This window comes from Plecotus auritus (assembly GCF_963455305.1).
Source record: "Plecotus auritus genome assembly, chromosome: X".
Classification (NCBI taxonomy): Eukaryota; Metazoa; Chordata; class Mammalia; order Chiroptera; family Vespertilionidae; genus Plecotus; species Plecotus auritus.
This window is the reverse complement of record NC_137784.1, coordinates 54652900-54724988: the sequence shown is the minus strand read 5'-3', so window position 1 is coordinate 54724988 and position 72089 is coordinate 54652900. Positions and strand designations below refer to the sequence as shown.

The window sequence follows — 72089 nt, the reverse complement described above, 5'->3', positions numbered from 1 at the left end:
GGGGGCAGGGCGGTCAGGGTTCAGGTGGAAGTTGAGAAAGAGCTGAGGTGCCCTTGGGCAGAGACCAGCACTCACCCACGGTGGTGATAGGCAGCGGGTATGGCAGGAGCCCAGCAGAGCCTCTGCTGAAGCCTCGTCCGTAGAAGACACAAAAATAGAAACCAAAGAGACGGCGAAAACAACTCTGAAACTTATACATCCAGCTGTCCTTCTGGTACAGCACCTGCTCATACACCTCAGTTTCTCCAAAAGTAAAGGTAGGGACCAGATGAGCCCTGTAGGAAAACCCCAATTTATTTCTCAGACACAGTCTACAGTGGAAACCACCCAGGAAAAACACTTGTTCATGGCCAGGCCCCCATCCATTATGAAATCCCTGTGGCATAAAGTATTTCCTCTTGCACTAAACAGGGCTCCACACTTAGTGTCTCTTGTCCTGGAATTTTCAAGGCCAGTGAAAGTGCTATATCTGGGCCAGGATTACAAGGGCAAAATATGGGGGTGCAGGAAAGAAAGAATAGTTTGGGCAGAGATCCCCAGAGACCCACATAGTGCAAAGAAAAGCTTCCAGGAGGGGTCAGGGAGGGGAATAGCTGACTCTGTTTCTACTAGTAGGACGCACAGAGATGACAATAATTTTGCACAGACGTGTCTATACAATATGCCTCTCACCCACAGGGACTATGCATAACGTATTCTGTCCTTGGGTCTTTGGATTAGTGCAGAGAAAAGTTGTTCCCTTCTCATAGGCCATGGAAATCCACCCTGACAGTGCCCCAGGTAGGGAATCAGGCTCCTTAAGTCTTCCTGTGAGAGAAGCGTAAAGAGAACACAATCTCTCTTATACAAATCTTTGTGAGTTACTAATAGTAATCTCTCAGCACTCTGACCTATGTTACCTTACTGGTTCTTCATAGCAGAGACAGTGAAGGACACAGTGGGGGGTTATTTTCGTTACCTTCTAGATCCAGAAGCCCAGGTTCAGAAGTGGGAAGGTCATTCAGGTAGTCAGTGAGTGGCAGGACCTGGACTAGGACCCCAGGACTCCTTCCTTCCTCTGAGCTCAGAACACTATCCCCCTACATTTGCTCCAAACTAATCAACAGACCACTCAGGCAAGGTCATTAGAAGAAATGCTTCCCTATTTTCTGAGTCTGTAGTAGGACAGTTGTCCCTGTGTTCAGTGCGTCTGCCTGCTGATCTGGTGGGACACCCCACAGCTCCAGCCTTGGGCTCCAACTCCTTATCTCCTCTCTTTTCTCCTATGTTAGTGTGACTAATGTGTATCCATCGCTTACTGTGTGCTAGGCACATGGTCAGTGTTTTATGAACATGAATTCATTCAAACCCCACAATAATCCAATGAAGTAGATACAATTATTAGTAGCCACATTATAAAGATGAAAACATGAAGGCTCAGAATAGTTAAGTAAGCTGTTCCAGAGTGGAGGGTAAGTCATGGAGCCAGGATTTTAAATCAGGCCCCTGACTCCAGATCCTGGTGCATACTGACCATACTGTACTACCTCTTGCACTTAACATTAAGGGAAAATGTAGATATTGATGTTGATAGAGATAATGTAGGAGTCCTCTATATACCAGGGCAGCTCTAGCCAATTCCCCTCATAATGAATCTGGGTTTGTGCTTTGGCTTACTGGGACAAGGTCCAGTTAGCTCAGAAGGAGTATCTGACCTGAATCTTTTTGAAATTCTATAACCATCTCCCCTACTCACTAGTAAGTTCAATGAGAGCAAGAGTCATGTCTCATTTATCTTGGCATTGCTTACCAGGGCATACTGCTCAGAGAAGGCCACCCACCCTTGCCCTGGGAGGAACACCTACCCATGCTGGAGGGCAGTGCGCACAAACCCTTTACGCTTCTGGAGGATGAGGGTGGTGGTGTTGGGCAAACTTTGCAAGGCTTCACCCACCCCTCCCACTACAATGCCCACAAGGTTGCCAGTGCCGTGGCTCAGCAGGTAGTCGATGGCTGGTTGACTCACAGAGCACACACCTGAAAGAATCAAGGAGCACAGACAAGAGCAAAATGATCAGGAGAGGAGAAAAGGCTGAGAAGGAACACCCTCTGCTCTACTTCTCACTGGCTTGTTTGTGTGCCCTTTGTTCCCGTGTGTCCCAGGAGGAGAGGTAATGAGATGGGACAAAGGGTGTGGAGAAGAGAAGGCTGTGGGCAAACACAACACATTTCACTTTGAGGCAATATCTTCACTTTTGTAGGAGTCACTGGGTCAAATCTATAGCAGGAAGGTTTTCAGTGGGACAACCAGGACTTTCTGAATTCCATTATAATTCTACTCTTTTCCTTTATCACCATTAATTTCAACAGCGATTATTTATTGAGCACATATTCTTTGGCAGACACTATATTGCACACTTGACTTGTATTGTCTCATTTAGTCATCACACCACATCTGAGGTCAGGCAATCAGCAGCAGCACCACTTTTTACATATGAGGAAACTGAGACCAATAGAGATTTGGTAGATTGCCCTCCAAGCATGTCAACCCTGCAGCCTCAAGGCATGTGGCCTGCTGGCCGCGAGTTTGACATGCTTGCGAGACCGCAGTTAAGCTCCAGAACATATGCTTTTAACTACTATGCTATAATGACAGGGGAGAGGGTGAGAGGGGGTTGAGAGGCAAGATATGGGAGGCTTAAAAAGGTGCATCTCCAAGCAGAGAAATGGGTGAGAAGATCTAGTATGGTCAGAAGCACCTTTAGCCATGAGGTAGTCCCTAATCAAGGGGATCTTGAAGAACCAAGACAGCGTGGCCAAGTGGGGAGTAATGCCTGGGAAGATCTTCGAGAAGCCCGTGGCCTCAGTGCAGAAGTTGCAGAAGGCACCAAAGGTCAAGAGGCCATGGGGATGAACCCCCATGAGGTAGTTGTGCTTAGGTGACAGGTCTTTAGTCTTCAGGATCTGCAGTCATGGAGAGAAATTACAGAGATGGTGGAATGAGATCACATGGGGAAGCAAAGGTGGAGACACTTCAGGGATCAGGGCACTCTCTAAACCAGAGCTTTCGAACACATAGGCCATGAGTGGGTTTCAGGGGCTGAGGTATTGGTCTCCTCATCCCCTGAGAAACCAGGTAGAATCTGGGGCAGCTGAACTGCTGGGTCTCTTGCCTATGGCTGCAAGGAGTCTCGACCATTTATGTCAGTGCACTTTGTGAATAGTATCATTTTCTGAGTGCTCTTAAGTGGAAAAGATCAGCAAGCTCTGCTTTAAAAATCAGGGAAGTGTTTGTTGTCTGTTCCAAAGTGTGCTCAGAGGATCAGTGTAGCAGTATATTTCTAGAACCTCTTCCTGGTATTTTCTCCCCAACACCATTTCAGTGCCCACCTAAGTAACTTTCATTGAGTGCCTTTCCTTATCCATCATTTGAACTACTTGTATACCTTGTGCTAAACCATAAATATACAATCTGTCCTCCCCATTAGATGTGAGCACCTTGATGGCAGAGGATGGTATTCTACTCACTTCTCTGTACCCCAAACATGTGGCACAAAGTAGGCTTTCAATCAATGTTTGTTAAACTGAACTGAACTGCATTTCCATTTCTGCTTATGTCATTTAGTAGGCCATGCCAAGGGCATCCAAAGTGTCCTAGCAGAGTAATGAGCACTTGGCAGCAATGTTGGATCATAAAGTATGTCTAGCCTGCACTGAGATTTGTGTGGGATGCTCATTTCCCCTATGGACAACCATAGTCATTTGACATAAATGCCTAGTATTTGGGTAACTGTGAAGGGTGCTAAGGAAGAGACACTTACCGTGATGGGGAAATAGTCCCTGATCTGGGTCCAGACATACCAGTTCCTGACCCAGGCGGATCGCCTGCCACCTGAGACAGAAATATCAGTAGGGATAGTGTCTGTGTATGTCAATCCAACCATTCCCAGGGCTTTCCTAGCAGCATAAAGGGACCATGGCTTTGCTAGAGAGCTAGAAAAGAAAGAGACCCCAGGATGGTCCTGTCTGGCCCAGTTCCTGTGGCTCTGAGAACTGTGATGAAAGGCCTGTGGTATGGTGCGTGGGACTCCCTAGTTACAGGTTAAGATGGAACATTCTTAGGTCCTGTTCTTTCTAGGCCCATGAGTCTTACCTTGTTCTGGGGTCTTCCAGTCCAGGAAAAGCCAGGCAAAGTAAAGGGCTGGTAGCGGCCACAAGGATGTAAACAACAGGTAAATGAACAATGGCTGCATGATCCAAACTGATGAGAGAGCAAGTAAGACCAAATTTGTGCTGCCAGCAGAACTTGACCACATTCAGCCCCATTAAGAAACTACACAAGCCTCTGGTCCTGCCCTTCTGCACAATTCAGCTCATTCCCATCCACTGTCCATGTCTACTTGTCCTTCGAATATTTCCTCTATCATCTAGCACACATCAGCCCTATTTCTCTGCTTACCTGTCACCGCAGTCTACCTGCCTTCCTGCAGATCCACCATCCCACTACTCCTGCTTCCTGCCTGCCACCAGCTTTTACCCGGCTCCCATTTGCCCACCATCTTGCTTCTCTTGTCTCCCTCCCTATCCATTATTCCTGAACCCTGTTAAACCACTAGCCCACCCTCCCTTGCCCATATACTGTCCATATCTCCCCACACCCCACCCAAACAGCATCTGTATCCCATCCACCATTCTTGTCCTCTCGTCTTTCACCATTACTTCCATTATCTCTATTCTTTATCTCCCCGCCCCCATATTCGTTCAATCACAGGCTATATACTTCTCTAAGTCTGTAATGCTAATGCTTCCTCTCTCCCACTCCCCATGCTTCCTTATGATCATGAACTTACCATGCTTATTCCCTGAACCTCCTTTCCCTTCTCCAGATAGTAAGGGTTAGGAAGTGGCTGAAAGGAGCTAGAGCTACTCATATCCATCATGATCCTTGTTCTACCCCCTGCCTGTCTTTACAGCCCCTGGGGTTCTATCTTTTCCTTCTCCAGGGCACTCATGAAACTCCAGACTCCTTGCCTTTACTCTGCAGTACCATCTGAGATGATGAAAGGCCAGAGATGAAACTTTTTATGAACTTAAAAATCACCCCAGATCTGGCCCTGGCCCCTGACTCTGGCTTCTTGCCATGCATTCTTAGATTAGTACTCACATAAGGCAAGGTAGCTCAAGGGCCAATGCAGAAGTATGAGACTCTGGAAATGTTTAGGCTGCTTAAAACAAGGCATGATGCCCAGGAGCCTGACAGAGGTGAAGATCCCAGAACAGTGTTCCAAACAAAGGTGCCACCAGCCTCTGGAAGCTCACTCAGTAGTGACTATGAGGCTTTTTACCTGCTGTCTTCCCTTCTTGTGCTGTCCCACACCTACCACCCGCTTCAGGGGCAGGCTCTGGAGTACTAAGGAGTGCCCTATCAGATCTGAGCCCTGGCCTCTGCGCATTTGCCCTTTGGCTCTTCCTTCTGCCATTATTGGGAAATCAGGATGGAGAAAGCTGAGGACTGCAATCTAGTCCTACTGACCCAGAAATCCAGAGAAGAAAAACACCTCTCACAGGCCACTTCAAGAGTACAGGGTTTGTGACCTCAGGAAGATGGTGGGTGGGAGGGGAGCTCTGGAGGTTTGTGGGGGTGGGGAGCACCTGGGATTAGGTCTCTGTTGTAACTGACTGTTGACCTGAGGCAACCTATTTTGGGGCTGTCCCCTCTTTTAACTTTCTATTATAAAAATTTCCAAACACACACAAAACTAGAGAAAGCAACAAATTTTCATCTTTGTGTTCATCTTCATACTCTTAATATTTTGCCATACTTGTTTCATTTATCTCCTCACTTTCTTTTTTTCTTGGAGTGTTTTTAAGAAATTCTAAGGCATGTCATTTCATTCCTAAATACTTCACTATGCATTAACAAAAATATGGATTTTTCTTCCATAATAACAATGCCACTATCAGCCTTAACAAATTTACTAATTCTGTAATAACATCTAATAGCCAGTCCATATTCAAATATATTTTTACTAGAGGCCTGGTGCACGAAATTCATGCAAGGGGGGGTCCCTCAGCCCAGCCTTCACCCTCTATAATCTGGGACCCCTCAGGGGATGTCTGACTGCCAGTTTAGGCCCGATCCCTGCTCACAATCCAGGACCGCTGGCTCCTAGCTGCTCACCTGCCTGCCTGCCTGATCACCCCTAACTGCCCCTCCTGCCAGCCTGATCACCCCTAACTGTCTCTGCCTGCTGGCCTGGTCGCCCCCAACTGCCCTCCCCTGCTGGCCATCTTGTGGTGGCCATCTTGTGGTGGCCATCTTGTGACGATGTGGGGGCAGCCATCTTGTGACGACATGGGGGTGGCCATGTTGTGGTGGCATGGGGGCGGCCATCTAGTGATGATGTGAGGGTGTGGCACGAGGGTGTGAGGGCCACCTAGGCTTTTATTAGTACAGATAGTTGGTTCATTTGAATCAGGATCCAAATAAGATCCACTGATTATATTTGGATGCTGTGTCTCTTAAAATTTTCTCGCTCTCTATTTTTTTTTATTGTGAAATAAAACTAAAATAACAAAAAACTACCTAAAACAAATGTATAGCTTAATGAATTATAAGATAAACACCTTGCAGCCATCACTAGGTCAAGAAAGTAAACGTTTCCACCCACTCCAGAAGCCTCCCCCTGTGCCCCATTTCAATCACAACCCTCTTTCTTTTCCCAAACTAACCATTATCTTGACATTTAGAGTAATTTTTCCTTGCCTTTCTATGGTTTTATTACCCAAATGTACTTCCCTAAGGACTATGGTTTAGGCTTGCCCATAAAAATAGACATGTCCCTTAAATGTTCTATTTTAAATTTTGTAATAATTTTAGATTTATGGGAGAGTTCAAAGATAACACAGAGAGTTCCCTATACCCTTCACCTAGCTTCCCCTTGTTAACATCTTAAATAACCATCATATAGCTATCACAGATTATTTATCTCTATACAGATTATTTATCTGTTGAAGAACCCATGGTATTTGACCTAGAGAATTGCCCACAGCCTGGATTTTGTTTACTGCATGCTTATGGTGCATTTCAGTAGATTCCTAGGGATTTCCAGTAGATTGGCAGTTGGATTCAAAGACTAGATTGGACTCAGCTTTCAGCCCTTTGGTAAGATCTTTATTTGCTTTATTTTCTTTCTTTCTTTCTTTCTTTCTTTCTTTCTTTCTTTCTTTCTTTCTTTCTTTCTTTCTTTCTTTCTTTCTTTCGTGTGTGTGTGTGTGTGTGTGTTAACTCTCACATGAAGACTTTTTTCCCATTGATTTTTAGAGAGTAGAGGGAGGGGAGAGAGAGAGAGAGAAACATCAATGTGAGAGAGACACATTGGTTGCCTCCCGTACTTGCCCCGATTGGGGTCGGGGATCTAACCTGCAACCCAGGTACATGCCCTTGACCTGGAATTGAACCCACAACCCTTCGGTGCATGGGCCGATGCTCTAACCACTGAGTAACAAGGGCCAGGGCTTTATTTGCTTTTAATACAGAACAATACCCCTTCCTACCAGCTATTTTTTTCATCATGCCATTGACCTATTGAAAACTGTTCTCACTTGCAGTAAGCCAGTCTTCCAGACATTAGCACCAGCTCTCATGAGCAGGGGTGGGAGTGTGGAACCTGGTTCCTGGGTGAGTAGTTCCAAATACAGGCCAAAGTGGGAGGGGGAAAAGGAAGCCCCATATCTTTCTCTGACTCCTGTCTCTTACCTTGTAACTTTATGCTCACTGAAGCAAGTAGGGTTGTGGGGTTGTTTTCTGTTTATGTTGTTTTAAAACATATTTTTATTAATTTCAGAGAGGAAGGGAGAGGGAGAGAGAGATAGAAACAAACATCAATGATGAGAGAGAATCATTGATTGGCTGCCTCCTGCATGCCCCACACTGGGGATCGAGCCCGCAACCTGGACATGTGCCCTTGACCGGAATTGAACCCAGAACACCTCAGTCCTCAGGCCGATATTCTATCCACTGAGCCAAACCAGCTAGGGCTTCTGTTTATGTTTTTGGTGGGGTTTTTTGTTTGTTTGCTTTTGCTTTTCACACCTGAAGACTATGCTTCTAAAGGTGTAGGGGCCACATTTTATTATCAGTGTATCTGCCCCCAATGCCTGGAAAGTCTAGGTCCTCAGTAAGTATCTTAGTTTGAGGTCAGTGATCAGGATGGTTTCTTATGGGTAATGTGATCACAGGAATTCTTTGGAGAAGTGTGTCCTAGAGACTTTGAGTAGGGGAGAAGAGGCTTCCCAGAAATAGAAGGCAAGGGACACATTACAAAAGGAAGGAAGAATGAGAGAAAGGAAGGCAGGTGCTAACCTCTGAGTCAGTTTGGCAAAAGACAAAATTCTGCTTACTTTGCCTCCTCTACACCTGGGGGCCTGCCCCACTCCAGGTGATTTTGCTGATTGGATACTAGCCTGTCCCTTCAGCAAATGTCAGCTCTTAGGTATTGCAGCATCTCCACTCTACTTAACTGCTGACAATCCCTGTGGTTGAGGTTGGAGACTAGCCCCTGGCTATACAGGGGAGATTAGAATTCTGTCTTTTCATGATAGAATTTTCTGGGCCTACATCAACTCCCTCTCCATTCTCTCTCATCCTTATAAATTGTCTTCTCCAGGACTTCTCCTGGATTAACTTTCAATAATGTGTGCTTTTTCAGTTTTCCCCTCTATTTCTTCCTGCCCCCACCCCATAAAAAGGAAGTAAGCTTTTGATAAGACACTCAAACTACAGAAAGTTGATCTATACATACATTTTTCCTCTTAGCAGCAGGTCCCTTGCTTTTGTATTTTAATGCTTAAAATGTTTCAGACTTCCACATGATAATAGTTGTATTTTTAATATCTATTGATTGATAAATTTATAATGAACTCAAGGACTATGGGTGCACATCATGGCAGTATATATCATGACATTTGAAAAAAAACCTATGTAGAAGCACATTATGTATTCCTTCTAGATAGTGCTTGGGCCATGTAGGAATTTCCAGAACCCTTGTAATAAAGCTACTCCCCCCAATTGCCAGCAGTTTGATGCCTACAGATTGGAAACAATGGCTTGTTTGATTTTTTCAAAATGGAAATTGATTTATTGTTTTTCCTGATTATAAAAATAATCCATGTAAATCATGAAAATGTCAGACTACTCAGGAAAGCATAAAGGGAGCAAAAGTCACTCATAATCTCACCACCCAGAAATTACCAGTTAACTGTCAACATCATGGTATTTATCTTTATTCACTTTTTTTCTGTACAAATATAGATATAGTTCATTGTGAAGAGTTTGGGCTCTTGACTTCAACACATCAGCCACTTTAGTGAATGATGGCAAATTAATTCTTAGTGCCTCAGTTTCCTCATCTGTAGAAGAATGAGTATAATACCTATGTACATCATAAGGTTGTCATGAGGATAAAGTAATTAACGTAAAACATTACTTAATGCCTTGCTCATATATATGCTCATATTTGTTAGTTATTATGTATAATTTATTAACCAAACTAGAATCACATTATACTGTTTTGTGTCCTGTTTTTTCACCTAATGGTACATCGTGGATATTTTTGATGTTAATATTCTTCTATAACATTATACAGAGCATTTCATTGTATGGATATGCCATGGTTCATTTAACCAATCTCCTATTATGGAAGAAGCACTAATTTTTAGGCATGCCTGTTCCACCAACTGGTCAGATTTCTAGGTCTTTTAATGGAAGGTGAAAAGTCACTGATCAGAAACCCTCTTACCCACAGCCCTTTCTGTGGCACTGCTCAGTTTCCTCTCTCCCAGAACGTTTTAGGATTTACTGGTGCAGAAGGTGGACACTTCTTCAAGCCTCCATTAACCTGGGTAGGGTCCAGGAACCAGATAGCCTGGTCAGCAAAATTGGCCTCTCCCCCTGAGGAGATGACTGGGTCTAAAGAAAGAAATTGAGCCTCTTATTCAAACAGGTCTGGAAACAAATTTCTTCATGAAGAACCCCCAAATCCTACTAGACCTGGCAAGGCTGCTGCATAGATTCACCTCAGCTCAAGTTGAGGGAATGTTCAAATGCAAGTTAAGTCCAGGACTGAGCTGAAGTGTGGAAAATGAGACTTGTTGGCTTTAGGTAAAAAATCTGTTCTATCACTATGTTGGTTTTTATACTTTCATACTAGTGACTCGGTGCATGAAATTTGTGCACATTAAAAGGGGATTAATTAGAGGAAATAATTTAATATTGCTATTTGCCCTTTCTGTATAATAGAAGTGTCAGAGATGAAAGAAAATTAGTAAAATGTGTATGAAAACCTTCCTCCTGTCAGAGTCTGGGGCTCACCACAGGACCCAGAGTCAAGTCCCCGCCCACCCACATGCACCTCAAAATTGCGTGAGACCCAGACCCAGCTGGCCCTCCCCCCACCATTGGGCTAGATCCAGACCCATCCAGTCCCACCCTTGTCAAGCCCTGCTAGGCAGGTGGAGTAGCCTCAGGTCCCCTGGCCTGGCACCAGGATGGGGGGCATGGCCTGAGGTCCCCCAGCCCAGACCGGGGCAGGGGGCATGCCTTGAGGTCCTCTGTCAATCCCCGCCAGGTGGGGGACACAGCCTGAGATCCCCTGTCAAGCCCTGCTGGGTGGAGGGCATGGCCTGAGGTCCCCTGTCAAGCCCCGCCAGGCGGGGAGGGGGCACAGCCTCAGGTCCCCCGGCCCAGCAACGGGAGGGGGGCGCAGCCTCAGGTCCCCCGTCAAGCCCCACCAGCAGAGGGGCGCAGCCTCAGGTCCCCCATCAAGCCCCACTGAGCAGGGGCACAGCCTGAGTTCCCCTGACCCAGCACTGGGGGTGCACCTTGAGGTCCCCCGTCAAGCCCCACTGGGTGGGGGGCATGGCCTGGGGTTCCCTGTCAAACCCAGCCAGGCAGGGGGCCACAGCCTCAGGTCCCCTGGCCTGTTGCTGGGTTGGGGGGCATGGCCTGAGGTCCCCTGTGAAGCCCCACCGGGTGGGGGGTGCAGTCTGAGGTCCCCCGGCCTGATGCCAGGGTGGGGGGCATTGCCTGAAGTCCCCTGTCAAGCCCCACCTGGTGGGGGGGGCACAGCCTGAGGTCCTCCAGCCTGGCTCTGGGGCAGGGGGAGAAGACTGAGGTCCCCTAGCCCAGCACCAGGCTGGGAAGCGCACCTTGAGGTCCCCCATCAAGCCCTGCCAGGTGGGGGGTGCAGCCTGAAGTCCCCTGTCAATCCCTACCTGGTGGGGGACACAGCCTGAGGTCCCCTGTCAAGCCCCATGGGGGCGGGAGCCTCAGGTCCCTGCTGATTGCTTGTTAAGGCTCCTTATGGGAACTTGGACTCAGCTGTGGGTGCAGCCATCTTTGTGACAGAGTGATGGTCAATTTGCATATTCCCTCTTTATTATATAAGATTGTTTTCTTTTTTGAGAAAAAAAATCAGATCTCACCTGAACTAAAGGTGAGAGTGATTGGAATTTCCTAGGCTAGAGACTTTCTTGGTATGTGGGTGGTCCTGGCCACCCTACACTGTCAAAGAAAATGGAATGATAGCCAAAGAAATGAGGAAACCTGGGAATGTGAGAACCTGTTGTTAGTAAGTACACTGATCCTTACTTTTTTTAACATAATCTCACAGAATTGTATTAATCATACTCCTTGGTTGATGACACACTCTCATCATTGTTTTATGGATATCCTCTTCTCTATCTATCTTTATTGATCCACATTTTTCCAGTAGGGACTTTCCTCTTTAGCACTATACATGAGAAGTATTGTCCTTGCCCTGGGTCACAATTTAGCAACTAATTGTCTGATCTTGGACTTCACTTCCTTCTCAGAGGCCTGCAGGTATCTTCTTGATACTACAGCTTTGGTTATAGAGTCCTTCTTTCCCTTATATTCAGTCCCTGGCCTGGTAAGGATTTATCAGAGCAGCATCAAATCCTCAAGTGAGTTCTGTCACAATAGGATGTGGGCAGCAAATAACTAAAGCAGGTCACAGAGAAATATTGACAGGCATCAATATTCTGCCTAAGCCAATGCCTGGTCATATGGAGATCTAGGTATCACAATCAAGTTGAAGTTCTAAGATCTGGGAAGTCAGCAAGGTGTGGAGATCAAATCAAGAATAAACCAAAAAAGAATAAATCAAAAGGCAAGACCATTCTCAAAGGTTACACAGCCAGTGAAAACCATCCAGGTCTAGTCCTAGGTCAAAGGTGAGTAGAGATGGAAGGTAAGTGATCTTGATCTCTCAGTTCAGGTGATTAGAACAATCAGACAGGGGTCTTGCCATTTCCCCACCTGCTTCGGCCTGCTGGTCCAGCCTGTTATGCAGTGTCACTGACCAACCTCAGTTTATCCCTCAATGGACACTGCCTGCCTCTGGCTATCTGCCTGTCCATTCTAAGCCTGTTTTGCCTGCTAAACAATTAGATGAATTCATGCTGTATGGTGTGTACAGAAATAACCAAGCTGGGGGTGGCAGGGATCAAGGATTTGTTTAGTGCAATGTGATAACTGTGGAAGTGAAAACCGGAGTTTGCAAAGAAAGCACATGTCATATCACTGAACATGGCTAGAAAAATGCTAACTGGGAAGCTGCTTCAGGTTCCCTAATGTCATTGGACTCTGAGAAACTAAGAAATGATCAGTCTGTAGAAGAATGGTTTATTGCCTACAAATGCTGTGCCTGTGCATCCTCAATGAATTCTTTTCACTCCCAAGTCCAAGCAGAGGTAACAGTGATTTATCTCATCCACTAGAGGCCCAGGTGCACGAAATTTGTGCACTCGGTGGTGGGGCGGAGGTGGGGGGGTCCCTCAGCCCAGCCTGTGCCCTGTTGCAGTCCAGGAGCCCTCGGGAGATGTCCAACTGCCTAAGCCAGCAGTGCAACATCCTTAGCACTGCCGCAGAGGCAGGAGAGGCTCCCGCCACTGCTGCTGCACTCGCCAGCCGTGAGCCTGGCTTCTGGCTGAGCAGCACTCCCCCTGTGGGAGTGCACTGACCACCGGGGGCAGCTCCTGCATTGAGCTTCTGCCCCCTGGTGGTCAGTGCACATCATAGCAACCAGTCATTCTGCCGTTCGGTCGATTGCATATTAGTTTTTTTATTATATAGGACTAGAGGCCTGGTGCACAAAAATTCATGCACTGGGGGGGGGGGTCCCTCAGCCCAACCTGCGCCCTCTCACAGTCCAGGACCCCTCTGGGGATGTCCATCTGCCGGCTTAGGCCTGTTCCCCAGGGGATCAGGACTAAGCTGGCAGTCAGACATCCCTCTGGCAGCCTGGGAGCCCTCAGGGGATGTCCACATGCCAGCTTAGGCCTGCTCCCTGGGGGATTGGGCCTAAGGTGCAGTCGGACATCTTAGTGCTTCCACAGAGGCAGGAGAGGCTCCTGCCACCGCCGCTGCACTTGTAGTCATCAGCCTGGCTTATGGCTGAGCAGAACTCCCCCTGTGGAAGTGCACTGACCACCAGGGGACAGATCCTGCATTGAGCATCTGCCCCCTGTTGGTCAGTGTGCATCATAGTGACCGGTTGTTCTGCTGTTGGGGTCAATTTGCATATTACCCTTTTATTATATAGGATTGTATTCCTGATCAAGTAGTTTGCCCCACTGGTCCCTTGATGTTCCTGGAAGATCTTACTTTCCCACCCTTTTTATCTTTGGTGCCAGATACACTGCAGAGTCATAAAAATCATAAAATTCTTCATCTTATCTTCTGGTATAAAGGCCCCACCTTTATCTTATCAGGTATAGTACTCTTGCCAAAGTTGCTGTAGTTGCTGGGAGGTAGGTGAAGAGGACTTTACTCTCCACTGCATGGTTGTGGGGAATTATATCAGCTCGTGTTGTACTTAACCTGTACTAAAAAGCAAAATTTCATGTATGGTTTATTTGGCCTATGGGAATGAGAGAAATGCCTGTCATGTCTCTACACCATGATCTGTTTACATGCAGGGGATAGGGAGACCTAGGAGGGACCAAAACCAACAAGCAGGGCCCCAGGTTGCAAATTCAAATGTCTCGAGGGACCAGAGGTACTAGAAATGATGTAACAGGCTGAGAGTTATTAATAAGGAATAGTGGGGGTGGCAGTGAACTAGAGAGAGCATGCTCTTTCTAAAGGCCTTTAAAGGTAGTTTTTCCAACTTTTTCTTGTAAAAAATTGAAACATTCAGGAAAGTTAATAGCATAATACATACCTGTATATTATCTACCTCTTCCATTTAACAATTATCAATACTTTACATATTTATTTTATCTCTCTATATATGAATGTATGTATATATGTACCAAGACTTGATTATTTTCACTCAAGACTAAGATTTAGAGATTCATCTTTGCTGACATATGTACCTCTGGTTTCTGTATTCCATTGTATAAATATGGATGGATGTACATTTATGTGAATGTGTGTTTTCCTTTCCTGAACCATTTCTCATTTTAAAAACAATAATAACTGTAGTGTCTAAACAAAATGCAACTGCAAACAGATTTTGCCCAAGGGCTGCTAATTTGTGACTGCAAAGAAGGACTAGTACAAAGAGCACCAACCAAATATGGGGTCTCAGGAGGAAGTCCTAGGAGTCCAGTCAGCATCTGGAAATCTGACATAGAGCAAAGGGTGGACCAATAGAAATACGCATGATTTTGCAGCTCCACCCCAGCCTTCTTGTTGCTGAAAAGAGTATATATTCCTTTCTATATCGGCTAGGGTTTTCTTTTTGTTTTCTTTGTGTTATTGTGAAATATATCTCCTATCTAATAAAAGGGTAATATGCAAATTGACTGTCACTCCAACACATAAGATGGCCGCCCCATGTGGTCAAAGATGGCCGCCCCCATGTGGACACAAGATGACTGCCACAAGATGGCCAGGCCTGCAGGGGAGGGCAGTTGGGGGGAAACAAACCTGCAGGGGAGGGCAGTTGGTGGGGGATCAGGCCAGCAGGGGAGGGCAGTTGGGGGTGAACAGGCCTGCAGGGGAGGGCAGTTAGGGGTGACCAGGCCTGCAGGGGAGGGCAGTTGGGGGGGACCAGGCCTGCAGGGGAGGGCAGTTGGGGGGGGACCAGGCCTGCAGGGGAGGGCAGTTGGGGGGAACCAAACCTGCAGGGGAGGGCAGTTGGGGGGGACCAGGCCTGCAGGGGAGGGCGGTTGGGGGGGTACCAGGCCTGCAGGGGAGGGCAGTTGGTGAGGGATCAGGCCAGCAGGGGAGGGCAGTTGGGGGTGAACAGGCCTGCAGGGGAGGGCAGTTGGGGGGCAATTGGGCCTGCAGGGGAGCAGTTAGGTGTCAATCAGGCTTGCAGGGGAGTGGTTATGGGGTGATCAGGCTTGCAGGCAGAAGCGGTTAGGGGCAATCAGGCAGGCAGGCAGGTGAGTGATTGGGAGCCAGCAGTCCTGAATTGTAAGAGGGATGTCCGACTGCCCGTTTAGGCCTGATACTGGGATCGGTCCTAAACGGGCAGTCGGACATCCCTCAAGGGGTCCCAGATTGGAGAGGGTGCATGCTGGGCTGAGGGACACATACCCCACCCCCGTGCACGAATTTCATGCACCAGGCCTCTAGTCATACATATAAAAGAGTTAAGAGAATAATAAAGAGAACATGTGTATTTACTACCCAACTAAAGAAATAGTATGCTACCAGTAGTTTCAAAGACCCCTGCATGCCTCCCCCTCATCTCTTCCTCCACCATCAATAACCACCATACTGGGATCTCAATACCAGATATCAAGCTGTATTACAAAGCCACTGTTCTCAAAACAGCCTGGTACTGGCACAAGAATAGACATATAGATCAATGGAATAGAACAGAGAACCCAGAAATCGACCCAAGCCATTCTGCTCAATTAATATTTGACAAAGGAGGCATGAACATACAATGGAGTCAAGACAGTCTCTTCAATAAATGGTGTTGGGAACATTGAACAGATACATGCAAAAAAATGAAAGTGGGCCACCAACTTACACCATTCACAAAAATAAACTCAAAATGGATAAAGGACTTAAAAATAAGACGGGAAACCATAAAAATACTAGAGCAGTGGTCGGCAAACTCATTAGTCAATGGAGCCGCAGTTTGCAGACCACTGTACTAGAGGAATCCACAGGCAGAGAAATCTCAGACGTATGCCGAAGCAATTTCTTCACTGATACCGCTCCTAGGGCAATGGAAACTAAAGAGAAAATAAACAAATGGGACTACATCAAAATAAAAAGCTTTTGCACAGCAAAAGAAACCATCAACAAAACAACAAGAAAGCCCATTGTATGGGAGAACATATTTGCCAATGTTATCACCGATAAGGGTTTAATCTCCAACATTTACAGGGAACGCATACAACTTAACAAAAGGAAGATAAACAACCCAATCAAAAAATGGGCAACGGACCTAAATAGATACTTTTTGAAAGAAGACAGAAGGAAGGCCAAGAGGCATATGAAAACATGCTCAAAGTCACTAATCATCAGAGAGATGCAAATCAAATGACAATGAGGTATCATCTCACACCTGTCAGAATGGCTATCATCAACAAATCAACAAACGACAAGTGCTGGTGAGGATGCAGAGAAAAAGGAACCCTTTTGCACTGCTGGTGGGAATGCAGACTGGTGCAGCCACTGTGGAGAACAGTATGGAGTTTCCTCAGACAGCTAAAAATGGAACTCCCATTTGACCCAGTGATCCCACTTCTAGGAATATATCCCAAGAAACTAGAAACACCAATCAGAAAGGATATATGCACCCCTATGTTCATAGCAGCACAATTCACCATAGCTAAGATTTGGAAACAGCCTAAGTGCCCATCAGCAGATGAGTGGATTAAAAAACTGTGGTACATCTGCACAATGGAATACTACGCTGTGGTAAAAATGAAAGAGTTCTTACCATTTCCAACAGCATGGATGGAACTGGAGTGCATTATGCTAAGTGAAATAAGCCAGTCAGAGAAAGATAAATACCACATGATCTCACTCATTTATGGAATATAATGAACAACATAAACTGATGAACAAAACCAGATCCAGAGACAGAGAAACATCGATCAGACCATCAAACCTCAGAGGGAAGGTAGGGGAGGGTGGGGGTAAGGGGGAGAGATCAACCAAAGGACTTGTATGCATGCATATAAGCCTAACCAATGGACATGAACACCAGTGGGGTGAGGGCAAGAGTCAGGGGATGGGGGCGTAATGGGGGAATAAGGAAACATATGCAACACCTTAATCAATAAAGAAATTAAAAAAATAACTACCATACTGATGTTTCTAAGACATTATTATACCTGTCTATCATTCCCATTGTTTTTATTTGTAGTTGAATCATGTATGTATGAATGTCTCACTAAACAGTCTTGTCTACTTTTGTATGTGTGTATACATACATAAACACATCTATACATACATAAACATTATATATATATATATATATATATATATATATATATATACTAACAAAAGAGTAATATGCTAATTAGACTGGGAGACCTTCCGGACATCCTTCCAGACAAAGCCATGGTGGTGGGGCCGAGGCAAAGGCAGTTAGGGGCGATCAGGCCAGGAGGGGAGGGCAGTTGAGGGTGATCAGGCTGGCAGGGGGGCAGTTAGGGGGCGATCAGGCTGGTGGGGGGGGCCATTGGGGGTGAGCAGGCTGGCAGGCAGAGGGGTTAGGGTAGATCAGGCAGTCAGGCAGGCAAGCAGTTAGGAGCCAGCGGTCCCAGATTGCGAGACGGATATCCAACTGCCAGTTTAGGCCCAATGTGGGACATCCTAAACTGGCAGTCGAACATCCACCAAGAGGTCCCAGATTGGAGAGAGAGCAGGCTGGGCTGAGGGACACTCCCCCCCAACCCCATGCACAAATTTCTTGCACTGGGCCACTAATATATATATATATATATATATATATATATATCCTATATAATAAAAACCTAATATGCTAAGTGTCCAGTTGTCAGGTCGTCCATTTAATCGAAGTATAATATGCTAATGATATGCTAAGGCTGCTCAACTGCTCGCTATGAAGTGCTTCGACTGGTAGGTTAGCTTGCTGCTGGGGTCCAGCCAATCAGGACTGAGAGAGATGGGCTGGACCTGCTCTGGAGCCCTCCCGCGGTCCCTCCCGGCTGGTCAACCTCCCATGTCCCTCCCCAGCCCGAATCGTGCACCAGTGGGGTCCCTCAGCCTGGCCTGCGCCCTCTCACAATCTAGGACCCCTCAGGGGATTTCAGAGAGTTGGTGCACGATACATATAAAGCTCTTGCTGACGCCAGTAGCATGTGTGTGTTTCAATCTGTCATTGTCAATCATGAATTTGGTTGACACTTCTATTACAGAGAAAGGGCGAGCAGTGATATTAAAATATTTCTTCTAATTTCTTTTCAATGTGCATGAATTTGTGCACTGGGCCACTAGTATACATATAATATTCTTCCTCTGTGACTTGATTATTTTCATTCAAAGTAAGATTTTGAGATTCATCTTTGTTGACATATGTATCTCTGATTTTTGTATTCCATTGTAAAAAAAAAATGGGTGGATATACCATGATTTATTCATCCATGCTCTTATTTTTTTAAAAATTTTAAAATTGCTTTTTAGAGAGACAGGAAGGGAGAGGGAGAGAGAAATATCGATGTGAGAGAGACTGCTGCCTCCTGCAACTCCCCTACCTGGGATCATCTGAAACCCAGGCATGTGCCCTGTTGGAGAATTGAACCAGCAACCTTTCGTTGAATGGCACAACACCTAACCAACTGAGTCTCACTGGCCAGGGCTCATCGATGCTCTTATTGATAGAAATTTGGATTGTTTCCAGCTTGTTTTTGTTATTATGAACCATGCTTCTAGGACATTCTTATACATGTCTTCTAGTACTCATGTGTAAAAGTTTCTCTAGGATATATATCTAGGAGTGTAACTGCTAAGTCATAGGTTCTGTGCAATTCAGTTTTACTATGACATACTAGATTGTTTTCCAAAGTGATTGTATCATGTGCTTCCACCAGCCATGAGTTCACATTGCTCCACATCCTAACATTTGGCTTTAAGTGACTTTAAAAATTTTTTGCCCATCAGTTTAGTATTGAATGCTACCTTATTGCAGTTTTAATTTTTATTTCCCTAATTATGAAAGAAGTTGAGCTTGGGTTCACATATTTATGGGCCATACTGTATTTCTTTTGGAAAATACCTGCTTATTTCTTTTGCTCATTTTTCTACTGATTGTTGTTCTCTTAGTGATTTGTAGGAGCTCTTAATATAGTCCATATACTAGTCCTTTGTGAGTTAAATTCTATGAATGTCAATATACCAATTTTCAATAAGGTATAGAGAACATGGCTTCTGGAGCCAGACTGGCTGGGTTCGAATCCCAGCTCCACCATCTACTAACTGTGATCTCAGGCAATTAACCTCTCTGTGTCTTAATTTCCTTAACCTTTATGGGCTTCATTTTTCTCATCTGTGGAGTGCCTAACTCATAGAGTTTAGTGCCAATTAAATTAGTTAGTACAGTGGTCGGCAAACTGTGGCTCGCGAGCCACATGCGGCTCGCAAGCCGCGGTTTGCCGCTCTGTTGACTAATGAGTTTGCCAACCACTGGGATAGGGGCTTAATCACAAGGAACAGCAACAGCCTGTAATTATTGGAATCGAGAATCTAGGTCAGTGGTCGTATATGCAAAGTACTTAGAATGGTGCCTGGCCTGTGGTAAACACATTTTCAATAGAATTAACTTCAAGAGCAGGGATTTTGTTTTGATTTGTTCTCTGGTTTATCCTATGAACCATTAACAGTGCCTTCACATAGTAGGTGCTCAATAATACTTGCTGAATGAATGATCTTTCTTCTAGTTTGTAGGTTGTCTTTTCACTATCTTAAGATATTTTTTTATATATATTTTATTGATTTTTTACAGAGAGGAAGGGAGAGGGATAGAGAGTTAGAAACATCGATGAGAGAGAAACATCTATCAGCTGCCTCCTGCACACCCCCTACTGGGGATGTGCCTGCAACCAAGGTACATGCCCTTGACCGGAATCGAACCTGGGACCTTTCAGTCCGCAGGCTGACGCTCTATCCACTGAGCCAAACCGGTTTCGGCTTAAGATATTTTTTTAAGTTCTTAATTTTAATGTGATTGAATTTCAATCCTTTTTTTTTAAGCTTTGTACTTTTGTGTGTCATTTAAAAAAGTCTTCCCCACTCTAAGGTTATGAAGTTATTTTTTGTATTTTCTTCCAAAAGTTTAAAATTTTGTTCTTTAAACAAATTTATAACTTTAGGAAAAAGACAGGGATGCAAAAATAGTAGATTTAGTTAGTTATATAAAACTTTAAAATCTCTACAAAAGTTAATCTGAGTGCTTTTAAGTCTGTAATGGGACTTGGCTAAGCTTCTTAGATCCTCTTCAAGCTCTTTCCCCGGTGATTTTAGTCTCAGGACTGAGTTTTTATTTTATTTTATTGATTTTTAGGAAGGGAGAGAGATAAAAATCGAGAGAGAGAGAGAGAGAGAGAGAGAGAGAGAGAGAGAAGAGAGAGATATAAAAAAATCCATGTGAGAGAGATACATTGATCAGTTGCCTCCCATACACGCCCTGACTGGGGACTAAACCCATAATCTAGGTATGTGCCCTGACTGGGAATCAAACCCTTGACCTTTCTTGCACAGGAAGACACTCCAACCAATTGAGCCACACTGGCCAGGGCTCAGGGATGCGTTTTCCATTCTAGCCCTTCCCTCTTTACCTCTGTTGACTCACACTTTCTTTAGCCAACACTCCTTGAAGTACTGGTAGAAGGATTTAAGTGAAATCTATTTAATATCTCATTCATTCATTCGTTCAACAAATACTTATTGTGTGACAGCTATGTTTTATGCAATGTTTTAGGTGTTGGGGTTACACTTACATGTTGATGCTTATAGTCTAGGGAGGGAAGACAACAAAAATCAAGTTAGCATATAATATAATGTAAAGTGGTGATACATTCTGTGAAGTAAAATAAATCCAAGTAAGAGAAATGGGAAACGGGCTTCCATTTTAGGTAGATTGGTTAGGGAAGGCATGTGGCTATCTAGGGGAAGAACCATTTCAGACAGAGGAAACACCAAGTACAAAGGCCCTCCAGGCAGGAGCATACTTGTTCAAGGAGTGTATTTAAGGAACAGCAAGCTGGAGTGGAGATGGCAACAAGTACAGAATATTGTAAGAAGTGGGGTTTGAGAGTTAGTCATGGTAAGTCATTGAGAAAATAAGTTCTCTTGGGTCATCAGTGACTACCTGTTGGATAGAAGCAAGGCATAAGCCTGGGTTCCTATCTGGTCTCCTGGTCTCTGGTGTATCTTTCCTTCTGTACTACTACTCACTTAATCTTTTGAAAATTCCTATTATCACCTTCAGGGACTCTCTATTGCTTATGAGATAAAGGCCAAATTACACAGCCTCTGAAACCTCATCTATAATATTCCCTATATCAGGAACACCCTCTCAGCTCTTCTTTGCTTATGGTCACATTACCAATAGAATCAAGTTGTCTTGACTTCCAGTCATGGCAATCAGAGCATGTTAGAACTAGAATGATTTGCATTAGGTAGGATGTAGGTTTAGTGGATGTGACAGAGATACAAAATAAAATGTAGCTTAAATAAGATAAAGATATATTTCTCTCTCTTTCAGACATTGTGAGATGTCTGAGCTGTTGTGCAGGTCTACTCAGTGAAGTTGTCAGGGTGCCAGGCCCCTCCATCCCTAGGGTGTTGGGATGATTCAAGATGGCTCATCACATTTCCCTAAATAATTGTAGCATCCTCTTAATGATCTCTCTCCTTTGGCATTTGCTCTTTTAAAATCTATTTTTTATAAGCCAGTCAGAGGAAGATTCTAAACTATAAGTCAGATTTTGCCATTCTCTTGATCAAAACCAATAATAAGGAAGCTCTTCCTCCAACAATGAAGATCTAGAGATATAGAGTGATTTTCAGGATATAGTTAAGATGAAAAAGGAAGATACAGAATAGCATATATACCGTGTTTCCCCGAAAATAAGACAGTGTCTTATATTAATTTTTGCCCCCAAAGACACGCTAGGTCTTATTTTCAGGGGATGTCTTATTTTTCCATGAAGAAGAATACGGTACACATTTATTGTTAAATGAAAATAAAGGAAATTTATTACCTGTATACGGTATGGTAGTACGGTAGTTGTCAACACAAACCAGACAAACTGTGAATCCTACAGTATCAAGAATTTACTCATTTATTCAATGACAATCATGTCATCATCTTCTGGAACATCATCATAACAATCCAATTCCTGAATTTCCTGGTGAATTTCTTTTTTTTTTTAATTTTTTAAAATATATTTTATTGATATTTTACAGAGAGGAAGGGAGAGGGATAGAGAGTTAGAAACATCGATAAGAGAGAAACATCAATCAGCTGCCTCCTGCACACCTCCCACCGGGGATGTGCCCGCAACCAAGGTACGTGCCCTTGACCGGAATCGAACCTGGGACCCTTCAGTCCGCAGGCCGACGCTCTATCCTCTGAGCCAAACCGGTTTCGGCCCTGGTGAATTTCTTGTGACTTCATTTCTTTCAGAATCAGTGGACCAAATCTCTCATGTTTAGCAATAGCACTGTCTTTAAATGAGTACTTCTTGTCAAGGTAGCCTGCTCGCAGTGCATTTGCAATGCAACTGTCAGTGATTTTCTCCCATGAATTCTTCACCCAAGTCACAACTTCTTGCAGTTTAGGTTTCACAAAGTTTCCACGCTGATTTCTCTCCATTCTATTTTCAATGTAGTCATTAATTTCCATGCACAAATTGTCTTTGAATGGCTTGTTTATTGCAATATCAAGAGTCTGGAGATAGGCCGTCATTCCTGCGGGAATCATTATCTGATCTATTTTTCTTTCATGAAGAAATGTCTTCATGTCTTTAGCGTGGTGAGTGCTGGCTGCATCCCAGACTAGCAGACTTCTTTGGCTCCCTCGCATAACAAGCGGCAGCATTAAATCGACCCACTTCCTTATAACTGCTTGTGTGGCCCAGGCTTTTTCAGTTTCAAGAATAAAAACGCCCAAAACACGTTCAATCTTTTCCTTCTTGCCCTTAGAAATGATTAAAGGTGGGATTTTAGTGCCATCCAGACGAATTGCCAAAATACAGGAAACACGTGCACTTTCGTAAGCAGTGGAGGGAATGTACGCTAAGGAGGCACCCCGCTGTTCAATTGTTGTTTGAGATGATTGGCCCATAAACACTGCAGTTTCATCCATAGCAATCATGTTGGAAAGATTGTATTTAGAGAAGTCAGCATCATCAATAAAGGACTTGAATGCAAGTGCTCGCTTAATAACTTGAGTATCTTCCAACCTAAACAATGTTGTAGATCTTCTTAAAGACAGTTCACTTCGCTGAAGGAAATTATCCAGCCAGTGTTGTGATGCTTTGAAGTCTTCGGGGGCTATGTCAAACTGTGGTGCCATTGCAAGGGCAAATTCTTGAATCTGAGCCCTATTCACAACCAAAGCCTTTGCTCTCCTGTCAACAACCCATTCACAGATCAGGTCTTCCAGCTCGGAAAATAATGGTTGCCGACCTGATCCACACTTGCGCTTTTTAGCATTTCCCTTGTCCACTTGTTCAATGAGGTTACCATACTCTGCTCGCCATTTTCGGACCAATCGATACTCAACATCTTCTCTTTGCAGAAAGCAGTAAGATTTTGGCCCCAAGAGTCTTCCACGATTCCTTTCTTGTACTCCACGGAGTAGCTTTTTCTTTTTGTGCTCATTTCTAGGGGTAAAAAAAAAGGAATTGGGGTATCAAGGTGGGGGGAGGGGGATCACTCAAAATGACACAGGGGGGATCAGAAGGGGGAATCAAAATGGCACAGGAGAATCAGAGGGGGGATTACCATTTTAGTAACCCCTTTTGATCCTCCTGTGTCATTTTGATTACCCCCTCTGATCCTCCTGTGTCATTTTAAGCGATCCCCCTCCCCCCACCCCTGTGCCACTGAACACCTTCACCAGACATCCCTCCTACCCCTTTATCAGACATTTACCCCCTGGGGCCTGCCTGGGGACTTTCACTGGGCTTGCTGGGGCCTGGATCTGAGCTGGAGCAGGGTCTGCCACTGACTGAGAACCTTCAGTCATCATGAAGGTGGCTGCGAGCATCAGGTAGTGTCACCAGAGACAGACCAGTACTCACCACCGTCGCCGCGTCCCATCCGCTCTAATCCTCCTGTTCTTCTACACGCATCTGCGAAAGTCTCCTCCTCTCTCCTGCCCCGCGCTCACTGCTCACTCCGACCTCCGCTCCGCCTCCACACAGCAGTGACGTCAGGACTCCGCGTAAGGTCACTGGTTGCTAGACGCCAGTCAGGGCGGCCCTAGCGACCAGTTTACGGTAAATTAATTTTCATTCTGAGACAGAGCCTGGGGGCCTTATTTTCGGGGGATGCCTTATATTTCGCTCAGAAGGAAACCTGTAAGTAGGTCTTATTTTCGGAGGATGTTTTATTTTCGGGGAAACACAGTAGTAATACAACTTTTGTCAAAAAGGGGGAGAATACAAATATATACATATATATATGCTAATGTATATAATACAAATGCTTCTAGTTGCAAAAAGAACTCTAGAAGGGGATAAAAACCTCAAATTAACAAAAATGCTTACCTGTAAGGAGAGGGAAGGGAGATTAGAAGGGGTAGAGTTGGAAGTGAGACTTATCAATATACAGCATTATGGCTATGGCTGGGTAGCTCAGTTGGTTAGAACGTCGTCCTGATATGCCAAGGTTGTGGTTTGGATCCCCAGTCAGGGCACATGCAAGAATCAACCAATGAATGCATAAATAAGTGGAACAACAATTGATGATTCTCTCGCTCACTTTCTCTCCCTCCCTCTCTCTAAAAATCAATAAAACATATATTTTAAAAATGCATTAAGTGAGCTAATAAGTGTGGATGGAATGATAGAAATAGAAAAATATTGTAAAACCTCTTATGAAAGAATTGTGTCATGCAATGATTATCACTGATTGCTAAAACCATGAGGTGAAAGGTTGATGTGGAATGTCACAATGAAAAAGATCAAGCTATCACCACCCATACTTTCAATCAATCTTACAAGTACTAAAAGGGGGATAGTCCCAGTGTGAAGTATCTACCTATATCTACCTATAAAGTATTCTTTCCTCTAAAGTTGATCCTGAATCTAAAGACTCTGGCTAACTTCCAGTTTACAGGAAATAGGAGGAATAAAGAAACAAGTTAGACACTATGAGAAGGCTGACAGACAAACACAGAATATGGGACTTTTACAAGATTCTTCAATAAGATAATGATATTTTAAAAATGGGGGAAAGGAAAGGGATGATTGTTTTACATTAAAATAACTATAGAATGCCATAAGCCAACTGTAAAAAAAAACCCCACATTTTGAAGGCAATGAGGGAAATTTGACTATGGACTGAATATCAGATGACACTAAGGAACTATAGCCATTTTTAAGGTGTGATATTGGCTTTATTGTTATGTAAGAAAACGGTCATTTTTTTAGACGTGAGATACATAAGGGTGAAATTTGTTTTAAAACATTTCTGCTAAAAAAAAAAAGGAAAAGTTGGAATAGATGAAACAAGTGGCAGTATCTTGATAATTGTTGAACCCAGGTGACATTTATGGAGGTTCATTATACTATTTTCTCTAGTTTTGTGTATCTTTAAAATGTTTCATAAAAATTTTTTTAAACATTCCAACAACTCCTCACCTCAGCAGAAAATCCAAAGCCATCACATTGGCTTATGAGGGTCTACTTGATCTCTACCTCTCTCACCTTGACACTGGGTGGCACCCAGGGAGGCCAAGGGAGGTCTCAACCCCATCCAGGTTCCTGTCATGGCCCGAGAAGGAATTCGAGAGTGTGACAGAAGGATTTAGTAAAGCACAGCAAAATTATTAAAGTGATACTATGCATTTAAGAAGTGAGGTGGTTGACATCAGAGAATCAGATGTTCTGATCGGGTCTGGGTATAAGGTTTTTATTATATGTGGGAAGGATGGGATAGGGTGGTCCTCTGCTTCTCACGCTGGTGGGGTGACTGCCCATGCAGCTGGTCCTTGTCTCTCTTCTCCAGATAGCGATTTATTTTTGGTCTCCCAATTCGAGGTAACTGGGGAGAGGGAAGCGGGGAACAGGTGGTCAGTGAAGGTCTGGTCTATGAATGTTCTAGCCAAGATGGAGAAGGGGAGGGGTAGAGCTTGAGGTCTTGGCTCTCTCATCTAACTTTCCTGCCTCCATCTCATCTTCCATCCTCCCAGTTCACTCCACTCTAACAAGTTACCAGGCAATCTTGCTGTTGGTTGAGTCTGCCAAGTAGATTTCCTCTCAGGCTTTTTGTCCTTGCTGGTCCCTCCACTAGGACTGATCTACCCCCAATGTTAACATGACTGGCTGCCTCACTTCATTCAGATGTCTGTTCAAATAGAACCTTTCCAAGGAAGTTCTCCCTCAACACCCTTGCTGAAATAGGACTCCTCATCACACACTGACTGACCCCTTATCGACTTTCTTTTTCTTCATGGCACTTATCAGTATCTGGTGGTGTTGCTTGCTTGATAAGCATTGTGAGGGCAGGGTCTTTGTTTTATTCAGTGCTACATCTAGAATAGTGCCTGTCACATTGTAAGAATGCCATAAGCATTTATTAAAATAGTGAAAAAATCATGTTGTGATAGCTTGAAAGCACTGAGTGAGGTGGGACAGATAGCAATTCAGCTTCACACATTTGCTGAACTACTAATCCTCTACAAACAGCAGGTGCTGTAATGACCTGTATATGTCATATGGTGTGAGAGATCTTGGGGATAAGGAGTGAGGCATCTCCCAGAGTCTGCTTGTATTCAGGGATGACTTGTTTGCACAGATGCTTTTGGCCTGTGTCCCCTGGCTTACCTCCAGGCAGTTGGGTTTGCCAAGCGGGTGGAGTCCCCCTCCAGCTATCATCTTAACTGCTCTGTTTTCTGACTCACCAGTTCCCAGTCCTACACCATCCCTAAGCTCAATTTGCCTCCAGTTACTGGGGGTAAGAACACTGGTTATTGAGAAAAAGCTCCACCAGGTCCTGAGATACTGAGATTAGGCTCTAAAAAGTCTTAGTTTTAACTCAGACATTATGCCTTGAGACTGTCCTGTGGTGGTTTCTTTGTGGATACCCCAAAAGGGTGAGTTCCCTATGATAGTCTTGGATGTGGGAGCTCTTTCCTCCCCCCACCCCCACAATAAGGAAACCTTCCTTTCATCTATTTTCCCTCCAACCTCTCTCCATTGGACCTCTTGATACTCTCTTGTTATGTTATGCAGCCACAAGACAGAAATGAGCTTGGGCTTATGGCACTTGAGGAAAGCCTGTTCAGGGATGCCTGTGCAGAGCCCCCATTCAGTTCTTCAGCTCAACAAATTCTGAGGGACCTTGGCCACTGATTTTGCTGCACACTCAGACAACAGTGTTGTGCATTGGGTTTGGCTCTTGCTTTTGCCTAGAAAACACCAAGGCCAAGGAAAAACTTCATGAGGGAAGAGAACATGAGGGAACTATAAGCAGAGAGACTAAACCCTGAGCCCATTTCCTGAGGTTCCCACATTTTCTTCCGCTATTTTTATGGTTTAGAGCTTTAAATTAAATTCTTAAATCTAATTAGAATATAAAGGGTGGGGCAAAAGCAGGTTTGCAGTTGTTCATATGAAAAATAATACAATAATTAATAAATAATAATACAAGAATAAACTGTGTTTTGCATACTCACAACTGTAAACCTACTTTTGCCCCACCCTGTATTTAGGTATACAGTATTCAAGTGACATTATAGCTCATCCCTCAGATACATATTTCCACTATAATACCATTTAGTGAACAATCTACCCCTTCCCATTTATTTGTGAGGCCTTCTTTATCTTGTGTTCAGTCTTGGCATACCTTGTTTTATTGCACTTTACAGATACTGCATTTTCATCAACATTGAAGCAAGACCCTCCACCAGCAAAAATATTATACCTTGCCAAAGACTCAGATAATGGTTGGCATTGTTTAGCAATAAAATATTTTTAATTAAGTTAGATACATTTTTAGACATAATGCTATTGCACACTTAATAGACTACCATATAGAGTGAACATAATTTTTATATGCACTAGGAAACAAAAAAATTGTGTAATACCCTTTATTGTGGTGGTCTGGAACTGAACCTGCAATATTTCCAAGATATGGCATGGATAGACTTATATGATATAGATATAGTAAATCTATCTATCTGTCTATCTATCTCTGTTTCTGTGTTCTATTCCATTGACCTATGTATCTATTATTGTACCAATACTATTCTGTTTTAATGTTTGAATATTTATAATGTGTTTTAACATCTAGTTGTGCTAGTTCCTCCTCATTACCCTTCATTTTCAAAAATTGCCTGGGTATTTTTGATGAATTTTAGAATAACTTCAAGTGCCAAAACTCTATTAGAATTTTAATTGGCAGTGCATTAAACATTCAATTTAATTTGGAAATAATATCTTCACAATACTGGGTTTTCTTATCCAGGAACATGGTATATCTCTCCATTTATTTACCCATTCCTTTATATGTCACAATAAAATTTTGTAATCTTTTTCTTAGTCTATTTTAATTGCTTATTATTAGTTTATAGGAAAATTGATTTTTGTATATATTATCATGTATTTAGCTACACTGCACTGAACTCTTATCAATTCTAACAATTTCTCAGTTTATTCTCTTGAGTTTTTAAACAATCATTGTTTGCAAGTAACTTGTAGACTCTTGGTTCCTGGACCAAGTTCAGTAATTAAGCTCTCATAAGGTAAACTCATATTCTATTGTTACAATATAATACAGTCATACTTTGAGATATTGTAGGTTGAGTTCTAGACCACTGTGATAAAGGGAGTATCACAATAAATCAAGTGGTAATCTTTTTGCTGGTGGAGGGTCGGTCTTGCCTTTGATTTGTAAAAAATGTAACATTGTTACCAAACCAAAGTCCATGTGCCCATGCTTGAAAGGCCAAAACTCAAAACATCAGAGTTTGGAATAAAGAAAGGTTTATTGATCAAGAAGGTGCCAATGGAGAAGACAGGAGACTTAATGATGACTCAAATCCATCTTGTTCAATGGACCAGGCCAAGGGTTGGGGGAACAGGTCTGTGGAAGTGCTGGTGGGGCAATTTTTAATTGGAAGACCTTGGAACTTGGCCATTTAGAGCAGTGGTCGGCAAACTCATTAGTCAACGGAGCGGCAAACTGCGGCTCACGAGCCGCAGTTTGCCAACCACTGAGTAAAGGGGCGTCAACACTGGATCTTCCTGTACAATAGACTCCATTGGCTTCTGAAAGGGTTCCGGTGTTCAAATTCCAGTTATGTCCAGGTCCCTTGACTCTCAGTGTGGGGGTGGGGGATGGGGGTGGGAGGCAAGAGACTTTGGTTCTGGGTGCAGCTGGAGGCCAATGTTCTCTCCTCTGCACATGCTGCAGCTGTGACTTGTGGTTTTGATCTGTTGTCTCTGGACAATTCAGCACCTCATCAAACAGGATAGGATCATTTTGACCTGGTTTTGTAGTTGCAACATCTGTGAAGCCCAATAATGCAAAACACAATAAAACGAGGGATGCCTGTTCATTGGAATTTGTTCATAAAAACTCATCTCACACTGTAAAAATACCAAAATTGATAATGAAAAGAAAATACAAATATATATATTTTTAAAACCTTTATTAACTATGCAAAGCAAAACACTAAATAGAAATGATGTATCATAAATACTTCTTTTGGAGGTTATTTTCCCTCATGGGCTGGTTTGTCTAAGATGTCCATTGTGATTATGTGGAAAAAAAAAACCCACACTGAATTGTATACTTTAAAAAAGATGAATTATATGGTCTGTGAATTATGTTTCAATTTTTAAAAGAAAGAATACAAGTTATTTAAGTTTGGAATTAAGGTGTCACATTTTTCTGCTAAATATTCCTTGAATAAACATAGGTATTCTTTATTACTCTCAAGACTTTCCAAGTGCATTTTAGAATAGGGTCATCTTTCTGGAAAGTTTTTGTTGATGACGTGTATTGACACATGGTTAATATATGGAGCAGGCTCATTTTTATGGCAACTCTAACAGTGACCTCTTGCTCTGTCATTTCAATAAAATCTTTATAGCTGAGTTCCTTTGAAAATCTACCAATTCAAACGCCTCTGCTTTGTACCCAGGCCTTGATTTGTATTTCTTGGGATTATAGATTTGTGATAACATTAGATTACACAAAGTCCTGTTTCATTGATATTAGACACCTATTTGGACATAGTTGCCTTCCTCTTCAATGAATTCAGTTAACTTTGCCAGGAACTTCTTCAACGCTTCTGTGACGGGACCTGCAGATACCCCCTCTCCCAATTCTGATGTTACAACAAACAGTTCCCTTTTTGTCCCTGATAAATCAGAAGTACACTTTGCTCAGGATAAAATGTTTTCCTTGGAGAGCTCATGCTGGTTGTTTTTGTGTGTTCTTTAAGCAAGATGGTGTGTTTTTTGTTGGGTGGTTGTTGTTTTTTTGTTGTTGGTTTTTTTTTTGTTGTTGTTGTTGTTTTTGGTCCAAATTGTTGCTTGGCTCATTATGCATTAATGGAGTCAAAATACAATATTTTAATTTTAAGTTATAGCTTTTCTTTTTTACTGATTTATTTTTTCATATATGGGGAGAGTAAAAAAAAATTTAAAGAAAGATGACCAAACTAATTGAAGAGTGTTTTTAAAAAGGGATCAGATATTGTTACTTCCCTATACAAAACTTTTCAGTGGTTTTCCATATAACTCAGAATAGCATCCAAAGTACTTAACATGACCTCCAACACCTTGTGTAATTTGATTCCTGCTTATCTCTCCTACCCTGTTCTTATTCTTCTCCCACACTTCAGCTTATTATCAATTGATATTGTATCAGTGTAAATAAGGATTTGGGTATTACTGCGGGGACTTTAGTTTTGATAATAAAGGGATTCTAAACATAATTTTGGTGCCTTCCGATATGTATTCCTCTCAACTTTGTTTCATTTTATGAAAGAGAAAAACACAGTCCCAAAATGGTGTCACTTATGCTAAAGCCTATGACACCAAACCTGGATTTAATTCCTGACCTAATTGCTGTTTCAACTTCTCCCAGAAACAAAACCTTAAATCAACCAGTCTGGAATTTTCTGGTCAACACCAATGAAGTAATTTATCAAGACTAGTATTCTCCAACCCCTCCCCATAAAAAGAAGAGGCAATCTGCATGTAAAAATACCCTTGTCTGTTTGTCCCCCCACAAAAGAAAATGTTCTGGTTAGAAAATAATCCTTTTTCTTTTGTTAACAGCTCCCTTACCCCACCCTTCTTCCTATAAAAACCTTCCATTTTGTACAACCCCTTGAACACTCTTCTAGTTGCTAGGTGGGATGCTACCTGATTCATGAATTTCTTAATAAATTGCTTAAGTAGATCTTTAAATGTACTCATTTGAATATTATTTTTAACAACGTGTTACTTTGGCCAGAAATTTAAAAAGAGTGATGAATAACTGTATTGGTAAGGGACATTTTTTGGTCTGTTTCTGATTTTAATAGAAATGTCTATAGGGTTTCATTATTATATGATGTTGGCTATTGATTTGAGATGGATACCATTTATGATATTATAGAAGTATCTTCTATATGTAGATTTTAGAGGTTTTGTTCAAGAATGGGCATTTATTTTATGTGTTTTAGTATGTATTAAGGTAATTGCACAGTTTTTCTTTGTTGACCCATTGTTATATCATAGCAATAGATTTTCTAATATTTAATCATATTTGAATTCTTGGGATAAATCCTTCTTGATAGTGAACCTTTTATTAAGGGAATTTTGATTCGAATTTATTCTTATTTTATTCAAGAGATTTACATCTTTGTTTATAAGTAATATTATTCTATAGTTTCCTTTTTGGCATGTGTGTTGTCTCTGTTTTGTATCAGATACTGTCAATGAAAACACTTGAAGGAAATGAACCATCATTGTGGTATTCTCTGAGGGAGGTACAGTGGTTCCATTTGCTCTGGATTACACTTTGTACATAATCAAAAATTTATTATTTCCATATCATTTATATAAAACTTAATTCAAAATGAACCATGAGCTTAAATGTAAAACATAAAACTAAAAATTTTTAGAAAAACACATGGGAGAAAATAGTGGGGACCTAGGGCTTGGAGAAGTGTTCTTAGACATGACACCAAAACAAGAGCCATGTTGTAGGCTGAATAATGGTTCCCCCCACCAAATGCCCACATCCTAATTCCTGAAATTTTAAATTTTCACCTTACATGGCTAAAGGGACTTTGCAGATATGATTGAAAGATGGGGAGATTATCCTGAATAATTTATGTGGGCCCAATGTAATCACAAGGGTCCTTATAAGAGGGAGCCAAGAAGGTAAGAGGCAGAGAAGATGTGACAATAAAATCAGAGCTCAGAATGATGCCTTTGCTGGAAGAGGGTCATAAAGCTGACACAATAGAGACTTGGGTCTGAGAATGGAAAAATACTGAATGTCTAGGAAGCAAAGATAAGACCAGGTAGCCAGAAAATGTTAAAACCACTCTTCCACATGCACAGTTGATCAAGGATTGGCCACTATATGACCTTCCTGGGTGGTGATAATGAGCAACACCACCATCTTCTTTTTTCTCTTTGTTTTGTTTCTTTGTTTGGTTGCTATTGTTTTAATTTAAAAAATGTTTTTTATTGATTTCAGAGAGAAAGGGAGAGGGAGAGAGAGATAGAAACATCAATGATGAGAGAGAATCATTGATTGGCCGCCTCCTGCACGCCCCCTACTGGAGATTGAGCCTGTAACCCGGGCATGTGCCCTTGACCGGAATGGAACCCAGGATCCTTCAGTCTGCAGACCGACAATCTATCCACTGAGCCAAACCAGGGAGGGCTATTTTAATTTTTTAAAAATTTATCTTTATTGCTGAAAGTATCACAGATGTCCCCTTTTTCCCCAGTTGACCCCCTCCACCCCACTCCTGCCCATCCCCAGGTCTTCCCCACACTATTGTCTGTCCAATGGGCTATACATATATGCATATAAGTTCATTGGTTAATCTTCTCCTGCCCCCCTCTTCCCTCTGAAATACGTCAGTCTATTGCATGCTTCAATGTTTCTGACCTTTTTTGTTCATCAGTTTATTTTGTTCATTAGATTCCACATATAAGTGAGATCATGTGATACTTGTCTTTCTCTGACTGGCTTATTTCACTTAGATAATACTCTCCAGGTCCCTCCATGCTGTTTCCAGGGATAAGAGATCCTAATTTTTTACAGCTGCTTAGTATTCCTTTGGCAACACCACCATCTTGTCCCAACAGTGCAGGTGTGGAGATGCGGATATAGATGCCAAGCAACTTTACAGAAGGAGAAAGTAACCCCACCCTGACATGGAAAATTTCACTCCTGAACCCTACACAAGCCCGCCTTTTTGAGCAAGCCCACTTTGTCCCCAGCTTATAAAAACAGCCTAGCAGAGACCCCCCCCCCCCCCAGCCAGTTCAGAGGACCTTCTTTTCCTCTGTGCTGCCTCCCTTGTGCTCAAGCATAAGCTTAATAAAATCTGTCTGGAAATTCTCTGGGGTTTCCTCTTGATTTCTATCTTGGGGAATCTAAGAACACCAACACAAGTAACAAAGTGAGGAATGTGAACAGTTTTTAAAAGCAGGAAAAGGCAAAAAATGGATTCTCTCTTAGAGTTTCCAGAAGGAATGCAATCTTGCCAACACCTTGATTTGAGACCCTTTTTTAGGTTTTTCACTTCCAGAATTGTAAGATAATAAATTTGTTGTTTTAAGTAACTAAGTTTGTGGTAATTTGTTACAACTCCAATGTAAACTGATACATTAACAAAATAAAAATTTGAGTGGGAATTTAAGCACGGGAGGGAGAAGCAGGGTCACTCAAAAACTCAGTTACCTAGGTCACCCTGGGCTTTCTAAAGGAAAATTCTTGGATGGAGTGGCCTGGCTCTTTATCTGATTAAGTAGCTTCCAATATGTTTATTTGAGATGGATGTCTCTGAAATGAATGCCTTGGCAATCAAAAAAGGTTAATATCAGGCACTTACATTACAATTTAAAAAAGCTAATTATCAGGCACTTTTACTATAATTTTCCTAATGGCTAATGATATTGAACATCTTTTCATGTGCTTATTTGCTGTCTATAAATCCTCTTCAGTGAAATGTCTCTTCATGTCTTTTGCTCATTTTCTAATTGGATTGATTAGATTTTTTTTTTTTTTTTTTTACTGCTGAGGGTTATTTATATAGTCTAGACACTAGTCCTTTGTTGGATATATGGTTTGCAGATACTTTCTCCCAGTCTATAGCTTGCTTTTTCACCCTCCTTAAGAGGGTCTTTTGCAGATAAAATATTTTTAGTTTTGGTGAAGTCCAATTTATCAAATTTTCCTTTTGTTAATGTGAATATACAATTGCTCCTGCATCATTTATTGAAACGAGTATTCTTTCCCTCCACTGAACTGTCTTGGCACCCTTGGCAAAAAGCAATTAAGCATAAATGTATGGATTAATTAATTCTATTGATATAGAAAAATTTTTTCATTAATGTTATTTTTTTCTGAGGGGGACCACTCTGAGTAGAATCCATGTCATCTTTTCCCCACACTTATGAGCTAATTTAAGTGGGGTGCCATGCAACCTCATTGAGGAAAATTAAGTTGATTAATAGGTCTCCAGGAAATGAGAAATAGAAAGTGTGGTGATTGGTGCATTAGAAAGAACTTTGGATTGGAATTAGTAAGACCTGTATTTGAATGATAGTTCTATCCAGAGCTATCGGCAAGTTACTTAACCTCTATGAGTTTTAGCTACTGTGAAATGGAGATGATGGCAATCTTGCAGGGTTGGTGTTAGCATTAAGAGACAAAGGTTTGGAAAATGATGGCATAGTCCTTGGTACACAGTTAAGTACTTTATACAAAGCAGACTCACAGCTGGTGGATGGTCTGTGGCTCCCTCCTTTGTGACCCCGGATAGTTATGTGGGATCAGGAGGGATGGGCTCCTCAGTGTCAGTCCCCACCATTCTGCTCCTATCTCCTGCACTGTGCAGCAGTTATGGTTCCATTCCCTCACATTTTCTGTCAGGAGCAGTATAAAGGGCAGATGAAGAGGAAAATGGCTCTCCACAGACCAGCTTTCTGGCCAGATTAGAGGGAAGTACAATAGTGAACCAAAAAATAAGTAGGAAATAGTCATATCTGGTTTTATATATCTAGAGCTTTATTTTAATAAAAGAAACAGCATAACTGCATGCAACAGCTTTTGTCAATGCAGAATTGTGTCACAACTGAGGGAATCCTCTCTGCTTGGGTCAGGAAACCACAGTTCAAGTCCCCAGTTTATCTTGTGGTGGTCTCAAATTGTAGGGAACGGGTTTAGGAGGAAACAAACCATCCCTGTTTTCAATAAGTCTTCTAAGTCTAAACCCAAATAGTGATGGTGTCACCAAGGCTCAGGAGGAAGGAGCATAGTGTTCTTTGGCTTCTCATTCTTCTGATTAGAGAGTTGGCTGGAGTCAGGGTTGTTGCCCAGTCTTCCCCTGTTCCTCTAGTTCCTTCCCCCAAACTTGACTCATTGAGTACTTTCTGGCTTGGTTGGCTCCTATCTCACACCTGAGATCCTCTACTCTCCCCAAATTCTTCCTTCCTTCTGTGTGACCTTACTTGGATCCCTCAATGCTTTGAGAGTTCAATAATAGGGAAATTCAGCTCTTGTTATATGATTGTCAGCTCCTGGGTCTCAGAAAGGCCATATTGAACTTTGTGCTGGTCAAACAACTTGCGCAGGGCACTAATGTAGAGTGTGTGGTATTTATCCACTGTCTTCTTGTTTGGCCTCTTAATCCTGGGGATTGGCAGGGGCTCCCCAACTGTGGGGAAGAAGAAACAAGCATCAGAGCTCCCTCCCAACTCAAATTACCCATCCCTCAAAGGGGACCACATACTGAAACTCAGTGTCTGGGTCCCCTCCCCTTTGTTTTTTTTCTTCAGTCCCAACCTCATCCTTTCCCATAATTTCCAAATACCTAACCTCACACATGCTCAGGAGAATGAGAACAAGCTCAGGAGAGTACTGAAGGAATAATGATGCTCTCATGATAGCTGTTGAACTCTGTCCTACTGTGAATGGCCATAACTCTTATCTGTTCAGTCGTCCTCCCCACCCTGCCCTCAACCACACCCAATGGACTTTCCATTGCCCATCACAGCTGTGTTCCAGGTCCCCTGGGACTTGATATGGGAATCAAAAACCAGGGTGGTTCAGAGATACTAGAAATCTCACCAACAGTGGTAATGGGCCGATTGAAAGGCAGGAAGCCCCAGGATTCTTGAGTGAGGCCTCGGCCATGGAAGGTACAGAAATTTAGTCCCAGGATTTTTTTGAATGTGTCCTGGAAGGCTTTTTGGAAGAACCTTAACCATGTGCCCTCAGGGAAGGTCTCTTGATTGTATACCTCATTCTCTCCAAAGGAATAAGAAGGGACAAGGTGTGATCTGCAAAGAACGGGACAGAAGTGTAAGTTCTCCCAGGAAACTTCCCCCAGTGAAATCCTAGCCAAGGTGGGAAACCTGTAAATCTCTCCATTATAGGACAAGAACCCAAATATCTTCAGCTTGTGTCTCATTCTTGCCATCCCCCATCCTCCCAACTGAACCGTTTGTGGGTAGCTGCTACACATTTTCCCATGATTGGAAGAAACCAATCTCAGGCAACCTAACTGCCTTTATTGCACCTGGAATCCAGAGGGATCTTCCTAAACTACGTATCTGGACCTATCGCTCCTCACTTTAAAACTCTTCCAGAGCTCCCAGCTTTACCACATTGCTTAACATGGCCTCTGTTCTGTAGCCCTACCTACCTGGCTAGCTTCCCCTCTCCCCACCTCTTCTTTGCAATCTGCTAAGCCCATACTAAATGTACCAAGTTCTTTGTCTGTGCGTCTTTGTGTATTCTGCTCCCTCTGATGGAAATGCCTTCCTTCTGTCTTCACTTGGTTAATTCTATTTTGCCTTTCAATACTCAGCTCTGATTTCATCCCCTGAAGAAACTTTGACCACCTCCAATTCCCTTCCCCACAATGTGGATTAGGTACTCCTTCCCTAATGCTTACCTTTCTCCTGCACCAACACTATCTTAACTCTAATACAGTCATCTCCTTATCTGTCTGACTCCCCAGTTATCTGTCAAACTAATCAAAGTTGGGAACTGTATCATTTACCTATAAATTCCTAGTGCCTGGCATAGTGCCTGATATGAAAAATTCCCAAGTTCTTTCTCTCTTTTGGTCTGATCGGCAAATCCTACTGATATTTCAATTCACAATTCAGATGTCACCCACTAATGAAACTTTTACTTTGGGTGAAAATCTTTCTATCAACCAGTGCTTTCATGACACTTTGTACATATATCCATTATAACACATCATTCATTCAATACATATTTATTAAATTCTTTCTATGTGCCAGTACTGTTTTAAGCCCTGAGGATACATCATTGAACACAATGGATTAAAAAAAATCTCTGTCATCATGGAGTTTACCTTTTATTGAGGGAAGACAGATAATAAACAATAATAACAAATAAATAAAAGCTGATATATAAATCAAAGTGGTACTATATAAGCAAATGATAAGTGCAATGGGGAAAAGAAAGCAGGATAGTAGGGTTAGACTTTACTGAGAAGACAGACAGCTAGAGCACATGCTCTAAGGCAGGAGCGTATAGCTTGTTGGAGGGACAGCAAGGAAGCCAATATAGCTCTAATGGAGTGAACCAGGGGGAGATTAGTAGGTGATGAGGTCAGAGAGGTGGCCAATGGTGAGATTATTTAAGGTCTTGCAGGATTTTGGAAAGACTTTGGCTTTTGCTTGTAGTGAAATGGGAGTTGTTGGGACATTTGGAATAGTGACATGATTTGACTTATGTTTAATAGGATCATCCTGATAGAGGGAGCATACCTCAACATAATGAAGACCATATATGACCAACCCACAGCCAGCATCATACTCAATGGGCAAAAACTAAAAGTGTTTCCCTTAAGATCAAGAACAATACAGAGATGTCCACTTCACCAGTTTTATTCAACATAGAACTGGAAGTCCTAGCCACAGTAATCAGACAAGAAGAAGAAATAAAAGGCATCTAAATTGGAAAGGAATAAAACTGTCATTATTTGCAGATGACATGATATGTATATAGAAAACCTTAAAGATTCCACCCAAAAATACTAGATTTAATAAATGAATTCATCAAAGTAGCAGGACACAAAATTAATATTCAGAAATTGTATGTACCAATAGTGAACTATCAGAAAGAGAAATTAAGAAAACAATCCCATGTGCTATTGCAACACAAAAAGGTACCTAGGAATCAATTTAACCAAGGAGGTAAAAGACTCAAACTTGGAAAATTATAAGATACTGAAGAAAGAAATTGAAGAAGATACAAATAAGTGGAAGCATATACCGCGTTCACGGATAGAAAAATTAACATCATTAAAATGTCTATATTATCCCAAACAATCTACAGATTCAACACAATTACTATTCAAATAGCAGTGCCATATCTCACAGATATAGAACAAATATTCCAAAAATTTATATGAAATCACAAAAGACCTCAAATAGCCTAGCAATCTTGAGAAAGAAGAACAAGGTTGGAGGGATCACACTACCCGGTATCAAACTATACTACAAGGCCATATTAATCAAAACAGCATGGCATTGGCATGATAACAGGCATATAAAGCAATGGAACAGAATAGGGAGCACAGAAATAAACCCAAGCCTTTATGGTCAATTAATATTTTACAGTCTCTTCAATAAATGGCACTAGAAAAATTAGAAACATGCAAAAAAATGAAACTAAACTACCTTTTTACACCATACACAACAACAAACTTCAAATGGATTAAAGACTTACATGTACAGCATGAAACCATAAAAATCTTAGAAGAAAACGTAGGCAATAAAATTTCAGACATTTCTTGTAGTAACAAGATATATTTGCCAATATATCTCCTTGGACAAGGGAAACAAACAAACAAAAATAAACAAATGGGACTACATAAAACTAAAAACTTTTTTCACAGCAAAGGAAACCATCAACAAAATGAAAAGACAACTTACTGAATAGAAGAACATGTTCCCCAGTGATACATCTAATAAGGGGTTAATATAAAAAATTATAAATAACATACAACTCAACACCAAGAAACATAAACAATCCAATTAAAAAATAGGCAAAGTACCTGAACAAAGACTTCTTCAAAGAGGATATATGGATGGCCAACAGACATATGAAAAGATGCTCAGTGTCACTAATCATCAGAGAGATGCAAATTAAAACCACAATGAGATCTCACCTCACACCTATCGGAATGGCAATCATCAATAAATTCACAAGGGTGTGGGGAGAAGGGAACCCTCGTGCACTATTGGTAGGAATGCATATTGGTATAACCACTGTAGAAAACAGCATTAAGTTTCCTCAAAAAATAAAAAATGGAACTGCCTTTTGACTCGTGATCCCACTTCTAGGAATATATCCCAAGAAACCCAAAACACTAATCCAAAAGAATATATGCACCCATGTGTTCATTGCAGCGTTATTTACAACTAGAGGCCTGATGCATGAAATTTGTGCAAGAGAAGGCCTTCCTTCTCTCTCCGCCCCAGCACCGGCTTCCCTCGCAGCCCCAGCTTCGTCCAGAATGTCGTCCAGAAGGACGTCTGGTCTAATTAGCATATTATGCTTTTATTATTATAGATAGCCAAGATTTGGAAACAGTCCAACTGCCCATCAGCAGATGAGTGGATAAATAAGCTGTGGTACATCTACACAATGAAATACTACCTGGCTATAAAAGAGAATGAACTCTTACCTTTTGCAACAGCATGGATGGACCTGGAGATTATTATGCTAAGTGAAATAAGCCAGTCAGAGAAAGGCAAGTACCATATGATCTCAATTATATGTGGAATCTAATGAACACAATAAACTGATGAACAAAATAGAAACAGAGGCATGGAACAAACTGACAGCTCTGAGAGCAGAGGGGGTTGGGGGCTGGATGAAAGAAGATGAAGGGATTAAGATATATATATATATATATATATATATATATATATATATATATATATATCACATAGACACAGACAACAGTCTGGTGATAGCCAGAGGGGAAAAGGGGGTAGGTAGAGGTAGGAAAAGGGATACATGGAGATGAAAAGAGACTTTGCTTGGGGCTAAGGGTGCATGGTGCAGTGTGCTGATGGCGTTTTGCTGAGTGGTATACTTGAAAGCTATATGGCTTTGTGAACCAATGTCACCCCAATAAATTCAATTAAAAAATAGGATCATCCTAGCTACAGTTGGGAATAGACTCTCGGATGTGGGGGAGGCAAGGATGGAAAGTGGTTGGCTTTTTGGATATATTTTGTAATTATATGTGCATACCAGTATGTCTGTCTTCCCTATTGGACTGAGTTCCTTAAAGGCAAGGACTAGGTCTTATTTATTTTTATATTGTCAATGCATAGTACTATGTCTAGCAGAGAGCAGGTGTTCAATAACTACTGAATAAATTTATTCTATTTCTCAAACCAGATTATATGCTCTTTGGTGGGGAAGGCAGTAATCATGTCTTTTTAAAATAAATTTATTGGGGTAACATCCTATCTAATAAAAGAGTAATATGCAAATTAACCATCACTCTGCTACACAAAAGCCACACCCACCAGCCACGCCCACCAGCCAATCAGGAGCAAATATGCAAATAAACCCAACCAAGATGGCTAGGGCCACAGAGAGCAGGAGGGAGGCTTGGGTTTCCCCGGCAATGGAGGAAGCCAAGCTTTCCGCCTGCCCTTGCGGGCCTAGGCCTCCACTCAAGGCTACAAAGTTTCAATGATAGAAGATACATAAAAACAAACAGAAATGGCGGCAGCCACGGAGCTAGAAAGAGCAGGAGGCTAGGGTTGCCCCCGGCGATGGAGGAAGCCAAGCTTTCTGCACACCCTGGCCGGCCCAGGCCTCCACTTAAGGCTACAAAGTTTCAATTATAGAAGATACATAAATCCCAATAGAAATGGCTGCTGCCACAGAGGGAGCAGAAGGCTTGGCTCCGCTCCAGGCTACAAAGTTTCAATTGTAGAAGATAAATAAACCCCAGATACCAGGGCCTTCGCTTGGGTCGCCAGGGGGTGTGGCCGGCCTGCAAACCACCACAGGCCCCTTGCCCAGGCTGTCCCATGCCCCAAGGGAACCCCCACCCTGATCCGGGACACCCTTCAGGGCAATCCAGCCGGCCCCCACCCGTGCACCAGACCTCTATCCTATCTAATAAAAGAGTAATATGCAAACTGACCATCACTCCAACACACAAGATGGCTGCCCTCATGTGGTCAAAGATCCTGCCCCCATGTGGACACAAGATGGCCACCACAAGATGGCCAGCAAGGGAGGGCAGTTGTGGGTGATCAGGCCAGCAGGTGAGGGCAGTTGGGAGGGACCAGGCCTGCATGGGAGGGCAGTTGGGGGCGATCAAGACTGCAGGGGAGGGCAGTTAAGGGTGACCAAGCTGGCAGAGGAGGGAAGTTGGGGGCGACCAGGCCTGCAGGGAAAGGCAGTTAGGAGGGACCCAGGCCTGCAAGGGAGAGCAGTTGGGGGGGGGACCAGGCCTGCAGGGGAGGGCAGTTAGGGGCAATTGGGCTGGCAGGGGAGCAGTTAGGCATCAATCAGGCTGGCAGGGGAGTGTTTAGGGGGTGATCAGGCTGGCAGGCAGAAGTGGTTAGGGGCAATCAGGAAGGCAAGCAGGCGAGCAGTTGGGAGCCAGCAGTCCTGGATTGTGAGAGGGATGTCCGACTGCCCGTTTAGGACCGATCCCACCAGGCAGTCTGACATCCCTCAAGGGGTCCCAGATTGGAGAGGGTGCAGGCTGGGCTGAGGGACACCCCCCCCTCCCCTGTGCACGAATTTCATGCACCAGGCCTCTAGTTGGTGAATAAAATTATATAGTTTTCAGGTATACAATTCTTACAATATATTATCGGTATGTATTGTGGGTTTACAACCCCCAATTAAGTCTCCTTTCATCAGCATTTATACCCGCTTTGTCCTCTTTTACCTCTTCCCATTTTGCCTTCCCTTAGTAAACATGTCTTACTCATCTTTGCAATCTCTACAACATCAAGCCTAGTGCCTTCCTTGCCCTGAGTAAGGTTTCTCTGCCTCTCAGTTAATAGGTTCATATAGAGTAAATCTGCATTCTCCACACCCCCGGCCAGCAGGCTAATGAGTAAAAGGTAAAGGTCTTCTTCTATTGTTCTTTCTCCAACTTCAAGTAAAATAGTGCCCACTGAAACCTGTCTGGAGGCTAAAACACCTTTAAGATACAATGTGAGGAAGTAGAGATAATTAATCAGAGTGAAGAGGGAGCCCCCTCTAATAGGTTCCCAAGGAAGGACACCATTCTGGAGAGGTGCTACAGAGGATCTATGGCACCCAGACAATAGGGCACAAGAACCTAAGGACCCACCCTGTCTTCAGTGCCAATTTCACAAAACCTTTACGCTGTTTAAGGAAGATGGTAGAAACTCCAGGCCGGCATAAGAGGGCTTCAGCAGCTCCGCCCACCACGATAACCACGGCATTGCCTGAGCCTTTCTGAGACAGCAAATACTTCAAGGCCAACTCACTCACGGGGCACACACCTGTGAAACCAAAGAGTCAACAAACTTGATGTCTGAGGATGGGGTAAAGGGATTCCTCTATGCGGTTTGCCGCTCTGCTGACTAATGAGTTTGCCGACCACTGTCATATACTACCCTTTACCTCTTTGTAGACAATATGCCACAATTGCCTAATCCTCACAGCTTCCAACTACACGGTAACATTTAGTCTAGTCCAGTGGTCGGCAAACTCATTAGTCAACAAAGCGGCAAACCGCGGCTCGTGAGCCACAGTTTGCCGACCACTGCTCTATGCTATTAATGATGGAGACAGTTCTGTTTACTGACTGTTTCCACTCTTCTGTTTTTAACTTCCACATCTTGGGTTACCCTTAGTCTGAGGTTGGTTCTTAGGGTCAGTTGCTTGTGTTGGGAGTCTATGCTACTACAGTTTAGGAGACATTGAGTTCCTCTGCCTACTTCCTCTTACTTCAATAGTATTTAAGCCTATCTCTTATCTCTCTACTCATGAACCACTCTCCCCAGAGTGACAACACTGGAGACTCACCAGAGTTCTCTCTCCTAGGCTGATCAGGACTAGCCACCAACAACCTGCTTCCTCCCTAGAGCACCTGCTGAAGGGGAGCCATTGGATGGGGTTTCTTGAGAGTAGGCAGGCCCAGGAGCCTGCCCAAGCCAAATTGAAATGTAAACAAACCATGGAAAAAGGATGACACCCTATTGTTCATTCAACAACAGTCACAGAGTCTTTCCTCACTCCTGCTTCCCATCTTTGCCCTGAACTTACCTTCTGTTCTCTCCTGGGATGGCAGAAATTGCCTCCAGGCCTCAGTCATTGAGAGAAACTGCTGCTCAAGGTTCATGCCAACCTCAGAGGAGAGTAGAACCATCCTCTGGGACTCTAGTGTTCCCACCTGGTCCCTCCAGATAAATGTATCTTACCTTTTAATATTTGGCTTTAGTTGTTTTCTGGTGTCCAGAGGATGGATATTCATCCAGAGAGAAGGACATTTGTCACAATACCCTGGCTTGAAGCCTCGCATGGGGAGGTTGTCCTTGATTCTGATGGATGTTTATTCTTTATTGCTTGATGTATTATGCAAGTTTGAAGGGGTTCCCAGGAGATGAAGGTCATGGGCCAGGAAAATACCAGCTAATATGAAAGACTTAAAAATGTCTTTAAGACTCCATGGGATGAGAGCTGCTTTACAAATGACTGGCCATAAGAAGCCAATTGATATCCCAGAAAGAATCTGGCAAAATTCATCTGAGCTACCTCTTTCATGACTAATTTTCCCAGACATTTGGGTGTGATATTTGGCATTTGCCTTCTGCTATACACTTGGGCTTGATCCTCAACTCCAGCCTTCTCCTTCCTCCTCTGAATGTATTCATGATAAATCTTATGAATGCCAGTAACTTGCTGCCTAACCAAACCCTGCCTTCCAGATCTTGGACAGAATCTGGTGCTTAGCCACATACTCTCCTTACTGGTCCAGGGGGTTCTGGACTCATTTTCTACTAAGTCCTCTTCCAGCAGGGAGTAAGAATTAGACTGACTCTCAGGGCTTAGTGAGGTTGGAGCCCTGAGGTAGGTCAGACAGAGGATGGAATGATTTCTTATACTCACCCATAGACATCACATATTCTCTCACAATTGGGATCCAGAAGATCCATTCCAAGGTCCCTACAGAAGGAGTGATGCCTGGGAAAATCCGAGCAAAGTCAGTGGCCTCAGTGGCAAAGTTGATGAAGACACCATAAGAGACAATACCATGGGGGTGGTTGGCAATGATATAGTTGTGTTTGGGAGAGAGGTCATGAGTCTTCACCAGCTGTCAGAGGGAGATTGAGTCAGAACAGTGGATAGAAAGAAAGAAAAGAGGACATGCAGATTCATCCCAGCAGGTAACCTGTGTTTCCCCTGGGGAGCCCAAATTCCTGTGCATTGGGATGTTGCCAGGGGTTATGATGCTCAGAGAGGCTGACTTGGGTTTGTCACTGTGAGGAAAGGCTGCTATCCAGCCATCTCCTCACCTGCCCATCCATTTTGGGCCCCAACCCCTGAGCTTTGACCTTCACTACTAGCCACCAAACCCTTTGAAAACATGAAGCTGAGTGGAAAGGGAGAATCTGAGCAACAGGGTCCAAATGCACCCAGAAGGGGTAGTCACCTTTATTGGGAAGTAATTTCGGAAATATTTCCAGAGGGTCCATTTTCGTACCCAAGCTGAACGCCTACCACCTGCAGGTACAGAAGGAAAGGGAAGAACAGGTGAGATACTGACAATTCTTCTACCTTTCCCAGAGGTGAATGGTTCTTCCTACAGTCCTCAGGTCAAAAAAAGGGGCCTTCTTCTCACACTTCCATATTTCTAGGGCACAGAGCTGTAGTTACTGTCCCTGAATCCAACCATGGGAAGCCCCTGCACCTGCCCCAAAACCTCAACATTTTTTGTTTGTTTGTTTTGTTAACCCTCACCCGAGGATATTTTTCCATTGATTTTTAGAGAGAGACACACACACAGAGAAAAATCGATATGAGAGAGACACTTCAATTGGTTGCCTCCACATGCGCTCCCTGACCTAGAATTGAGCCTGCAACTGAGGTAGGTGCCCTTGACTGGAATCGAACCCAGGACCCTTCAATCCTTGTGTTGTATTGACTGAGCCAAACCTCAACCTTTTAATTCTTCCTGGGAAGCCTGGCAGAGACCTCTGTTCCCTGCTGAGCCTTGCTGCCCTCTCTCCTTCCCCTTCCCTCTAACCCCCTGTTGCACTTCCCCCCTCTCCACCACCCCTCCTTTCCTTTCCCTTTCTTTCCTCTCCCCAGTCCTTCTCCCTCTGCCTCTCCCATTCTTTCCCTCCACCTCCCTCCCTGTAGTTATACCCTTGGCACAGACAGACAGGGACCACCACTCTTCCAGTCTCTTACCTTGACTGTGGGTGTTCCAATCATAGGCGAGCCAGGCTAAGGTGAGCACGGGCAAGGTCCAGAAATTAGTGAACACCAGAAAGTAGGGTATAAGGACAATGGGAATAGCTCCTGAGGGGACACAAAAGGTTCACGCCCTTCAGTTCTATTCAATTTTAATATGCCTCTCATAACTCTGATCTTTGCTCTATACTGAAGGAGCAGGTCAAGGCTAGTGTAAGACCCATCTCTCCTTCTCCCTCAATCTCCATCTAGTTCTTCTGTGGTCCAGGTTGGCTGCTGAGTCCCTGGATCAGGTCCCCTTGATGGCTGAGATCTTAATTGAGGAAACAGCAGAACCAAGTTAGCACATTCCAGTGGAGAGGGGCTGCCTGTGGTGCACAGGCTGTTTGTTGCTGAGAGGAAAACTTTTTAGAAACTGCTTTTTACTAAGTTCAATTTTGGCTCATTAACAATGTCTCAGCTTCATTGTTGCGAGGTGGGGGGGATGATCTCTGTTAGCAAAGGGCCACAGAATTCTGTGAAATGCAAATGGATACATCTTATAGCAGTTGGAATTGAATTCCATTTTAAAATCTGCATTCATGAGAAAGGGGCTAAGTACACATCCTATATACTAAAAGCATAATATGCAAATTGACTAAACAGAGGAACGACCCATCGCTATGATGCACACTGACCACCAGGGGGCAGATGCTCAATGCAGGATCTGCCCCCTAGTGGTCAGTGCACTCCCACAGGGGGAGTGCCGCTCAGCCAGAAGTTGGGTTCATGGCTGGCAAGCGCAGCGGTGGTAGCTGGTAGTGGAAGCCTCTCCTGCCTCTGCTGCAGGCGGACATCCCCTGATGGGTCCCAGACTTCGAGAGGGCACAGGCTGGGCTGAGAGACCGACCCCGCTCAGTGCACAAATCTCATGCACCGGGCCTCTAGTATTGTGAATAAAAAAAGAGCGAGCTAAGGGAATGACTTCTTTGACCAGGTAACCACATCATGGTAGAAAATATTTCAGAGAAGGAGAAGAAAATCAAGAGTTACTTACCCATAGGTTTGTCTCTTACATTTTAAGATGAAAATAACAGATGAAAATAAAACAAAACAAAATGACATAATGGGCATTTCTTTAAAAAGTTATGTTATACAATAGAAGAAACCTTATTGATGGGCTGAATTCCCCTTGTAAGAGCTGGCTGAGATGGTTGTTGTAAGCATGCTGATTAAATAGGAGATAGTGGTGGGAGGAATTTTATAAGAAGCCTGTCATGGATGACAGTCTTAACACCTCTGACCCTCATGAAATATGAGAGTTAATTTGCTGGATAAGCTTTAGAAGAAAACTCGATAAAGTTTAATAAGAATGATTATTAATTAAAGGTAGTCTAAGTGTATCCTTTCTTTTATATCTTTCTTCAAATAAATTTACTTTGTATTCCTAACATTTAGAATAGAGCCTTACACACAGAAGGTGTTAACAAATATCTGTAGACTGACTGAAAGATAAATGTTTTCTCTTTTCAAGAGTAGGTGAACTTAAATGATTAGTGTTTAGTCAGCATTTATGTTATTTAAGTGAGCTGTTATTTTTTAAAAGCATAGGTGGATTAATTGTGTGCCTTATATCCGATCTCTTTCAACTACCCACAAGTCCCAAAGGTAATCTAAAAGAGCCATACCTGGAGAAACACCATCCCCCCTAGCTGGTTTGGCTCAGTGGACAGAGCGTCGGCCTGTGGACTGAAGGGTCCCAGGTTCAATTCTGATCAAGGGCACATGCCCGGGTTGCAGGCTCAGTCCCCAGTTGGGGGTGTGCAGGAGGCAGCCAATCAATGATTCTGTCATCATTGATGTTTCTCCCTCTCTGAAATAAAATAACAATATATTAAAAAAAAAAAAAGAGTTCTTGCGCGCAGAGAGGACTGACTGCTGAGTGTGCCGCTGGCTTTCTCTAAAAAAAAAAAAAAAGAAGAAGAAGAAGAAGAAAAGAAGAAAAAAAAAGAGTTCTTGGATTTGACATCAAAAGCACAATATGTAAAAACAAAAACAAACCAAAAAATGATAAATTGGACTTCATCAAATTTAAAAGGTTTTGCTCTAAGAACAACCTTGTTAGAAGAATGAAAAGATAAACACAGGCTGGGATAAAATGTTTGCAAAGCACATATCCAACAAAGAACTTGTATCCAGAATATATAAAGAACTTTCAAAACCCAACAGTGAGAAAACAAACAAGCCAATTGAAAAATTGGCCAAATATTTGAACAAACACTTTACCAAAGAGGATATACAGAAGGCAGATAAGCACATGAAAAGGTGTTAAGCATCATTAAATACAGTCAAACTTCAGTTCTCCAGCGTCTCCCACCTTGAACAATTCAGTTCTCCATCAAGTTGTTCACGGAAAAAAATGTTTCTGCCGGGGACCAAAACTTCAGTTTTTGACCTGATAACCCTTTCATGCTGATAACTCAGCAAGACAAAAAGAGTCTCTGAGGCAACAAAGGAGAGAATGCTTTTGTTGCTGAAGAAGTCAAAGATTAGCACAATTTTAAAACAAAGAGACCATCAAGAATGCCAATATTGCTAAGGGTGTGAAAGTGCTCACAAAACAACAACCACAGGCAATTGAATAGGTAGAAAAACTGTTGTTGATAGGGGCTTTATCACAAGAAACAACAACAGCCTGTAATTATTGGAATCGAGAGTTGCCTAGGCCCTATGCCTAGGCCACATGCGGCGCTCGTCAGCCGCAGTTTGCCGCTCTGTTGACTAATGAGTTTGCCGACCACTGACCTAGACTCTCAATTCCAATAATTACAGGCTGTTGTTGTTCCTTGTGATTAAGGCCCTATCCCAGTGGTCGGCAAACTCATTAGTCAACAGAGCGGCAAACTGCGGCTCGCGAGCCGCATGTGGCTCACGAGCCACAGTTTGCCGACCACTGGCCTAGGGCAATCCAAGAACTCTTTACCTAACCACGGGTCATAAAGGGTTTCTCCTATGTTTTTTACTAAAAGTTTTACACCTAGCACCAGGAATCCTCAGGGCCTACTCAAGAAGGCAAATAATCCTTCCCACTAATATTTACAGGGTAAAATAAGATTGTTGATAGAGTATTAAATTTGACAGTAAAATAGTAGTCAAGTTCTCAGACTAATTTAAATTGGCTACTTGAAATAAGCGAATATTCTAGAAAAATTAATGGTACTGGACAAAAAGCTGTTCCTAAAGTGTTAACTAAAATTTTTATTGGTAGTTCATCTCATGGTAAAATTGCATAACATGTAATGAACCTAAAGCAGTTATATTTTAGTGCAAAAAATTAAAATTTAAAAGCTATCAAGACTACATTATAAAATTTCCAAAAGCCTTCTAATATTTAAATAAAAAAAGGGGGGACAGTAGAAGAATATCATGTAAGTAAATTACATCTAGAAAATTTTTACTTTAGAAAATTAACTTTCATTTGTAATGCTAACAGCAAGACACCTATGAAAAACACACATGGTGTCAAAACTAGCCAAAGGAAAATCGTTTGGGCGAAAAATGAAAAAGGATCCCAAGTCAAATTTATAGAAAAGATTCCTTTATTAACTTTTGGTCGAGAATATGTTTGTATATTTTCAGAAAACAACTCCAAGACCATGTGGATTCCTGCAACAGAGAGGAATTGACAGGACTGTTCCAGCCATGAAGACAGAAGAGAAACAGTCCAGAGATGGAAGACGTTGACGACGCCTTGCCATACTAGCAGTCAGCAGCTGTGCATCGCTGCAGGTTGCCTAGGACCAAACCAGAGAGGGTCGGACCTGCATTACCACCATTTGTCCACCATCCAGAACTGAAATATCATTGCTGACATGTACACATAAGGAACTGTTTGACATTGAAATTGGGACTCAAAAGAACTGTTGGCCCAGAAAGAAACTCACTACAGACTGATTCATTTGCCTCTTAGCATAACCATTATTGCTTGTCTCATTTTCGGTTCTTATAAGTGTATTTCTAGTATCACATGATCTCACTCATCTAGGGGAAATAATGAACAACATAAACTGATGAACAAAAACAGACCCGGAGACAGGGAAGCATCGATCAGACTGTCAAACCTCAGAGGGAAGGTAGGGGAGGGTGGGGGTAAGGGGGAGAGATCAACCAAAGGACTTGTATGCATGAATATAAGCCTAACCAGTGGTCACGGACAACAGGGGGGTAGGGGCATGCGTGGGAGAGGTTTGGGATGGGAATGGGGGGATGAGGACAAATATGTGATACCTTAATCAATAAAGAAATTAATAAAAAAATAAAAGTTTTACAGTTTTGTGTTTTACATTTAGATCTGTAATCCATTTTGAGTTAATTTCTTAATTAAATGTGAGGTTTTGGTCAAGTTTTATTTATTACATACGAATATCCAATTGTTTCAACATCATTTGTTAAAAAGACAATCCTTTCTCCATTGAATTGCTTTGCATCTTTGTCAAAAATGATATGGCCAGAACTTCCAGTCAAGATGCTGGCATAGGTAGAATGCAGTACTTGCATTCTTCCATAACCATATCAAAATTACAGCTAAACTACAGAACAACTATCATTCAAACTAAGGTAGACAGTTAGACAGACATAAGCAGTGCAAGAATTATGGGCCAGATACAGAAGTTCACCAGGTGGAAAACCCCAGGTGCCTAGCAAAGGACAATTGTAGGATGGGACCTTGCCCCCAGGGTGACCTTTCCTCCCCTAGCATATTGTTGGTCATGCGGTTTGGACCCCCTGACCTTTCCTCTCTAGACATAATATCTAAGCCTCAGTTTTATTTCAGCTCCAGGACCAGATAAGCAACAAAAGCAGCCACAGCTGACCTCAGGACCAAATGCATTGGATAATGACCCCCTTTTCTGTTGCCAGCCAATCAATCAGTGGAGACCACAACCCTAAAAGGACACACCTGGAAAACTGCTGAACAGTCTATTGAGACCTTCCCTGGGACTTCCCCTAGAATCTCCACCCTTAAAACCCTTAGGACAGAGTACCCAGTGCTCTCTCCTTTCTGGGAACATGCCGCCCCTTTCCCTCTCCTGCTCCCCAACCCCAGGCACATTACCATTACCTTCCTCACCCCAATCTCCAATTTATAATTTTTTTTTTCCTAAACCCACCTATTCTACAAATTACTTCTTCCAGTTCTGTGATTTTATAAATAATTTTTCTCTTATAGTTTGAGTCTTGGCTCTGAATTCTTTCCTAGCCAGAACGCAAGCTCCGAGATTGCTGAACCCAGGTCCGTTCTGAACACACGGGCCTAACACCTGTTGCTGTTCCTGCTGCCTACAACAAAACTGTCTGAAATATAGTTGCATAGAAGTCCTACAACTAGGAATATAAAGAAGCCACATTGAGACTGGTAGGAGGAGCGGAGACATGGCCCCACACCCACATGTGGTGGATAGGGGTGGAGTCCAGAGAGAGAGAGAGAGAGAGAGAGAGAGAGAGAGAGAGAGAGAGAGAGAGAGAGAAACATTGATGTCAGAGACTAACATCAATCGGCTGCCTCCTGCATGCCCTCTGCTAGGATTGATCCTGAAACGTGAGCATGTGACCTGACTGGGAATCAAACCTTAACCTTTCCATGCATGGGACAATGTTTAACCAACTAAGCTACACCGGCCAGGGCTATACAGAGAACATTTTGACAGTTGTCAGATGGGAGGGTATTGGGGGGTGAGTGAAAAAGGTGAAGGGATTAAGTACAAATTGGTAGTTACAGAATAGTCATGGGATATAAAGTATAGCATAGGAAATATAGTCAGTAATCCTATATAATAAAAGCCTAATATGCTAAGTGTCTGGTCGACCGGTCGGCCATTCATATAATATGCTAATGATATGCTAAGGCCGCTCAACTGCTGGCTATGACATGCACTGACCACCAAGGAGCAGACGCTACAACCAGTAGGTTACCTTGCTGCTGGGGTCCAGCCGATCAGGACTGGGTGAGACAGGCAGGACATGCCCTGAAGCCCTCCCACGGTCCCTCCCCGGATGGCCAACCTCCCACATCTTTCCCCTGCCCCGATTGTGTACCAGTGGGGTCCCTTGGCCTGGCCTGCACCCTCTCGCAATCCAGGACCCCTTGGGGGATGTTGGAGAGCCAGTTTCGGGGGATGAGGCCTAAGCCAGCAGGCGGACATCCCCCGAGGGGTCCCAGACTGTGAGAGGGCACAGGCTGGGCTGAGGGGAACCTGCCCTCCCAGTGCACAAATTTCATGCACTGGGCCTCTAGTATTCTAATAACTCTGTATGTTGTCAGATGGGTACTATATTTTTGGGATAATCACTTTGTAAGTTATATAAATGTCTAATCACTGGGGTGTACGCCTGAAACTAATGTAATATTGTATGTCAACTATAATTGAAAAAATTTTTAAATTATTTAAAATTTAAAAATACAGTAAAATAAAATAATAAAGCCAGGTTGGCATGGCTCAGAGGTTGAGTGCTGACATATGAACCAAGAGGTCACAGTTCAATTCCCAGTCAGGGCACATGCCTGGGTTGTGGACTCAATCCCCATTAAGGAGCATGCAGGAGGCAGCCGATCAATGATTCTCTCTCTCATCAATGATGTTTCTATCTCTCCCTTCTTCTCTCTTAAATCAATAAAAATATATTAAAAAATAAAATTAAAAGGTATGCTTGACACAATAAAGCAAATCATCTTGAGCTTAAAAATAATCAATTGGCTCTGTTCATGTGGATCTATTTCTGCACTCTATATTCTGTCTATCCCTTCACCAGTAATCACTATCTTGATTACTGTAGTGTTATACTGTCTTAAGATCAGATAGTATGATTTTTCAATTTATTATTTTTCAAAAATTTTAGTTGTTGTAGTTCTTTTGTTTTTGTCTATGTCTACAAAAACTCCTGATGGGAGTTTTAAAATTAAACGTTTTCTTTTGAAAAAACTTTACATCAACAGAAAATTTGCAAGAATCTATATATATATAAAAGGCTAATATGCTGTGTCCACCCGGGTAATGATGTCATGTAGCAATGCCCTGCTTCCTCTCCCTAGCGACTAGCCTCCTTGGAGTTTCTTCAGCCCAGGAACACAACTTGCTTTATAGCCAGGTGGAAACATTTTACACTGGAACCAAATATTTACGAAGTGTTTTCCCGTGTCTCATCTCATTTGATCCTCACAGAAGTCCTGGAGTAGGTAGATAGGACACTCGGTGGAATCCTATTTTCTTTCCATTAGCCGGAAAACAAAGATTTAGAAAGCTTAGATACTTGACCCAACTGAAAAGAGGTAAAAAGTGGTGGACCTTGAAAATGACCTCAGGTTTTCTCACTGCGCAGAATATAGTCAAACACTGCTGCAGTTAAATATTTTACCCTTTGTTCTCCCTGCGTGATCTACAATAATAATCTGCTTTGTATTGATATTTACTGCCATGTTGCTGACAATTACCTGAAAGAGAAGTTGGGGTGCTTCACTGGGCTGGAAAAAGTTTAGCTACATCAGAAAGCAGGTCTAATTAAGCAAGTTTTTTTCTATATCTATAAAAGGCTAAGTTGACTTGTACATGCACAATACATATAAAGCTCTCACTGATGACAATCGCATACGTGTGTTTCTATCTGTCATTGTTGATTGTGAATTTAGTTGACACTTCTCTTATAGATAAAGGGCAAATAGCGATATTAAAATATTTCTTCTAATTAATTTCCTTTCAATGTGCATGAATTCATGCACTGGGCCCCTAGTATTTTAATAAAATCCTATATAACCTTCACCTATATCTACCTCTTGTTAACATTTACATTTGATTTATCTCTAAATATAAATACACTAGAGGCCCAGTGCATGAAATTTGTGCACTGGGTGGGGGTGTCCCTCAGCCCAGCCTGCACCCTCTCCAATCTGGGACCCCTCAGGGGATATCCGACTGACAGTTTAGGCCCGATCCCACAGGGCAGTCAGACATCCCTCTCACAATCCGGGACTGCTGGCTCCCAACCGCTTGCCTGACTTCCAGCTTGATCACCCCCTAATCACTCCCCTGTCAGCCTGATTGACACCTAACTGCTCCCCTGCTGGCCCGATTGGCCCCAACTGCCCTCCCCTGCTGGCCCAGTAACCCCCAACTGCCCTCCCCTGCTGGCCTGGTCACCCCTAACTGCCCTCCCCTGCTGGCCTGGTCACCCCCAAATGCCCTCCCCTACAGGCGTGATCCCCCCAACTGCCCTCCCTCCCCTGTAGGCCCAGTCACCCCCAACTGCCCTCCCCTGCTGGCCTGGTTGCCCCTAACTGCCCTCCCCTGCTGGCCTGATCGCCCACTACTACCCACCCTTGCTGGCCATCTTGTGGCGGCCATCTTTGACCACATGGGGGTGGCCATCTTGTGCGAGGGCATGAGGGTCAGTTTGCATATAACCTCTTTATTATATAGGATATAAATATATATGTTTGTATTTGAGAGTACATTGCAGAGATGACAACACTTTGCTTCTAAATACCTAAGTGTGTATTTTCTAAAAACAGACTTTCTCTTCCCTTATAACACCCACAGTGTTTTATTAAATTTGGAAATTTTAATATTTATGCAAAATTCTTATCTAATACACTCTGCTTGGATTTTTACTTGAATTGCATTACATTTATAGATCAATTCAGGGAGAATTGATGTCTTTACTATACTGAGTCTTCCAATCTATGAACACAGTATAACTCTAATTGTTTAGGTCTTTAATTGTTTTCATTAATATTTGATAGTTTTCAGCCTACAAATACTGTAAAGGTTTTGTTAAATCTATTCATACATATTTCATTTTTTGGAAGTATTGAAATGGTATTGTTTTTTAAGTTTCTATTTTAAATTTTCAATTGTTCTCTACTAGTATATAGAAATGTAGTTAATTTTGTCTCCATTGTTTAAATTCTTTATTGTTTGAAGTATTACATATTCTTCTTTTCCCCCCATTGACCTCTACGTGGCCACTCCCAACCCCCCCCCCAGCACATGCCCTCACCTCCCTACTGTCTGTGTCCATTGGTTATGCTATAAGCATTGCATAAAAGTCCTTTGGTTGATCTCCCCCCCTACACACCCTCCCCTGCCTTCCCTCTGAGGTTTGACAGTCTGTTTAATGTTTCTGTGTCTGTGGATCTATTTTTGTTCATCAGTTTATGTTCTTTATTATATTCCACAAATACATGAGATCATGTGATATTTCTCTTTCTCCGACTGGCTTATTTTGTTTAGCATAATGCTCTCCCGGTCCATCCATGCTGATGCGAATGAGTTCTTTCTTTTTACAGCAGCATAGTATTCAATCGAGTAGATGTACCATAGGTTTCTAATCCACTCATCTGCTGATGGGCACTTAGGCTGCTTCCAAATCTTAGCTATTGTAAATTGTGCTGCTGTGAACATAGGGGTACATATATCTTTTCTGATTGATGTTTCTGATTTCTTTTTTATATGTGTCTTGTATCCTGTCATTTTGATAACCTGATTTGTTAGTTCTTAGGAGGGATTTTGTTTTTGTTTTCAGTAAATTCCTTGGGATTTTCTACACAATCATATCATCTATGAATTAGGACAGTCTTAGATCTTTTTTTTTTTCAATCTGCATGCTTTTCTTCTTGCCCTATTGCCATTGCTAATGTGATGTTGAATATATATGGTAGGAGTGGACATCTTGCTTTGCTCCCAATCTGAGGAAGAAAGCTTTAAGTCTTTCACCATTAGCATAATGTTAACTTTAGGGTTTTTTTGTAGATGGTCTTTATCAAGTTGAGGAAGTTTCCTTCTATTCCTAGTTTATTGAGAGTGTTTATCATGATTGAAGTTGATGTCTGTCAACTGCTTTTTCTACATTAGTTTATATGATCATGTGTTTTTTTTCTTTCTTGGATGGTTAATAGTTTACATTGATTAATTTTCAAGTATTTACACTGGCATTCCTGGAATAAAGCTCACTTGGTCGTGTCATATTATGTTTTGTAATATATTGCTGGATTCAATTTGCTGGGATTTTGTTGAGGATTTTTGCATTTTTATTCATGAGGAATAGTGGTCTATAGGTTTTTTTGTGTACTGTTTTTGTCTGGCCTTGGCATCATGGTTTCGCCTCATAAGAGAGTTGGCAAGTGTTCCTTCCTCTTCTATTTTCTGGATAAGATTGTGTAGAATCTGTGATATATATCCTTTAAATTGTTTGGTGGAATCAATTTAGGCCTGCAGATTACTGTTTTGGAAAGTTTTTAACCTTCCATAATTAATATTTAATTTAATTAGTAGTTGTAGATTACCTATTTTATCTAGGGTGGGTTTTGGTTGTTTGTAGTTTTTGAGAAAGTCTCCAAATACCATTGCTGATTTGCCTATTTTTCTTTTCAGTTCTGTCAGTTGTTGTGTCATATATTTTGAAGCTCTATTGTTAGGTGCATACAGTTAGGATAGCTATGTCTTCTTGGTAAATTGACCCTTTTATCAATATGTAATATATCTCTGGTACTGACTTTCTTATACCTGAACAGCCTCAAATTACAAAGGATTACTTAAAGATAGTACCAATATGAATCTAAGTTTATCCTCTCTTCAAGTCATCTTTGATTCATCTCACTTGCTCACTTTCCCCATAAAGTAATAGCCAATATTTACTATATACTCATTATGTAAAACTGTTTTACATGCATATTTTATTTAATCTTTGTACATACCTCATTAGGACAGTAATTCTCATTTTGTGGATGAGCAACTCAGGCTAAGAGAGGTTAAATAACCACCTGAAGTCACATAGCTAGCTTGTAGGGAAGCCAGAGTTGAGAACACAATGTGTCTTATTCCAGAGACTGTACCTTTAACCATTAACCTGTTGTTATTGCTTCCTGTCAGTTCTGTCTTCCAAACATCTTTCAAATTATCCTATTCCCCATCTCCATGCTACTACCTTGTTCAAACTTTCATCACCTATCTCCTGGATGACTGCCACTATTCCTAAGTAGGCCCTGTGCTTCCATTTGAGCCATGACACAGTAGCAAGCTGAATAAAAATCAGAGTCTGACCCTCTGCCGCATATAACCAAAAATGGCTGGCTTATCAAAGAGGCATTTCTGTGGCTTTGTGATTACTTAGTACATTTAAATTAACTATAGATATCATAAGCTGTGGGAATAAATGCTGATTTAAAAATTCAACAACTAACATGTCTTCCCATCACTCTTAGGATCAAGTCTAGTCTTGTAACCTTGGTTTCAAAGGCCGTCCATGATGGAGCCTCGGCCACTCCCTTGTTCTCTGCATGCCACCATCCTATTCTGTCTGTTCTTTCAACTCTGTGCAAGTTGTTCCTTTTACTTAGAAGATTCTTTCCTCTGCTCTTTGCCTGACTAGTTGCTATTCATCTTTCAGACCTCAGGAAAAATCTTAGTTTCAAAATTTTGGAGCTGTTGTTGACTTCTCTCCCTTTCCAAAAAAAAAAAAAAAATCTCTCTAATTCACCCTCCTGCCTCTGTCTCCATTGCTGCTTCTTGGTCCAGGACTTGATCTTCTCTGGTCTAGATTGCAGTCGTGTGTCTACTCTTTGTCTTCTAGTCTCTTCCTCTCCAGTCCATTTTACATGCTACTGCCAGATAATTTTTTAAAGAACAGTCATAATGTCCTTTGCTTCCTCAGAAACCTTCAATGTTTTCCTATTGTTGACAGAATAAAGTCTGAACATGTTAGCTTGGCATTTAAGGCTCTCTATGGACTGCCCCCCTCCAACTTTCCTAGCCTCATTTCTCAGTACCTGCATTCACACCCCTTATGCCTTAGCCCAGTATTCCTCAAAGTGTGGTCCCATACCACTGAAAGTACACTAGATGATGTAAGTTGGTGTATGGATAAAAAGTTATTTTAATGTGTAATGAATAAAAGTGAATTCATGGCAGTGATATAAAGTTTCTGGTTGAAATACATAAATTTAAGTTACATAAATGAACCAATTTGGAAAAATGTTCAGTAATAATAGCATAGGAGGTATTCAGCCATGGAAAGAACCAGAAGGTGGGATGTAAATGGCTGAAGTATGGGAAACAGGGGCTCAACTACCTTAGTTTACTCCTATTTCCTCAGCTCATCATGTAATTTCACATCTTTATGCCTTTGGGGATGCTGTTCTTATTCTGACTACCCTATCCCCAACATTCTACCTATCAAAATTCTCCCAACCTTTAAGGCTTAGCTCACATGACACCTCTTTGGTGATATGTTTGCTGCTTCTCTAGTCAGAATTAAGGGCTTCCTCCTCCACATACCCACAGCACATTACTTATGCTTCTACTTGCCCTGTTTGATTTTGCTGCTTGTGTAGTTAGTAGCTTACATGTATGGCCCTTTCCCTACTAGAGAGTAAGATTCTTGAAAATAGCCATTAGCACAGTGCCAAGCAGGGGCAAGATGACTCATAATAAAATGTTACATTAAATTGTACCACTGGTAGAAGTTTGATTTCAAAATTCTCCAGGAGTAGATGAAAGCTAAGAGTAAGAGAAACCACCAATGCCCTTATTCCAAACAAGGAAAGGCCTTCTGAGGTTCCAGGGTGTGCATGTGTATATAAGGCTATAGGCAATCAGTTATTTCCAGTGTAAAGCAAAGACCCAGCATTCTAATCAAAGCCTGAAAAAAATCTAAGAACATGGATGGTGTGTCCAAAATGAGTATCTGTGGTTTTGTGGTTACTTTTTGGATCCATATTAACTATAGATCTAAGAATCTGTGGGAATCAAAGGTAATCTAATAATTCAACAAACATTGAATGAGCACACCTTATGTGAAATCTCTGTGCTAGAGGCCATGCAGACAGGGCTGGGGACTAGAAGTAGGAGGGTAAATATGGAAATTATGAAAATAATTTAAGTACAGTCATTGATACCATGTACCCAGCATTTTTAATTAAGAAGCACTTAAGGTACATTATCTCATTTAATCTTCTCATGACCCTGAGAGTAGATAATTTTATCATCCCTGTTTTACATATGAAGAACCCAGGCTCAGAGAGGTCATATACCTTCGCTCCAAGCTTTGGGGGAGAAAGTGTAGTGTTTGTTGAGTCTTCATTATGTGCTAAGAGCTATTTTAAGCACAATGTGTGTGTTAATTCATATTAACACATGTAGAAAATAAATTTCTTGCTTTCCATAAATTCATAGTCTAGTGGGGAAGACTGAACCATAAATACATCCCAGAGAGTAAGAACTATGTAGTCAGAGCTCCAATGTCATTCTATGGGAACCTAAGGAAAAGACTATTCCTTATTAATGGAGAATCAATAAAGACTTCTTGTAGAAGGGAAGATTTAAGTTGAATTTTTGGAAGAAGAATATAATTTTCACATATAGATTAGTGAAGGAAGAGCCTTCCATACACAAGGAAGAAATTTAGCAAAGGCCTTGAGGTAGAGGAGTCTAAAGCCCATGAGTAACACCATAACCTCCAAACTCAGGAAGCCATGGAATAGGAGATGAAGCTGGGAAGGAAGCTGGGTAGATTAGGCCTGGTGCTGAAGGGAATGAGACACCAGTAAAGGTTATTAAGCAGAGGAGTTATTAAGTAGGACCATATCTGTGTATCAGGAAGGTATTTTAGGCTAACTGTGGGAACAAGAGAAACCGTAGGCAGGGAGATAAGCTAAGAGTTGCAATGATTTAGGTGAGAGGCAATGGGAACCTGAAATGGGTTGCTATTTACCAAATCATTTTGAAAGATAATATGGAGGTAGAATTTTCAGGGTTTGATGATTGATTGTATATAGGGGGTGAAGGAAAAGGATTAGTGAATAATGCTTTGAAGGGGCCTGTGGGAATGCTGGCAATGTATCAAAGTCTCTATTTGCCTAATTTTCTAAGATCTAGTTAATGCCAATTTCTATAACAGAAGGAAAGAAAATAATATCTATTAAGGACTTTCTTGCTTCTTTGATTTTTGGAATGGTCTTCAAAGGCAGGTATTATGCTCTGTTTCTACAATGGTGGAGGGTGAATGACTTGCTCAAAGTCACATAGAAAATAATAGTGACTTATTTGTACAGGGTCACATAGCAAGTAAGTGGCAGACCTGGTCTGTGTGACTTCCAAGACAATGATCTGTTTTTCTAGTATCAGAAACTAGAAACATAAGTAATGTATATTTATAAAAATTTTTTAAAAAGAAACTAGAGAAAGAAGACACACACACACACAGATGTTCAGGAGAGAGAAAAAAGAACAAGAGGTGGACTTAAAGGTCTTTACTGAGGAAGCAGAAATCTGGAAGAATTGTCAATTTAGTGTCAAGTCTGGTCTTAGGAGAAATATAATAATGAGAAGACATGGCTGGCTCCTGTTCTCATGGAGCTTATTGGGTAGAAGGGGACAACAAATATAAAGGCTGCTACCCAACCTGTTTGTACAAAGTGCTCTGGATTTTCAGAGTTGATGTAGTCTCTGGCTGTCTGGGAAACATTGTAGAGAACTTGTGACTTAAGCAATATCTGAAAGGAAGGGTTGTCCATGGATAATCCAGGAAGAGTGATCAGGGCATTTCCAGTGGAGGAAATAGAGCAGAGGTGAGGCAGTGGGAGAGTACCATTCGTGTTTGTTTTGTGAATAGATTGCCTGGAAGACAAGCTTCATATAGGGGAAGAGTAGGAGGATGAGCTGGTAAAGAGAGCCAGAGAGTGGAGGAGGGCCTTGAATATCCAAGCTAACACATTTATGTTTCATTGAGTAAGCGATGTGAAACCACTGACTATTTTTGAGCAAGAGAGGGCTGTAATTAAAGATGCTTTTGAAAGACTCTTCTGGGAGCAGGCAGTGGAGTAGATTGGAGAGGGTAGAGAGTAGAGGATAGAGGGCTAGGAAAGAGGATATTGTAACATTTTAGGTAGATTGTGATATACTAGTAAGCCCAGAAAAGAAGAGACAGATTGAAAGCCATCTTCTATATAGGAGATGGCCTTCAGAGGGCTCTCAGGGCTGTTGCCTAATTCTAAGAGTCATGGGCATTTATATTCCACATCTCCCTCAAACAGTTTTTTAATTCCTTTCTTCTCACTTCTTCCCTCCCTCCTTCTTGTCTCTTTGCCTTTTTCTTCCCCTTTTCCATTTTTCCTCTCCAATCACTTTCAGTAATGCTCAGTAATTAGCCATGATTCTGAACATCATTTGGGAAGGAGAAGCACTGAGAGATGCTCTGAGCAAGACAGAGGAATAAAGGAAAGAGGGTGAGAAAGAGAAAAAAGAAGGAAATTAGGAATGAAATAAAGAAGGAAGGAAGGAAGGAAGGAAGGAAGGAAGGAAGGAAGGAAGGAAGGAAGGAAGGGAGGAAGGAAGGAAGGAAGGAAAGAAGGAAGAGAGGGAGGGGAAGGGAAGAAGGGAGGGAGGGAAGGAGAGAAAGAGGAAGGAAGGAAGGATGTAAGAGAGGGAGGGAGGGGCGGAGGGAGGAAGGACAATTTTTTTTTGTATGGAGCATTTACTGTGGACCAGGCTAGAGGATGGAGATACTGAGGTATAAAGGGGTTACAGTACTTGTCTGAAGTCGCACAGCTAATTGTTTTATATCCAAGTCTGACAAACTCCAGAACCCACATCCTGTTCATCATGCCACACTGCTTTCCTTTCCTGCCTTCCCTGATCCTCTCAACTTAGTGTAATAATTTCTTTTTTGAAACCCTAATATCAATTTGTTGTGGCTCTTTCTTTACTTACCACAGTCTGTCCTACATTGTAGTGACTTGTGCATATGTCTAGCACTAACACATAAAATGAACAATGGTGAACAATGGTGGAATGAGTGATTGGTTTATATTTGTTACTAGATAGTAGGGGCATGGACAGCCAAGGTCTTATAATTAGTATTTTCTGTATTACTGCTGAACTGATTTGAGTATCTCTTAGGTACATCTGTGCACATCACAACTGTTAGATGCTTGGTAACCTCCAACACTCAAGATTTGTGTTGTAATTTCTAGCATAATCACTAAAAGAATAGAAACAGAATGTATAATACCTAAACCAGTAGAGGAAGACAAATGGAATGATAAAGATAATCAATTGGAAAAAAGTCAAGACAAATGGCCAACAAGCATATGAAAAGATGATAAAAACACTGATCATTAGGAAAATGCAAATTAAAACCACAAGGAGATATCATCTCACATCCATTAAGATGGTTACTATAACAAAGAAAATAAAGAAGTGTTGGCAAGGATGTGGAGAAATTCAAACTCTTCTGCACTGTTGGTGGGAATGTAAAATGGTGCAGCTGCTATGGAAAACAATATAGCAGTTTTTAAAATTTTTTAATGGAATTACCATATGATCCAGCAATTCCACTTCTGGGTATATATCCAAAATAATTGAAATCATGTCTCAAAGAGATAGTTGAACACCCATGTTCACAGCAACACTATTCACAATAGCCAAGAGATGGAAGCAACCCAAGCATCCATCTATAGAATAATGGATAAACAAAATGTGATATTTACAGACATTGGAATATTATTCAGGCTTAAAAAGGAAAGAAATCCTTTTACATACTATAACATGGATGAATCTTGAAGACATTATGTTAAATGAAATAAGCCAGTCACAAAAGAACAAATAGTGTATGAGTCCACTTATATGAAGTACCCAATGTAGTCAAATTCACAGAGACAGAAAGTAGAAGGCTGGTTGCCACGGGCCGGGAGGAGGCGAGAATGGGGATTGTTGTTTAATGGGTACAGAGTTTCAGGTTTGCATGATGAAAAAGTTCTAGTGATGGATGGTGGTGATGGTTGCACAACACTGTAACTGTACTTAATGTCACTGAATTGTACACTTAAAAATGGTTAAGGTGGTAGATTTTATGTTATGTATATTTTTAGCATGATTTTTAAAAACTTTAAAAAATGCAGGTGAAAGAAAACATTCACATTTACTATTAGTGTTTTTACATAAGACACATCAATGCCATCATTTGTCCCTGACATCCACAGTCCACTTCTCCAGCTCTTTCAGGATGACTACAAGCTGGTAAGATTGGGGGTGGGCATTACCAGGAAGTGAGCTCTCACCTTCTTGGACCCTTACATATTCAGTGTTGGATATGCCTTCTACCCTATCCCTGTCCAGAGACAGTGTCCTTTGAGAGGGGAAAGGAAGAGAAAAAAATGTTTAAGAATAAACTTTTTTCTGGGAGAAAAGTAAGAACATTTTCTTGAGGACAGCTCCCCAGAAGAGCCAGAACAATCTGGGCCCTTGTGTCAAATACCATACAAAAGCTTTCTGTGGTGGGATAAACCCAACACCTAAAAAGGCCAGCTCACACAGCTCTTTCTCTTTTGACCTTCTCTTCCTGCTCTCTTTACCCCATCTTTCTGGGATCCAGACTTGAAATGGTGGCTGCCATCACAATGACAAGTGTCTTAGGGGCTTAATCACAAGGAACAACAACAGCCTGTAATTATTGGAATCCAGAGTCTACATTCCTGTGCCCCTCACTTCCCTAGCTAAGGGCTGGAACTTATCAAAGGGGTCTTTTTGAGGAAGTTAAGATGAATACAAAGGAAAACAAGAAGAAAATATGAAACAATAGAAACAAATACATTTACAGAAAAAATGCTTCCTTCTCTTATTACCAGAGTCAAGCCTATGATGGCCTTGATTTGACTTCAATAAAGCTCAATAACTTTTTATCTTTTGGGGGGTGATGGGTCCCTTTGGCAGTCCAGTGAAGCCTATGGACCCTTCCCTGAATAATATTTTTAATGCACAAAATAAAATACAGATTTACAAAGGAAACTCAACATATTAAAGCACAGTTATCAAAACATTACAAAAAAGTGATATAGTAACGTGGGCTTCTTGATTTATGCATTAAATAACCATACCTAATGGTAGTTCAAATATCTATAAGAATTTCAAAACAGTCATGAGCATAAATGAAATATCTGCAGCAACTGTCATATGATGTGCACATCTCTGCGATGTCTATTACTAACACATTCACAGGTACTGCTAACATTTCTGTGGTTTGTTGTCTACATTCATCAATTCTATTTGAAAATAGTGATAATAAAGAGGCATTTTTTTTTTCCATCCAAATTCAAAGTGGCCCAACCCCCAATTCGAGGTCCTGGTTAAGAACCTCTGTTCTAAGGGGTCATACAGCCAGCTGTCCATGGATTGGAATAGGCTGTCTCCTACTTGTCTCACCCTTCGGGATGACATTTCTCCCTGTCCAGTTTTAAGCTTGCCCCTTAATTGGCTACCCACAAAGTCCTGGTTTGTGACTGGGAGTCCACTAAACAACTGGCCTTTTCTTAAAATTCTGTCTAATGAGTTATTCAGGAAGCCCTGAGATTTTTCAGAATTCTCTCACCATTACCTTATATTGGGAAATCACCTTACACCTACCTAGTAACACCAATGCTGCAAGCCACCACCACCTTTGCCCCAGTCCGTGAATCTGACTCTGAACTAGAGGGGGCAGTCTTGAGAAGGCTGGGGTGATCTTTAAACTAGAACAACTACAGCCTCATTCCTGGCCTTCACACCCCTCAGTTGGGAGGAGAGAAATCCAATGAACTCAACAGTAGTCATATCTTGAGTGAGGGGGCACAGTCCTTCCCAGAGGGAGGATACCAACCAAATGATCTCTTTGGAGTCCTCCTTATTTGTGGATTCCTGGCCTCTTTCTTGGCCTGTTTCCATGTGTTCTCTAGCTCTTGGGGTTCACTCACCTAAAAATATGTAGACTGGGAGCCACTGCAGAACTGAGAACGTTTGAAGGATCTCCTGAAGATTCTGTCGGGAGAGGAAGGCCATGACCATGGTGCTGTTCTGTTGTGGCAAGAAGCCCAAACGGAAGGCCAGCGTCTCTAAAGCTGAGGTGCTTACAGGTGCTTTGCTTTAATCTGTTATCACTGAGTCCCTTTAGCTGCTGGAGGTTTTAGGGTTGACCTAAACTTTCCTCCAGTCTTCTCTGTTTCTCTGCCCCGCCCCAATTTCCTACACACATCAGATTTCAGATCCTACGATCTAATCTCCCTAATATACATATATCCTTTCTCCATGGGTGCTCAGTTGCAATGAGGCAGAAATGGCCTTGGGGTGGTTCTAGCTATGTGTGTGTGGGGAGGGAGTCCCTGATAAATTTGTGCAGAAAAAAGAATGGCTTAGGCCTCAAATAGGACCTCTGAAAGCAACCTGCTACCTTTCACTGCTTAAGAAAGGGGACCTAGAAACTACATTTGTTTCTGCCCTAGTAGCTACTCTTTGCCCCCTCCTGTCTCCTGCTGAGGGGTCTTTTTCTACACAGATATTTATACTTCTCAAATCCTTCTTTGTGCCTCTATTCACAGGGTCTCTGTATCAGTGGTCAGACACGATATGATAGAGTGGGAAAAGCATTTCACAGAGAGCAGACCTAACTTCCAGTCCTAGCTCCACTGCTTTTCCTATGACACCTTTGGAAATTGCTAATCTCTCTACAACTCAGTTTGACCATTCATTGTTGGGAGGCAGTGTACTGGTTAGGGACATGGACTTCAGAGCCAGATAGCTGGGATTCAAATATCAGTTCTGACACTTACAAATTGATAAAACTTTGTGCCTTGGTTTCCCCTATCTATAAAATGGCAATAATAATAATAATAATAATAATAATAATAGTACCTACTTCATAGGGTTGTTCTGAGAATTAAGTGAATGAATGAATATGAAGTGCTTAGCACAGGGCCTGGCACACAATAGGCATTAAGTAAGTGTTTCTTCTTACTATAATTTGTCTATTGAATATCTACTAGGTTCCAGGGTAAGAGGCTTTCTCCTGCATACCAGAGAAAGTCTCATTTCTCTCTTTGCAAAATTAAAGATTGTCCCCAGGTCCCAGACTGCTGGATTCATTTTTTTCTTTAATTATTTATTGAGTGACTGCTGTTTGCTATACACTATTTCTGGTGCTGAGGATTCAGTGGGGAAGAAGATGGACATGATTCATGTCTTCACCAAACGTACAGTCTAGTGAAGGAGACTGTACAAACAAACAAAAATCATGAATATGTCTATACACTTGAATTTGTGATTGTGTCATAAAAAAAGACTAGTATTCTCAGCATAAGGCCTTGTGTATACAAGGTGTTAAAAAAAAAAAAACCAACACTTTTGAATGTCATTAAAAGGGTTGCTAGAAAAATCAAATACAAAAATACTATCAAGTGTCCTACAAGTGCAAGGAAATATTGATTCCTTAGCTTTCTCCAGGGAGGTAAGCAGAACTCTGTCTTTTCTCTGCCCAACCCCCCAACTCTGGCTTGGGTCTCCTGATTAGACTGACTAATACTACTCTTCAGAGTTGGGCTTAGACAACTTTTCTTGGTATGTTTGGGCAGGGGAGTGCTTTCATTCTCCAATGTACCCTAGATGGCAATCTGACATGTTGCCCCTTTCTCCACTTCCTTTTTTTTTTTTTTTTTTTTTTTTTTTTTTACTTTCCCATAGCTGCAGTTCTTATGCTGCTTCTTGGGGCTACTTGACTACATACACGATGAGATGTATTGGAGCATGTCTACTCAGAATTTGCAGGGGAGGAGGAAGAAAGGTAAGAGAGGCAAGCCTGGCTCTTCTAACAGAAAGCACAGATGTGAAGAGGGCTGAAGTATTCAGGATAAACAAGATCCGCAATGTTGAAAGTGCTAAGTCTCCTTACAGATCAGGCCTCTACCCACTTCACTTTCAGATTGGTAAATCAAGAGGCCTAGAAAGGACTCAAGATCATACAAGACACCAGAGGCAGGGCAAGTACAGACCCATTTTTATTTCTGTTCCCCTAAAAGTGTGGCTCAGGGCCTGATACAAAGTAGGCACTGAATTAAATGCTTGTGGAACAAATGAAGAAGATCTGGTCTCCTGGTTCTTTGAGTAAGAGTGACTGGCAGGGCTTGGCCCAGACTCTGATTGGCCACCTTTTTCTCCACTGAGCAGAGAGTGCCATTCGAGCTGCAGTTCTCTCTTTTAAAAAAATATTTTTATTGATTGCAGAGAGGAAGGAGAGGGAGAGAAAGACAGAAACATAAATAATGAGAGAGAATCATTGAATGGCTGCCTCCTGCACATCCCACACTGAGAATCAAGCCTGCAACATGGGCATGTGCCCTGACCAGGAATTGAACCATGACTTCCTGGTTCATAGGTCGAGGCTAAACCACTGAGCCATGCCAGCCAGGTGAGCTACAGTTCTTTTGAGCCAAATGGACAAGTGTAAAGTACCAGGGAGTATACAAAAAGCAAGAAGAGAAGTAATTCAGCAGAAAAACCCTGAACAGCCAGCACTCATATGTCCCAATTACAATTCAACCAACCAGAAAGCAAAAGTTTAGCTGCCTCAGAGAAAGCAGTACCAAAGGAATGGTGGCCAAAAAGTACAAAAGGTCTGCCAATTCCATTCACAAAAAATTAGGGCTGACATGATTCTAACCCTGGAGAAATTCACATTGCAGCGTCCAAGGTAGACAGACATAAGCCCAGAAACTTGTATGAGGAACCATGGGGTGAGCAGGTGAAAAGCAGCCACTAGCCCAAGGTGATCTGGGAAGGCTTGATGGAGCAGGGGCTGCTGCAGTGAACAGAAATGGACTAGGCGCAAAAGAGCAATCCAGGGTAGACTGCAATTAGTTTGCCAAACCAGAAAGAATGGGGAGTCTGGGATAAGCTGTGAAGCTAAGAAGCTCCTAAGGAGCAAGAGATTAACAAAAAAAGAACAAGAATGGAAAGAAAAGAAGGTGAAGGGGACCAGGGATCTCAGAAGGAGTGGTGGAAGTGAGGGTAGCTGAGAAAGAAAAAAAAAAGCAGTCCCAGGATTATTCTTCCTGGATTCAAAGGTTCACCCTCAGCGTTGATTCACCCTCAGCATTCAGAATGACTCATTTCCAGAAAGCTTTGGGTAGCTGAGGTTTTGCCACAGTGTGTTTTCTTCTGATATTCCTCCTCTGACATACTCTTATTTGGTCAGATGTTGCAACTACAGCTCAATTAAAAGCATTTTGTGGTGAATCTATTTAATGCCAGGCACCAGGCTACATAGTACTTTCATTCACCAAATTTCTATTGTGGTCCTACTAGTAATAGTAGGTATTGTTCTAGGTTGTCTAGTTTTGTTCTAGGTTGGCAATTGTGTGTGTGGTTGGTCCTGGGGGCAGGTAGAGAGTGCAAGAAGTGCATACATCATCAATATAAAGATTGGGGCCATCAAAGAATTACAAAGAAGACAGAGGGGAAGGCTAGTAGCTGTGTGACCTTAAGACACTTCCCCTCTCTGAGTCTCAGTTTCCTCACGTGGAAAAAGGGACTAGTCACATTTATTTGCTGTGAGGATTATTGGTAATTTTTGAGATGCTCCTCTGGAGGTATCTAACACCCAGACACTGCTCTATAGAACTGGTATTGACCTGTGGGGAGGTGATATTTGCTACGGGCTCCAGCAGACAGAGAAATAGGAAACATGACCTTTCCTGTAGTGGCTCAATGGACACAAAAGTCTAAAGGTTTGTTCTGGCACAGGAACTAGTTGAGTTTAACTGGAGCCTCAATTTTGTGGAGGGAAGTAGGAAAAAAAGGCTGGAAATCGGTAAGTGGGGATATTTTTCTCAAAAATCTCAAGTCTAGAAGTCAATGGGTCTAGAATCAGTGAAAATCAACCTAGGAGTGGTGGTTCGAGGAAGGGCCTGTGGTGGTAGAGGGTAGGGTACAATTGGGTGGGTATTTCAAAGTCTCCTGGAAGTCACTGCGTCACTTCTCAGGGTAGGTAGGCCTGCAGCAGCAGGTTAGGGTGACCAACCATCTCTGTTTGCTAGGGACTGAGGAGTTGACCAGGATAGCTGGTCCTCTAGTTCTAGTCCTTGCCACTGTGTCCTGGACATCAACAGGCTGGTCCCCACTGGGCTCCCTTCCTTTGATCCCCATGCTGCTGCTAGAGGATCACTGTCACACAACAGCTCTTTGCATATTCCCTGTTTCAAAACCTCCAAAGTCTCCCATTGCCTCCACAGTTAAATTTGGACCCCAGAGCCTGACACCTACATCTGTGACTACACTGGTTTCTGTCTTCCTTTAAAGCCTCATTTCCAATCATTGTCACCCCACACTAGATATAGCGTCCTTCCCCAAACAGGAAGTGCCCTTTCCTATCCTGGGCCTCTTCCCACAGTGGTCTCTTACCAGTTGGACCAACTCCTACCGAAGCTTCAAGGTTCAGTGAAAATGTCATTCCCTGCCCACTTTTCTCCTCTGGGTTCCTAAGGCACATTAGACATACTTTTGGGACAGCCCATATGAGGAAGTTAGCTTGGAGCATAGACCCCAGCTCTAAACCCAGCTTCCAGGGCACTGCTTAGTAACAATTGGTATCTATATTTTGAACAGTCAGACTATTCACATTACTCAAAACTCAAGAGGGATGATAGGGAATTCTGTGAAAAGTTTTCTTCCCACTCCTGGCCTCTAACAGCCAACACCGCTCCTTCTCCAGGGATATTTTATGTACACACAAGCAAATAATGTAATTTGCTTTGTTAAATGAATAAAGGAACAAATAGTAAAAACCTGGAAATAATCCAAATCTTCAAAATCCGAGGCTGGCTAAGTAAGCCATTATACAACAACATTATAAACTAACCTTCAGTCATTAAAATGATTGTAAGGCAGACTCTGTAGTATATATGTTAAAAGCAAAATATAAAGCAGTCCCTGCTTTATATATCCATTGATTGCACTTTGTAAAAATGTGTTCTCTTCAGTGTTAACATGAAAGGCCTGAGAGAGAAATGATTGCTGCTTTAAGGGGAGGGATTCTGGGTTTTCCTTTGTGTAAAATTGTTTGAATTTGAAAAGAAAAAGGGTGGATTATTGTGAACCTGCATGATGAAGAAGTGTGATTCATGATGGGACTCATTCATTCAGTAATTCATTCCACGAACATTGAATGCTTGCTTTGTCAAAAGGAAGAAGGCAAAAATAATGCTAAGCTTTTCAGGATGAACACTGAATAGGCAATGGAGGCCTAAGAAGCTCTGATGGAGAGGGGTGGGGAATGTGATGAGCTCATTTTAAGACTTGATTCTGAGTTAGGTTTCTTCACCACGAGGAGCTGTGTAGCAGATGATAGGATACAGGTGCGAGAGCTGAGCAGGAGGGTCAGGGCTAGTGCTTGCCCACTGTGCACATGTGGTAAGGAAGCCAGATGTGGGCTGGAACTCACCCAGGGAGAAGGTAAACAAGGAAGGGAGAAGATAGGTTATGTAAAGCTGGTGAGAAGTCTTTCTGTAACTGTCTCTGAACCAGGGTCAATGGCACCAAGGTAGCAGTGGTAGTATCTGTCACTGAGTGTTGAAGGGTCTCATAGTTCAGGCAGAAACTCCTAATCCCAGCCTCTGGCACCCCAAGCCTCATGCACTCATGGCCTGTGTCTGGTTTTAGTCACCTGTGAAGGCCTGGTGGACTAAGGGGGCTTCAACTGGCTTAGAAACATATAGGAACCCTTAAGTGAGAGACTGTCATAAAGGGTTTAAAAGATTTACTTGTACAGGAGATTAAAAATGGCAGTGAAGTAAGTGGATGCTGCACAAACACGTTCCCAGGACCAAACTGGAATTACAACTGAAACACAGAAAAACTTCCTAAATAATCAACTGAAGACTCACTGGAGAGAACCATGATAACCAAGGACAGAAAGTGGAGATTGCATAGAGACTGGTAGGAGGGGCAGAGGTGCGAAAGGGCTGGCAGACTCCCACAGACAGCAACTGAAGTTCTGGAGAGATATCTCAGCTGTGGGGGGTTGTCACTGAGAACTCTGAGGTCTAATCCCCAAGCTGGGCCCTCAAACAGAGACCACCAGAACTTAAAGGAACCCATAACATTTGGCTGACAAAAGCAGCAGGTTTGCTATCTGCCAGGGAGAGATGGCTGTAGATGCAGGCACCCGTGTAAAGAGCCAATACACAAAATTCCCTGTGGAACCACTCACCTTGTGCTCCAGCAGACAGAGGGCAGAGTGCACTGGAGCTGTGTGAGCAGAAGCCAGGGTTAGGGGCTCTGGGGTTTGAGCTCAGAAGGCAGACACACTGGTTTCCTGTGCTAAGTCATTCCCTCATGGTGAGGAGGACATCTTTCTCACGCAGACAATTGCTATCCAGGCAGTTTTGCCTGGGGTGAAGATAGTTGACCCACCCTATTGGAAAAACACCTTGACCCATGGTGCAGAGCTTCTGAGGCCCATTTAGCGACTGAGAATAACAATCAGCCTTGAGGCAGAAGCAATATCCCCACCCTGTTGAAAAAAACTCATAGCACACTGATGGACAATTGTCTGAGGGCTACTCAAGACTGAATCCAATCAGGCTGCAGGCAGATGTGGTCTCTGGACATTTTGAAACTTTGCCTGACCTAATGAGTCAGAATCAGCATTTGACACTGTCCTTCACTAGAGATTGAGAGGCATAGCAGATCTGCCTAGTACATAGTCACAAACCCAAACAGGCACCAAAATGGGGAGACAAAGACACAACACGCAAATGAAAGAACAAAAGAATTCACCAGAAGAAGAGATAAATGAAATGGAGATAAGAAATTTATCTGATATAGAGTTCAGAATAATGATGGTAAAGATACTCAACAGCATGAGAAAAGATATAGTAACTATGAAAACAGAAATAAAGAATGGCATAGCACAAATATAGAACACATTGGAAGAAATACACAGCAGATTAGGGGAAGTTGAGGATCGGATCAGTGAATTAGAAGACAGGGTAGAAAAAAATCACTCAATCAGAGAACCAAAAAGAAAAAAACAATTAAAAAACAAGAGGACAGCTTAAGGGAGCTAAGGGACAACATGAAACATAACAATATTCATATAGTAAGTGTGCCAGAAGAGGCAGAAAGGGAGGAAGGGATAGAGAATGTGTTTGAAAAAAAATGGCAGGAACCATCCCTAACATGTGAAGGAAAAAGTCACACAAGTTCAGGAGGCACAGAGTCCCAAGCAAGAAGAATCAAAACAGGCTCATACCCAGGCACATCATAAATGAAATGCCAAAAATTAAAGAAAAAGAAAGAATCTTAAAGGCAGCAAGACAAAAAGCAAACTATTACCTACAAAAGAGCTCCAATAAGGATGACACTGATTTCTTATCAGAAACTCTACAGGCCATAAAAAAATGGCATGAAGTACTCAAGGTAATGGA

At 42.3% G+C, this 72089-nt stretch overlaps 2 protein-coding genes across 2 annotated transcripts in view; both read right to left on the bottom strand.

Annotated features, from left to right (window-relative positions):
- The window catches only part of AWAT1 (acyl-CoA wax alcohol acyltransferase 1), a gene marked incomplete at both ends in the record, with an annotated part of 5516 nt that extends 297 nt beyond the window's left edge, over positions 1-5219 (bottom strand). Inside the window, 6 exons of the mRNA XM_080653520.1 lie at positions 76-275; positions 1845-2016; positions 2739-2943; positions 3801-3871; positions 4133-4240; positions 5144-5219. Coding sequence (XP_080509646.1) covers positions 76-275; positions 1845-2016; positions 2739-2943; positions 3801-3871; positions 4133-4240; positions 5144-5219 — 832 coding nt within the window. The remainder of the gene's footprint in view (positions 1-75; positions 276-1844; positions 2017-2738; positions 2944-3800; positions 3872-4132; positions 4241-5143) is intronic.
- A 30700-nt stretch (positions 5220-35919) lies between these two features.
- Positions 35920-64680, bottom strand: DGAT2L6 (diacylglycerol O-acyltransferase 2 like 6; the record flags this gene model as incomplete). The annotated part of the gene is made up of 7 exons (XM_080653974.1): positions 35920-36074; positions 36488-36699; positions 42744-42918; positions 44528-44732; positions 45072-45142; positions 45833-45943; positions 64590-64680. 7 exons carry the CDS (start codon positions 64678-64680, stop codon positions 35920-35922), a joined length of 1020 nt encoding a protein of 339 aa, XP_080510100.1.
- Positions 64681-72089: the final 7409 nt, after the last annotated feature.